The sequence below is a fragment of the Ceratotherium simum genome, chromosome 2 (assembly GCF_057802395.1).
Source record: "Ceratotherium simum simum isolate JZ-2026a chromosome 2, ASM5780239v1, whole genome shotgun sequence".
Classification (NCBI taxonomy): Eukaryota; Metazoa; Chordata; class Mammalia; order Perissodactyla; family Rhinocerotidae; genus Ceratotherium; species Ceratotherium simum.
In genome coordinates, this window is record NC_141901.1 from 35,432,819 (window position 1) to 35,500,316 (window position 67,498).

General features: G+C 39.6%; 1 protein-coding gene and 1 long non-coding RNA gene across 2 annotated transcripts; both read left to right on the forward strand.

Moving 5' to 3' along the window:
• The first annotated feature begins 210 nt into the window (after positions 1–210).
• Positions 211–27,564, forward strand: SLAMF6 (SLAM family member 6). The gene is made up of 8 exons (XM_014797029.2): positions 211–315; positions 16,433–16,756; positions 21,602–21,865; positions 22,331–22,447; positions 22,768–22,806; positions 23,824–23,906; positions 25,530–25,604; positions 25,953–27,564. The coding sequence occupies exons 1-8, from the start codon at positions 267–269 to the stop codon at positions 25,998–26,000; spliced, it is 999 nt and encodes a 332-aa protein (XP_014652515.2). The 5' UTR covers positions 211–266; the 3' UTR covers positions 26,001–27,564.
• Positions 27,565–45,404: 17,840 nt separating this feature from the next.
• LOC147917887 (uncharacterized) lies at positions 45,405–50,325 on the forward strand. Its single transcript, XR_015554674.1, has 3 exons — positions 45,405–46,618; positions 47,420–47,823; positions 50,243–50,325. It is a non-coding gene; the product is annotated as an uncharacterized LOC147917887 (long non-coding RNA).
• Positions 50,326–67,498: the final 17,173 nt, after the last annotated feature.

The window sequence follows — 67,498 nt, forward strand, 5'->3', positions numbered from 1 at the left end:
TACAAAAAAATGAAAAAAAGTGTACAAATAGAAAACGAAAACTCCAATTCATATTGCACACTTAAGATCTTTGTACTTTGCTCAGAAAAACATACATAGAATAATAAAAAAATAAAATAAGGACTGTAAAGAGGGAGGAAGGAGGTCTCACCACGCCTTTGAGAGGAAGGGGAAGTCTCAGTAAGAACACTTTCAATTTATGGCAAAAAACAGCAAGAACGCTGCCTGCCTTGAGGTCTCCAGCACCAGTCGCCACTGCGGAGAGCATGATCCGGCTGTTCCAGTCTCTCACGCTTGTCTTCTGCCTTGCTCCAGGTAAATGCCGAAGCGGATCCATGTAGTCACAGAGTGACTCCCTGGTTTTATGCAGCTTGCTCAATCTAAATTACCTATATAGAGGTGTCTGTCTGTCTCTCTGGCAAGGGACCGGATGGGGCTCACAGTGGTGCCCAATAAACTGCCACCTCCTCTCAACTTAGAATGATAAAGGCCTGAGATGCTTCAGAATTAGCAACTTCAAATCTTTCTCCATTAAGGGAATTATCTGCTGGGGCACGGGAAATGAGCTTTTCTAAGATAAGACTTTTTGGGGTTTATGACCAGCATGTTGTAGTATAAACAGATTAGGAAAATAATCTTATCAAAGCAGCTACTATCTTGCTGTGTAACCTCAGGTAGGTTACTTCTTCTTCCAGATTCTCACTCTTCTCATCTAAAATATTGAAAATCTTTGGTTCAGTTTAGCCAAAACTTCTGAACCCAACTAAAACACTAGGAATAGTCCTCTTGGATTTTGCTTACTATAAAAAATAAAAAAGAGTTCTCCAGCTCGCCCTTCCTCTGAGGCAAATCAGGGGCTGGCTAGTCCAGCAGTACTTTATATGGCAGAGAGAAGGGAATTAGCTGATCCTGCCTGCTTCTTGTTCCCTGCTGTCGTTATGTGGAAAACATGTCATGTTTGGAGAACCACAGGTGGTCCACTGAGGCCAAAGTAGAGGATTCAGGGACAGATAGGGCAGGAGACGAGATAGGAAAGGTAGCCCAGGAATAGCCTTGGGTAGCAGATACAAATAGCTAATATTCATTGAGTGCTCATTCTGTTCCAGGCACTGAGCCAAATGCTGTACACGTGTTGTATACATAAGCCTCATGACAGTCCTATGAGACTGTACTATTATTGTTCCCATTTCTAAATGAGGAACAAAGACAATTAAATAACTTGCCCAAATTTCATTAGCCACCAAGTGGCGAGTTCTTACAACACTTCTAAAAAACTGACAGTTGAACAAACAAGACAAGAGGAAGAAGGACAGAAGCAAGAGTCACCATAGATGTAAAATTAACTAGATTAACTGGCAATGGGAGGGAGTGGAAGGGAGTGGAACCGGCAGTGGAAGGGAGAATTCGTTAAGTCATCCAATAAATATTCACTGAGTAGGTGAATAACTATTCATGTACTGGATGCCTGACACTGTTCAAATTTTGGGGAATACATTGTGAACAAAGCAGGCAAAAATTCCTGCCCTCATGAAGTTAACATTTTAGCAGGGAAGCTAAATAAGTGAAATAATATATTGGATAGTGATAAATGATAAGTAGGAAATAAATCAAGCAGAGAAAGGAGATATGAAGTATGGTGGGGGGCGGGCAGTGAAACTTCAGACAGGGTAGCCAAAGAAGATAACAAAATTGGAGGGAGGAGAGAGCAGCCATGGAGAGGAAGGTGAGTTCAATTTTGGACCTACTAATTTTAAGATATCACTGTGATATTGTTACCAAGCCCTAAGGGACCAGGGACCTGCAAGTGAGTCCTTTTGCCCGGAGCCGCTCAGGCCAATAAAACAAGACCAGGTCTGGAAGAGCAGAGCAGAAACTTTATTCATTCATCAATGAATGCAGGAGGCAGAGTTCATGCTCTAAAACACCTTCTACCTGAAGGGAAGGGAAGCAGAGTTCTTAGGGGAAGTGAAAGGGGAGGGGTCTCCCAGTCATTGCTCAGGGTGGGGGCGTTTGGGGTGTGTGTAGATCTTCCCTTCTTACACATGACACATTTTGCACACATTTCCTTTTGCACCTGGCATCTTTTGCACACGTTTCCCTTTGCACATGGCGCCCCATCGCCATCTTGGAACTGTCTCACTTGGATCTGTTCTGTGGTTTGGCCACCTAGCAATGTTCTGCCTTGGTTTCTATAAGCAAGCACAACTTAAAAACAAAGTATTAGACATGGAAAATGTTTCAGGACTTCTCTGGGTCACAAAATCCCTCCTTTGACTATGTCCTGCTCCTCATTCTTGAGGAGCAATGGACGAAGGCTCATCTTTTGTAACTACTTCCAGTTAGCCAGGGACATAATTATAGGGCCCAAAGAGGAGCAGAATTTACCCCTAGCAACTTTTAGATATGTTTGGTTGTCACCAGGTTGGAACCCCAACCTCTCATATCCCTGGGTTAATACCATTTGGATTTTAATAGATTCTAGTCTGTTGCTAACAAAGGAAATGAGACAGTCTAGGATGCAAGACCCAAAGAGTAGAAGGGGTAGAAGAAGTAGAATAGCCACCAGAGGCCCACAAAGGGTAGTAGAAACCAAGTCAGGCTGGGAAGATCTTGTTTAACCCCATTCCAAATCTGTTTTGTTAGCTCTGGTTGGCCTTTTTCGTTTAAGCAATTAGCCTTTTTGTAGCCTAGTGGTGCTTTAGATATAGGCACTCCAAGGGGAGCACAAGTCAGGGTGATGATAAGGATAGTTATGAGAGATGACAGAAGAAGGAGTCCCAGAACCTCCACAGGGGTGGGATGCCAGCCCACCAAGGACTTATCTTTGTGTCTCCAGAATAAGAGCATCAGGTCTGAGAGGGGCTCATAGGAGAAATCAGGATGGCTTGGAGTTTCCAAGTCTTCCAGTTCAGGGATTCTCTTGACTCAGGTATATTGCACCCGAGGGATGACTCCCTGTAATTTGAGGGCAGAGTGAGTGGTTAGAATCACCAGATAAGGCCTGTTCCACTTAGGAGTGAGCTGGTCCTGTGGGCTCCCAGTTTTCCATGTTTTTAGGTTTACCCAATCACTGGGCTGAAAGGGATGGAGGGCCAGGTCCATGGGGGCTTGGCAGGACCTGCCATATGCTGTGCGTGCCTTCACTCTTTCTTCTACCTGAAAGGCATACTCTAGTTGTTCTCATGTGCCTCCGGTATTCACCAATTGGCTTTTTTAATGGAAGAATTGGAGTGTTGCATGTCAATTTGCATGGCCTGATGAGGCCTTGATCAATCAAGTTCTTTATGACAGGGGCCATGCTGTTTAGGGCATCCTGTCTCAGAGCATATTGTTTAACATTTGGACACTTGTCCCCAAATTTCAGTTTGACAATCATAGAGTCCACTTGGACAGCATATCCCACTGTTCCTTGGGCCCAAACTCGGTAATTTGCCTCTAGTAATTCCATTGTCTCCCTTTAAATCGTTTGACTCAGTCCCTTTTGTCAGGAGCATTATCAGCTGGTGATCAAAGGCTAAGGAGACATTTGCTTCCAATTGGTCCCCTTTCAAATAAATGGAGACTCCTAATTATGTAATAGACCCCTACCCTGCAAAGGAATAAGGCATTCTGGCATGTATAGAAAGGAATGGGTTAACTGTTTTCCACCTAATTTGTAGCTTAAAGGTTTAATAACCCACTTGTTCTCTGGGGCCCCTGATACCCCCACTGTATTACTTCTCTGGCTAGTAAGTTTGGAGATTTGTATCCAGATATTTGAGGATACTAGACGAATTTAAGATCCAGTCCAGTTTACAGAGAGAAAACAGAAACTTCAAAGATAATAGAACTAGAATCTAATATCCACAATTGTGTATTATAGTTTCTACTGAAACATAACTTTTCTCTCTAAAATCATCTTCATTTTTTTGCCAAAGATAGCCAAATTAAGACTAATTGGTTTGTAAAATAAGTCTAGTTCCATTAAACTTGGCCCAATTATTTACATAAGTACAGCAAGAATAGCAATTGATCATATAGTCTCCTTTAAATCTGCTTTGCTGAAACTTTTCATAAGGAATCTCAGGTTGAGCTTTAAAGGCCTCTCACAGGAAAGCAAAGCCAAGGACTTGTCATCAGACTCCACCAGTTTTACCAATAGATTTGGATAGATTCCTCTCTTCTCTTGAGGTTCCCCAAAATATCCTGAGGTTGCTCGTCAGAAAAGTGACCTTCTTTACACACCTGCTAAGGTTGATGGAAACCCTGTAAACAAGACACCAGGCCAATATTTCCAAGTGGCTTTATTCCATAAAGTCCAATCTTTGTTCCTTAGCTGTCTTGTCATATCTGAGTCTGTATGTTTCTCTCAAATGTGACATTCCAGTCAAAGCTTTGGTAATATAACCAATGTTTCCAATTGTGTCCTGTTATAAGGAGGATAGATTCTTACTGAACTTATGCAGATAGCTATATTGCCATTACTAAGAGTTTCCAAATTCTAGATGGATCAGGTAGGGAGAAAAAGATAAATGTTTCAATTCTGCTTACAAAGGTATCATTTACCAAAGTGCTATAAGTCATAGTTAGCTTAAGAGAAAAGGGGTTCCTAAATCTGGAAAAACAAAACATTAAAAACTCAGCAATATTTCAAACAAAGTTATAAAAATTATAATCATCCTCATCATCCTCATCAGTTCATTCAGCCCTGTGTAATCAACTCTTGATCTTTTCTTAGCAGTTGCATGAAATCATCAGTTTCTCCATTAGAGTTCTGTAATTTCTTACCCAACTCAGTCTTATGATCTGAAAGTTTATCAGAAACCTGTATTCTAGAGTAAGTGTCAGGGTATTTTCCATGAATCTCTCTAAAGATGAAATATATTTGCAAAAGCATCAGAGTGAAACAATAACCATCTATAAATGACAAAGGACTTAAAAATGGCAATTGACAAGAATCTTAGTTATTTCTGTGACATATAACATTTTAAGATAATAAGTAGAATTAAAACTGACAACCGAGATCAGAATTTTAGGAATGTTATATAATTTTTTAAAACACTTATATCAATAGCATTTAGCAACATAATATCCTAGGTTCCCATGAAACAATGCTTAGTTATCCATTTAAACACGAGGACAATTAAAGATTTTCAGGCAAACGCAGAAAATTAAATAGCTATAAGAAAAACTTTATCACTTATGATTAAAGAACTGATAAAAACAATACAGGAAATCTATTTTGATGAAACATAAAATTCCTACCCTTCTGGTAGACTACTCAAAGGAAAAAACCTTTCACAATCTCTTTATCAAGAGAAGAATGAGAGTTCAAGAAAATTATCCCGTTAAGTGAAGGAGAAAAGACAAATTCTAATTTTGCACCAGCTAACTTTGGATATTAAAACTCTTTGACTAAATTAGATTTACTTCAATCTTAGCCAACTTAACCATGCACAAAACTCTTTTCTCAGGGTTCCTCTTCAACAAACCTTCTATAACTTTCTATTTACATTCAGAATTTGTCCCATGCTTTCTTTCTTCCCTCCCAGTACTTAGGGCAAATTTATCTTTCTTAACAAAACAAACAAAAATATTTCCATTATTTATACTTTCTTTACTGAAAACATATATCTTACTTTCCTTGAATTCAAAGATGTTTTCCTTATTAAATTTTAGTAGCTTTAATCGCATATTAGAATTTTTAACCCTTATAGACCTTAATATTTAGTGAAAACTGAGAAGAAAGCAATTATAAACTGTCTTTTACAATGGCATTCTGTGGCTTGGCAAGTTCATAAATGCCTCATAATTTCTAGAATCATGCTACTTCATAGTACAATCTTTTAATAAAATACAAGACATGTTTACTAATAGACTCAAACATATTTTAGTTTCTCTGTAATAAAAAGCCAAAAGTAGATAAACTTAAACATGTTTAGCAATAATGTTTCCATGTTTTATCTTATTAGAAAATAACCTAGGTAGTCACCGAATTTTTTATCATTTAATTTCACCTAGCAAAACTTCAAAGTTTCAAGTTACCAAAGAGATTTTGGAAGTTATTTTAAATACATATGCCACAACTCATAATTATTGTTTAAAAGTTTGCCCAAAAACTTTTATCTTTTTCACATCTATTTAGTTTATTTGTTCCTAATAATTATTTAGATTGCCTATAAAATTTCACAAGATATTAGCTATCATTTTAAGTTATTACTTTTGCAAATCAGTTTTATAACAGAGATAATATGACATTATTTGACTAATAAAGGCTGCACATCTACATCATATCTAATGCTGATAACTCTGAGGACACACCTATTTTAATCAAAGCAACAAACTTAACTAAAGTTTTACTTACCAAAGATTATTTCATATCACACTAACTTGAAAGACATTTGGGTAGTTTCTATTACATTTAGAAATAATTTATGGAAAGGTTTACTTTAAGCCAATTAAACAAAGCTCTTAAATTTGGCCATACCATCTAGAGGTAGAAAAATATCTGACATTTATAACATAGAGAGAGAGAGACACACACCCATAAACAGCAGACAGATACAAAAAAGATTTTGTAGCCTCTGTTTTAAAATTTTTCCTTAGATTTTGGGGCAAGGGTGCTTCCATAGCAGTCTGCATCTCCAAAAGCTTCTTTCCCTGTTGTTGTTTTTTCTTTCTTTCTTCCTTTCAGTCTTAGGAATCTGGGATGGTCTAGATAATAGCTCCTGGAGAGGTCACAAGTTTTTTAGATTAACAGGAAGGTTAGTTCTTATCAAAGGACTATTAGGTTTTAAATATAAGCTTCTAATTTGGCCAAATTTCTGATCACAAGTTACTAAATACTTTCAAATACCTTGTGAAGTTTCAGCTAGGACAAACACTATTCCTGATAGCATTAAACAACTTCATTAATTTTTATTATTTTTAGTTTCCCCTTGACTGTTTAAGGGTAGCGGTTTCCCAGAAAATCTCTCAGATTCTCGTTGACCCTGGGAGGAACTCATATTGGGTCCTCCTTCAAAGGTAGATTATGGGGGTGTCTGTAAAAGCAATGACTTAATAAGCGCACATCTTAAATGGTCTTACCTAATGGAACATTCTTTCTAATAGCCAATGTACAACTTTTGGAGGTTCAAAGGAGCCCCAAAATGGCCACTGTAATTTTAAATTATCCTGGCTTATCTTGATCCAAAGATCGTTTTCTTTTTGTGGTAAGGATCATCTTTATAGTTGTTTTTGAAGTGAATTTGACCATTTTAAAGCGAGATCTCCTTTACAATGCTTAATTAACATTGCTTGAAGGGTAGATTTATATGCCCTCACATATCAGGTGAGAGAAACGTTTCCCAGTGAGACACAATATTTATCCTTACAATATAAATTTAAAATACAATCAGGCATAAGAGATGTAATCACCTTTACATAAAGCCCATCATTCCTGGCTGGTCATGTTAGAAGATTAGAGCAAAGATAAACACAAAACAAAAACCCTGAACAGCTGTTCTTACTTCCTTCCCACCTCTAAACCTCCCACTGAGGCATCTTGGTGGTGAGGGTTAGGGACCCCCAACTGTGATTAGGCATCCCTGATCCCTCACCCAGTCCGTCCCTCGTGGACTGGTACCCATCCTCCAGAGAGGGGCTCCATTAAGGGACCAGTGAAACTGCTCCCAGAGAGGCTCCCTCGGTTCTTTCCTGGGGAGAAGCCCCTCTTCTCCCTCAGCCCTGCCTGCGTGCACATACCCTGTTCTGATGCTAAACCGAAGGTAGACTTTATATTGGCTCACAGGAGATCCCTCTTGACTCGACTCAAGTGGCGGACGACAAAGTCTAAGTGTGGTCTCAGGTGCTGTTTGGTAAGAGTCAGTGGGGAGAGTCCAGCGGCCAAGCACAGGGCAGAACATTCTTAATCTCCATCTCGTTCACAAGCCTCCAGCAGCATAGGTGAGCCAGCCCAGGATGTGCTACCACAGCCCATTGCTTCACCCATTGGGAACCAAGAGGCCAGAATCAAGGAGAGGAGCCAGCAACCATTTCAATCCCACAGAGTTGCCATATTTGTTACCAAGCTCTAAGGGACAGGGGACCCACAAGTCGATCCTTTTGCCTGGAGCCGCTTGCGCCAATAGAGGGAGACCGGGTTCGGAATAGCAGAGCAAAAACTTGATTCATTGATCAATGAATAGAGGAGGCAGAGCTCATGCTCTAAAACGCCTTCTCCCCAAGGAGGGGTAAGCAGGGTTCCACTGGGATGTAAAAGGGGAGAGGTCTCCAAGTCATCACTCAGGGCAGGGGCATTTGAGGCATGGGCAGATCTTCCCTTCTTGCACATGGCACCTTTTGCACATGTTTCCTTTTGCACATGGCACTTTTTGCACACGTTTCCCTTTGTGCACGGCACCCCATCACCCTCTCGGATCTTTCTGGTTTGGACTGGTTCTGTGGTTTGGCCACCTAGCAATATTCTGTCTTGGCTTCTATAAGCAAGCACAATTTTTAAAAACAAAGTATTAGACATGGAAAATGTTTTAGGGACTTCTCTGGGTGACAATATCCATGAGGAGATTTCCTGGAAGTAGCTGGAAATGTAGGACTATAGGTAGGGTGGAGGCTGGAGACTTGGAAGTCACGGCAAGAAATAATCAGTGAAGCTAAGGAGCAGAGTGGAAGAAGGGCAGAACCTTAGGAAATATGTATAAGATGTAAGAAGAAGAATTCATTTATATATTCAAGTGCCATTCCCTGACCTGGGAGCAGAGACCCATGTCTTTTCCTCACTTTGACCTCCTTGCAAAATTGAACCCATCTCTAGACTTAAATATTCTGAATGTTAAAATTCCCCTGACCGTGTGAAATATACACTATTCTTATTCCCACCTCAAGGAAGAGGAAATAAGCCACAGACACTTAAGTAACTTGCTTAATGTCACACAGCTGAGGGGAAGAGGGGACTCTGTGGGTGCTACAGAAAAAAAAAACATACTTGAATGTGTTTACAGGTGTTCTGAGGCCCAGGAGGAAAACAGCAATTGCCAAGGTTGGGAATCAGGGAGCCTGTCTCCAGAGTCTATGCTCATAACCACCTCACTACGTTACTTAGTTTACACATAGCTACATATTCACGTGCATGTGTATATGTAATTGCAACATGTGATGCTAGGAACAAAATAGGCAGGGACCATGGGAGAGAAAAACAAGAATATCTTATTTGGATGAGGTGATATGGAAAGAGTTTTCTGGAAAAGTAGCATCTCATCTGATATTTAAAGGGTATGAGAGGGCCGGCCCCGTGGCTTAGCGGTTAAGTGCGCGCACTCTGCTGCTGGCGGCACGGGTCCGGATCCCAGGCGTGCACGACGCAAAGCTTCTCCGGCCATGCTGATGCCGCATCCCACATACAGCAACTAGAGGGATGTGCAGCTATGACATACAACTATCTACTGGGGCTTTGGGGGAAAAATAAATAAATAAAATCTTTAAAAAAAAAAAAAAAGGGTATGGGAATCAAACAGGGGAGAAATCTGATGAAGAAGCCTTCTAGGCAGAGGGAATCACATGTGCAAAGGCCCTGGTGAAGGGAAGAAGAGTCTGGAGTGATCGAGCATGGGAAAGAAAACCACTGGGGCACAAATAAAATCAATCTTGAAAACAAGCATGAAGGAAGATGACTCATGCCAGCCTACATTCTTTCCAGTGGGTCCAACACCATAACTTGCTCCTTTTAGAAAATTTAGCTGAAAGGATAAACCATGTTGAGAGATAACGCCAATAGGTATAACTGAAATCAGGCATCACCATGCCCTGGAGAAAATGAATCTCAATTGTTTCTCCATTTAGTCTTTCTTAACGGGAACTTGTCCAACATTAATATGCATACGAATTACTAGGGAATCCTATTACAATGCTGAATCTGGGGTGGAGACTAAGATTCTGTATTGGTAACAAGCTCCCAGTAACCCCAATGCTGCTCCATGGACAACACTTTGAGTGGCAAGGCTCTAGATTTCATGGGACTTCAGTCATATCAAGGTTGGAAGGAGGGAAAAATAGGAACTAATTATTTGAGTGTGTTTTTAAGAAGCAGATACAGGTATTGATGTCCAGGAAAGAGCAGTGGTTGGAAATGTAGGCAGAGACGGTGATTGTGGGCTAGTCAAATGATTCTGAGGTTTTGAGCCAAAAACTTGCAGGTTCTTAAGATAAGAGACTGTAATCCACTGACTCTCCGTCCCCTGAGCAGCATTATCCACTTCTTACCAATCATCCACATCTTCGATGCTTCTTGTTTCTCACCGCAAGCAGAGAACTGTTTTACATTTTGTCATTATCCTCAAGGACAACTGTGTCTTTCCACCTGCCAGAACCTGTGGTCTGTTCCCACTGTGACCCCCAGACTTCCATGCCTCTAGGTTTTCAGTCTCTCACTCCAGATCCAGCCTCAGTCATGTCTCCATCCACACTCAGACTTATCTATCTTTTTTTAAGGTGAAAATCACAAAACATGAAATAATTTTAAAATGTACAACTCAGTGGCATTTAGTAAATTCACAATGTTGTGCAACCACCACTTCTATTACCCAAGACGTTTTCATCACCCCTAAAGAAAATCCTCCTCCCATTAAGCACTCACTTACCATTTCTCCCTCCCCGTCAGCCCCCAGCAAATACCAATCTGCTTTCTTTCTCTATGGGGTTATCCATACTGGACATTTCATATAAATGAAATCATACAATATGTGACTTTTCTGTCTGACTTCTTTCACTTAGTACAATGTTTTTGAGGTTCATTCTTGTCTTATCATGTATCAGTATTTCATTCCTTTTTATTGCTGAATAATATTCCATTCTATGTATGTAACACATTTTATTTATCCATTCATCTATTGATGAAAATTTGTGTCCTTTCCACCTTTTGGGTCTTGCAAATAGTGCTGCTATAAAGATCTGTGTGTAAGTATCTGTTACAGTACAGTACCTGTTTTCAATTCTTCTGGGTATACACCTAGGAATGGAATTACTGGATTATATAATTCTATGCTTACTTTTTTGATGAATCACTAAATAGTTTTCCACAAAGCCTACACAAGTTTATAGTCCCACCAGCAATGTGTAAGTGTTCTAATTTCTGCACATCCTTACCAACACTTATTTCCTGATTATTATTTTTTATCATTATTATTATCATCACCATCCTAGTAGATGTAAAGGTATCTCTTTAGGGAGAAATGGGAATCTCTCTTTAGGGAGAAAGGAGAAATGTCTATTCAAGTCCTTTGCCTGGTTTTAATTGGATTATTTTTCTTTTTGTTGTGGACCTGTAAGACTTCTTTAAATATTCTGAATACTAGACCCTTATCAAGTATTTGATTGACAAATATTTTCTCCCATTCTGTAGGTTGTCTTTTCATTTTCTTGATAATGTCCTTTGATGCACACAGGGTTTTAATTTTGGTGAAATCAAATCAATCTACTTTTTCTTGTGTTGCTCATGCTTTTGGTGTTGCATCTAAGAATCCATTGCTAAATCCAAGGTCATGAAGATTTACTCCTATGTTTCCTTCTAAGAGTTTTGTAATTTTTGCTCTCATATTTAGGTCATTGTAATATTTTGAGTTAATTTTTTTTTTTCAGTGAGGAAGATCAACCCTGAGCTAACATCCATGCCAATCCTCCTCTTTTTCTGAGGAAGCCCGGCCCTAAGCTAACATCTATTACCAATTCTCCTCCTTTTTATTTTTTTCTTCCCTTTTTCTCCCCAAAACCCCAGTAGATAGTTGTATGTCATAGTTGCACATCCTTCTAGTTGCTGTATGTGGGACCCCACCTCAGCATGGCCAGACAAGTGGTGCGACAGTGTGCACCCAGGGTCTGAACCCAGGCCGCCAGTAGTGGAGCACATGCACCTAACCGCTAAGCCACAGGACGAGCCCCTTGAGTCAATTTTTTGTGCAGGTGTGAGGTAGGGGTCCAACTTCACTCTTTTGTATGTGGATATCTAGCCGTCCCAGCACCATTTGTTGAAGCGACTGTTTTTTCCCCATGGAATGATCATGGCACTCTTGTCAAAAATTAATTCTCGATAAATGTGTGGATTTATTTATAGATTCTCCATTCAATTCCATATAGACATCTATATATCTATCTTTATGTGAGCACCAAGTGTTTTGATTACTATAGCTGTGTAAGTTTTGAAATTGGGAAGTGTAAGTCCTCCAACTTTGTTTTTCTTTTTCAGTATTGTTTTGACTATTAGGGGCCCCTTACAATTCCATATGAATTTGAAGATTGGCTTTTCCATTTCTGAAAAAAAAGTCATAAAAGTTATTGGAATTTTGGTAGAGATTGCATTAAATCTGTAGGTTGCTTTGGGTAGTATTGCCATCTTAATTTTAAGTCTTCCAATCCATGAACATAGGATATCTTTCCTTTTATTTAAGTATTTTTTTAATTTCTTTTAGAAACGTTTTATAGTTTTCAGTGTATAAATCTTGAATCTCCTTGGTTAAATTATTCCTAGATATTTTATTCTTTTGGATGCTATTGTAAATGGAATTGTCTTCTTAATTTCCTTTTCAGGTTGTTCATACCTAGTGTGTGGTAATACAACTGAATTTTGTATATTGATCTTCTATCCTGCAACCTTGCTGAACTTATTTATTGGCTCCGATGATTTGTGTGTGTGTGTGCACTCTTTAGTATTTTCTATCTGTAAGATCATGTCATCTATGAAGAGGAATAGTTCCATTTATTTTTTTCCAATAACAATAATTTTTATTTCTTTTTCTATCCTAATTGCTCTAGCTAGAACTTCCAGTACAATGTCAAATAGAAGTAGTGAAATCTGACATTGTTGTCTTTTTCTTATTATTAGGTGGAAGGCTTTCAGTCTTTCATCCTTGAATAGAATGTTAACTGTGGTTTTTTCAAAACACCTTTTATCGAGGTGAGGAAGTTCCCTTCTATTCCTAGAATCTTAATTGTGAAAGGGTACTGGATTTCGTTAAATAATTTTTCTGTATCAATTGAGATGATCATGTCTTTTTTCCTTCGTCCTATTGATGTGGTGTATTGCATTGATTAATTTTCATATGTTGAACCCCCTTTGCATTCCTGGCATAAATTCCATTTGGTCACAGTGTATAATCCTTTTAACATGCCGCTGGATTCAGTTTGTTAGTATTTTGTTGAGGATTTTTGCATCAATATTCATAAGGGATATTGGTCTATAGTTTTCTTTTTTGTGTGTTGTCTTTGGATTTGGTATCAGGGTAATGCTGGCCTCAAAAGATGAATTAAATGTTTTCTTCTCTTCTATTTTTGGAAAACGTTTAAGAAGGATTGGTGTTGATTATTCTTTAATAATTGGTAGAATTCACCAGTGAATCCATCTAGTGCTGGGCTTTGCTTTGCTAGGAGGCTTTTGATTACTGATAAAATATCTTTACTTGCTATAGGTCCTCTCAGATTTCCTATTTCTTCTCAAGTAAGTCTTGGTAATTTGTTTGTTTCTAGGAATTTGTCTATTTCATCTAGGTTACTTAATTTGTTGTCATACAGTTATTCATAGCATTCTCTTATAATCCCTTTTTATTTCTATAAGGTCTGTAGTAATGTCCACTCTTTCATTTCTAATTTTAGTAATTTGAGTCATCTCTATTTTTTTCTTAATTATCTAGATAAATGTATGTCAACTTTGTTGATCTTTTCAAAGAATCACGTTTTGGTTTTGTTGACTTTCTCTATTGGTTGTCTAGTCTCTAGCTTGATTATTTCCACTCAAATGTTTGGTATTTCCTTCCTTCTGGGCCTTGAGATTATTTTGCTCTCCTTTTTCTAGTTCCTTAGGGTATAAATTTAGGTTATTAATTTGAGATTTTTCTTCTTTTGTACTGTCATTTACAGCCATAAATTTCCCTCTGAGCACTGCTTTCGTTGCATCCTGTAAGTTTGGGTATGTTGTACTTTCATTTTCACTAGGCCTTCTCAAGATTCTGCCCTGTTTCTTTTCTCTTCTCTATTAAATCTCTTGAGAAATCATCCCCTACCCTGCTTCTGAACTTGTTTCCTACTGAGCTGAAATAGTCTACTGCAGTCACATGCTGCATAACCATGTTTCGGCCAGTGACACATCACATATATGACAGTAGTCCCATACGATAGTACCCCGTAGCCTAGGTGAATAGTAGGCTATACCATCTAGATTTGTGTAAGTACACGCTAAGATGTTCACACAGCAACAAAATCCCCTAACAATGCATTTCTCAGAATGTATCTCCATGGTTAAGCAACACAGGACTGTGTATCCCTCTTTCCTACAGACAGGCCTAAGTCAGTTCCCTAGGTTAGAAATACCAAAGTTTCTCTGACTTTTGTCTCTTTTTCAAAATCAGCTCAATCCTATCATTCCCTCTCCTTCCTGCTTTCTTTATACCTTCCCATTTCTCAAAAATACTCCATGTTTCTTAATTCCTTCCCAAAAAATGTTGTTCTGGTAATCATTCAAGACACAGCACATTCTAATCTCACTCTACTTAGCACTCACTGAGTTCCCTGGGCCAGGTTCTGGGGCATAACCAGCTGACTAAGACATCATTCATGTTCCCAGAAGCATGTCATCCAATGGATGAAAGATGTAAGCATATCTCAAATGTCTGCTGACTCAACATCCTCATTAGAGGATGGGCAGGACCTCAGCACCACCCCCTTGCTCCAAGTAGTTCCCCAATGACTTACAAAGGTCCCCAAAGGGATGCTTCCTATGGGCCCCCAAAGCAGCCTCCAGTCGCAGTTATGTGGCGTCCTCCCAATTCTTAACCTCCTCTTCTGGTTGTAGTCCACCACATCCGCTGCCAGCAGAGCCACTTAGAGGAGACCTTAATGTCCTGTCTACCCTGAGAACATCAATATCCATGCCAAGGATGCTGGCCCAGGACATTCCCAAAACATCAGTGCTGATTCCAGGCAGAGTAGAGAAAAGGGCCTCCTTGTGCCCCATGGGACACACCATATCACTTGAGCCCCAAAGCACCTCAGCTTGTGTCCAAAGTCTCACAGAGGGGCTTTTGAACATTTTCAGTAACTTATGAACTCTTCCCTAAGCATAGTGGCTCAAATCTTTTTTGTTCTTACACCTGGAAGAAACTACTTCTATCATCCCCTTCTCTTCCTTCTACTACCTTCTCCTCTTCTCCGACCACAAACTCCTTTCTCCTCTCCCTGTACCAATGCAAAACTCTCACAAACATAAGCAGAGTGAAACAGGGTAAAGGATAAATAGGAGCTCACCAGGTGGAAAGGGGGGGAAGGGCGTTTCAGGCAAAGGGAACAACTGAGCAAAGGAAAAGCAAGACATTCTTGGAAGAATCCTAAATAATCCAGCAATGAATAACCTCTTGTTTCTATTCAAAACCCTGCTACAATGTTACCTCCTCTGTGGAGTGTTCCCAGACAACCCCCAACTCTCCCCAGCCCATCATTCTCACCATTTGTGCTCACTATTTGTATTGAGAACATACTTCTCTGAATTCAACATTTATTGAGCTAGAGATTGTGCCAAGTACTAGGAATACAGAGATAATAAGTATAATCCCTACCTTCAAGATTATGAAAAAGAGAGGAAAATAATCTCATACTTATAACAAAGAGAAAGAAGGCCTAGATATCTACTGCACAGGGTGCAATTAATGCTACAAGGGTAGTGTGGGGGCAAGCTCTATCCTAGGTCAATGCGTAACTCATTGCACTGTAACTACTGGTTTACCTGTCAGGCTCCTCTACCACATGGTGAACCCAGGGGACTGACATGTGTTATTCGTATTTGTATTCCCAGTCTTCAGACCGGAAACTGGTACATAAAAGCGTTCTAGTAAATATGGTCTGAATGCCATGATTTCTAAGGCATTACTCACTCAATTGGCATAGAACTAAGCAAATAGAATGAATGACTTGTTAAATAAATGAAGAATTGCAATCTATAAAAACAAAGAAACTTTAAAGGAATGTGCTAGGCATGGGAGGAACAGTTCCTGGGAGTCCTTGGGCCACAGGGTATGCCCAGAGGCATTGGTCCTTAATATCCTGGATAGAGAACCTCCAAAAGAAGGAACGGAGATATGTTCACCCACTCAACAAATATTCATTGGATGCCTACTATGTGCCAAGCACTGTTCAAGAGTATTCACAGCAAGGAACAAGACAGACAAAAATCCTTGCTTTCATGGAGTTTGTATTCTTAGTGGAAGGGAGAGAGAATAAAAAAACAAATTTGCAAATTATAAAGTGTGCCTCTGTGATTGTCCATTTTAACCCTTTGTCTAACCCTTTCTCTCTTCATCATATCTCTGAGCTTCAGTATCAGAGGGCTCTAACAGATTGGCAGTTAGAGGGAAAGTGTGCAGGGAGTGGGGGGAGGGCTGGGGGAGTTATAGCAGTTTCCCTTCTGTGTTTACAGGGAACATAGTTTCACAGAACGGCTCAACCACTTTAATGGTGGATGGGATTCTGGAGGAGTCAGTAACTCTTCCCCTGAAGATTCCTGCAAGAGAGGAGATCAACTCCATCACCTGGCTTCACAACGGAACGTCTATCATCTTCATACAGCCAAATGAAGAACGAATCATGGTGACTGCTCCAAAACGGAAAGATAGACTGAAGGTCATGCAGTTCTCCTCCTTGCAGCTCAGCAACCTGACGATGGCAGACGCAGGATCTTACTGCGCCCAGATAGTCACGAATACCTCCTCAGTGTTTTCCAGTTACACCCTGAGGATCTTCAGTGAGTCAAAGCATGAGGTTTAATTATGTGTGGACTAAAAAATATTACATATTTCAATTCTATGTGACTGCAAGTGTGCACTATAGCCCAGTGGTAAAGAGTATGGCATTTGGAGTCAGACCGAGGTCCAGCACGGTAAAGCACCTCAATGTCATTACACGGCCAGTTAGTGACAGAGCTGAGAATAGAATCTAAGTCTTGTGACTTCCGGCCCAGAATCACCTCACTCCCCCTCACACAATAAAATGGTCCCTTTCAACCAGAAAGATAGCGGAAGTAATGGAAGTGAAACATCTATGATTCTGTTACCATGTGCATTACATGTATCTGTCATGTAATCCTCACAAAAGCTCCATGATGTAGGTACTAGCCTTACCCCTGAGACATAGTGTCACTCACAGCAACCTGCCTACAGTCATAGCGATGGTAAGTGGCAGAGCTTCCCGCATAACTACCTGGCATGATATCTCCCTTTACACAAAAGCTAGTCGGACCTGTTGGAGTGATCCGTGTACAGAACAGTGGTCTACCTAGAAAGTGCTCTATAAGGATGAGCTGCTAAAGAGAAATGTCTTTTCTATCAAAGTTACTTCATTTCTAACAATATTTTACCCAGACAGCTCATGTTCTCAACATAAAATTATAGAAACTACAATGAGACACTTGATGAATCTATATCAGAAAAAAACTCCTTCTAGCAATCAGTGATGTTCAGAGATAGCATGAATGGCCTTAAGATCACTTAGCAGGAATGTCGTACAAGAGACTCAAGCATTAAGTTGGCAACCTTAAAGGCCACTGAGAGTCTATCATTCTTATCTACTAGAGAACTTGCAGTGTCTAAAAAATTCATCCAGAGTCCTTTGAATTAAGATGTGGTATCCAAAAAAGCACTGTTAAAATAAAATGTCACCAAAAATAGGTTATAAGCTAACCTTTAGTATCCCCTGAATATTTCGCAGATTCACATGTTACATTAGTCAAACACATGTCCCTGAAAGTATAGGACACAGAACAGGTAAATGTGATGGGGAAGCGAGGATGTCTGGGAAAGGGAGTCCAACTAAAGGGGCAAAATCACCCTGGGACAGTGTATTGGTTTCCTGAGGCGGCCAAAACAAATACCACGAAGTTGGTGACTTAAAACAATAGAAATTTTATTCTCTGACAGTTCTGGAGACCAGAAGTCCAAAATCAAGGTGTGAGCAGGGCTACGTTCCCTCTGGAGACCCTAGAGGACTATCTGTTCTTTGCCTCTTCCAGCTTCTTCTTGCTGCTGGCATTCCTTGCGGTTCCTTGGCCTGGGAATGCATCACTGCAATCTCTGCCTCCATGGTCACATTGTCTCCTCCTCTTGTCCATGTTTTTTCCTCTTCTATCTCAAATATCTCTGCTTTTCTCTTATAAGGACACTTGTCATTGGATTTAGGGCCCACCTAGATAATCCAAGATCATCTCCTCATCTAACTTAATTATGTCTGCAAAGACCCTTTTTCCAAATAAGATTCTGGGAATTAGGACATGGATATATCTTTTTTGAGGTCATCATTCAACTGCTTAGAGGCAGAATCACTCTGGGTAACCAATGATCATCAAGGCAGTGCTAGGACCCTGGAGAGAAGAGAGACACACCCAGTGGAAAGTCTGAGAACAGACCACACACCAGACTCCATCACACTAGTTGAGACAATTTTCTTCTGCCCCTATTTAGAAGATGAGGCATAACTACTTTTGCAACCACCACACTCCTAAGGCTCAATGCCAATCCTTTCTGAGACCCTTTTGGAGTGCATCTCTTTCAAAGGCACATACACAAAGAGATGTGTGGCTACACCAACATGTTTTACAATAGTGCAAAGAAATTTCACAGTATGAACTATATAGGTTCTATAAAACCTTGACCAATTACTCTGTATGTACTGGGCTAGGGATGGCAAAGATTTGATCTTATAAGCCAATATCAATTAATTGGGAGTAACTGCCTAGAGTTCAGTGTTAAGAAAGATGTTGAAGCTTAAGTTTACTCATTGAGTCAACAATATTTGTTGACCATTGGCAATGTACAAGACACTGTTCTAGGCATTTGGAATACATCAGTGAGCAAAACAGACAAAGATCCCTGCCCTCACGGAGCTGACATTCTGGGTGGAAAATAGGGAGAGGTAATAAACAATACACATAACATATAAAGAAATGACACAGTATGTAAGAAAGCCATGAGTGCTATGGAGAAAAGAGCGATTAGGACAGCATAAGGAGCATCAGGAGTGCCAGGGAGCAGGGGTCAGTTTTATTTATTTTTTTTTTTTTAAGATTTTTTTTTTTATTATTTATTTATTTTCTCCCTCCAAAGCCCCAGTAGATAGTTGCATGTCATAGCTGCACATCCCTCCAGTCGCTGTATGTGGGACTCGGCCTCAGGATGGACGGAGAAGTGGTGCCTCGGTGCGCGCCCGGGATCCGAACCCCGGGCCACCAGCATCGGAGCGCACGCACTTAACCACCAAGCCACGAGGCTGGCCCAGGGGTCAGTTTTAAATGGAGTGGTCATAATAGGCCTCATTGAAAGGATGACATTTGAGCCAAGACCTGTTGGAGGTGAGGGAGTGAGCCGTGCAGATATCTGAATGAAGAGCCATCTAACACAGGCATTCCCCTGTGCCTGGCATGCTCAAGGAACATCAAAGAGGTCAAACATCAAGAAGCAGAGTTAGGGAGAGAGTAATAGGAAATGAGGTCAGTAAAGAAATAGGGGACCACATCATGTAAGGCTCTGAAAGCCAACACAAGGACTTTGGCATCTACTCTCCATGAGACTGAGAACTTTCAGAGGGTTTTGCAGAGAAGTAATATGATTTGACTTATTTGTTTAAAGGATCCCTTTGGCTGCTCTGTTGAGAATAGACTTTAAGGGACAAGGGTGCGGGGCTGGCCCCATGGCTTAGCGGTTAAGTGCGCGTGCTCCGCTACTGGCCGCCCGGATTCGGATCCCGGGCGCGCACCCACGCACCGCTTGCCCGGCCATGCTGAGGCGGCATCCCACATACAGCGACTAGAAGAATGTGCAACTATGACGTACAACTATCTACTGGGCCTTGGGGAGAGAAAGGGGAAAAAAAGGAGGAGGATTGGCAATAGATGTTGGCTCAGGGCCAGTCTTCCTCAGCAAAAAGAGGAGGATTGGCATGGATGTTAGCTCAGGGTTGATCTTCCTCACAAAAAAAAAAAAAAAGGAGGGGACAAAGGTGGAAACTAATGTGCCAATTAAGAGGCCATTTCAACAGTCCAAGCAAGAGATGATGCTGGCTTGCACCAAGGTGGTTGTAGTGGAGGTAGTGAGAAGTGGTTGGGTTCTGGATAGATTATGAAAGTAAAGCCACCAGGATTTCCTGATGTGGCAATTTGAGATGAAGAAACGAGTCGATGACTCCAGGGCTTTTGGCCTGACAAACTGGAAGGATGCAGTTGTTATCAACTAAGGTGGGGAAGGCTGCAGACTAAGCAGGTTTTGGAGAGAAAAACAGAAACCCTTTTGAACATGTTGAATTTTTGATACACATTATATCCAAGCAGAAATGTCAAGTAGGCAGTTATATACTCATTAAATGGAAAAAGATAGCAAGATAGATTTTTGAGGTCAACCATAGACATAGTTTGAGGGAGATGTGACATTCATGCCAAATGTTTGCCATTGCTGTGGCAGGCACTATCTTATTTAATCACCCTAATTACCTAAGAAGTAGGTATTATTGCACAGTTTTACAGATGAGGAAACTGAAGCTTGGAGAGGTTAAAAATTTATCCATGGTCATGTAGCCAGTAAATGACAAAGCCATGATTCTAACCCAGGTCTTCCTAACTCCAAATCCAACACTCTCACCGTGACATGAAAGCTCTGTTCTAGCAAGATATGTTCCACCATCTCTACTTCGTTAACTAAGCTTAAAGCATTACTCAGTCTTTTTTAGTCAGACAGTTGGAGTCATTCCATTCTTTATTGGGTCATCTTTACTTCAACCCTCAGGCCGAGTCTAGGTCAGCAGCCTTTTCTGTACTGCTTCCAGGTCCCAGTGATTCACAGCTACTTACATCTTACTAGGCAATATTCTCTGGTCTCTGCTCTCAGAAATTTCTGCATCACGTCTTCTCAAATGTCTGAATATATTGCACGTCTTTGATCCCTGGAATTTCTTGCTCTCAGCTTCTTCACGTCTTCTTTCTCTAATACTTTGGTTCTCAGTATTTCTCTTTCTTGCTAGCTGACATTCTGCATCAGGATCTCTTTGTCATCATTGGAGCCAGCATCAGATACAATGAGGACCAGGATTCCCACAGATTTTGGGGAAGTGTGGTCCCCCAAGGAAGTTAAGCTTCCATCTTCCACCCTAGCTAAAGAATTCTGATGATGGAGGAAACAGGGCTCTTGTGCCTTGTCTTCTGGTTTCTGACCTGGCTAAAGTAGGGCTGGCCCTCAGCTTAGTCTCCAAATTGTCTTTACACAAGGGACAGTGAAGAAGGGCTAGAAAAGATCTCCGGAATAAACTAGGTCCAGAAAAGGAAAGTGACCACCCCAAAATTATCCAACTAGTTGGCGGCAACCCTAGTCTTTCCCTTCCCACTTCTCCCACTAGCTATTCTGTCTCATACCTATGTCCCTCATCATTTGGTCACCCCAGATAGTGATCTCATCAATTATGCAATACAAGAAGTTATTTACAGAGTATACAAACCATAACATACAGCAGAGTGTCAGGTGGAATACAGAAACATTGAGGTGGATGTTTCTCACAGAGGGCTGAGCCGAGCCTTTTGCCCTTAATCTGGACCTTTTTTTTTTGCACACAGCACGACTGAGGAACTTACAAGTTGCCAGTCACACTCAACTGTCAGGGAATGGGACTTGTGAGATCCACCTGACCTGCACTGTGGAGAATCCGAATGACAACGTCTTATTCAAGTGGCGGATCTCAGGAAACACATCTCTAAATGAAACAAACCTCACTACCTCCTGGGACCCCAAAAATTCCAGTGAACAGAACTACACCTGCATAGCTGAGAATCTTGTCAGCAATTTATCGTTTTCTGTCTCTGCTCAGAGTCTATGCGAAGGTAACAGTCTGTTTCAGGTCTCTCTCAGAGCCTTGACCAGCTGTGGGGTGTGGCCTGTCCCTCACACCCTACATGATTCCCAAAACAGCAGCCCATCGGGAGGCAGCCAAAGGATGCTGGTAGAGGACAGACGCTCTCTGGAGCTCTGTGCTTCTCCCTAGCCCCAGAGGTCTCTCCTTCCTCCCTCCTTCACCCCCAACTCCTCTTCTAGCCCACTCAGCCCAAGAGCAAAGTCCTTGGGAAGGCAGGATTTCTTCCTCCCCCTGGTTTTACCAGGCTCCACCCTGCCATGTCTGCCACATGGGACTCCCACTCCCAGAAAGCCTGCCCAGAGCCCCAGAGCCTCTGGGTATAGATGAACCCACGCAGCCCCCAAAGCTGGCCTGGGAGACGCTCAGTGGTGGCTCTGAGAAAAACACTCTGGGCCTCATTTGACATATCTCAAGTGCAACTTTTTTTTTTCAGGTTTTTTTAGTGCGAAAAATCAACCTCTGGATACCAAATGGATTATACTTGTAATTTTGATTCCTTTGGCATGCATAGTCATCCCTGTGTACTTATTTGTTCGGAAGAAAAAAACAGGCAGGTTTTCTTTCTTCCTACTTGTCTCTTCTCCAGGTTTCCAAAGACTTAGAGTCTGGGGCCTCCCTTTACCCCTTGTGGAAGAGGGAGGATGCAAACCCTGGCTCGGCTAGTCCACTGGGACCCCCGGGACACACTTGCTAATCTCCTGAGGAAGGTGTCCCACTGGGAAATGAAGGAGCCAGCCTCATGGCCTGCCTGCCCTTCCCTTTTGGGTCCCCTCCCACCACATCCTCTAGTGGGACACCTATGGGGGTGGGGAGTGGAAGGCCTCTCTCACGACAGTCACAAGTTTCTATTTCCCTGATTTTGTTTTTCAGGTTTCTTTAATTCCTCTACTCAGCAAGCCCAGAGTGCTGGTGAGCTTGCAGACTCTTAACTTCCAATCATAAAACAGATGGCAATAGCTGAATGGAAGAAGAAGGGGGAGGGTCAGAGGGTTGGATAAAGATGAGGAGGGAGTCAGAATGTCATTACTTAGATGGACTAGGTGGTGCAAAGGGGACTGCAGGGTCCCTTACAAGCATGTAAAATGGTCACTCACACAACATCTTGGAGTGGGATTAGGGTCATTCCCCACCCTACTCATGGGAAACTAAATGCCAGTGAAAGGGCTCATGGCCTGTCCATTATCACCCAGCAAGTCCAGGGTGGGGACAGGATTAGAGCACCAAAGGCCCGGGGACAAACTGCCTGACCCCATGACTCTCCTCAGCAAGGGTTCAGGCACTCAGTAGAGAGAGTCAAAAGAGAAAATGTGAGATAGAGACAGGAGCACAGGCTCTGGACTCAGATTGGCATTAGGTCTCATTTCATGAGCGAGCGATATATGATATCATGTGTAGAGGACAGGGCGTGAGGTTTGGAGTCAGAAGGCATGCATTCAAGTTTTTGTTTGATCACTTACTGTGTGACTTTGTGCCCAGTCAGTTGAACTTTCTGAGCCTCCAGTTCCTCATCTCTAACATAATCAAACCTAATGTAAGGGCCTCTGAAAAGTTTAACAGTATGATATATGTGAAATAACTAATTCCATTATGCTCACCAATGAGGTTCTCTAGCTCTTGTGTAGGCAGTGCTATTTGGTCCAGGAGCTTCCTATCCCATATGTGTATCCAGAGGGAGACTCTGAAGCTTTAGGGCAGCACAAGACCATGTCCCCCCAAGAGATGAGGTCAGAAATAGATCACATGGCTGAGAATGTTCTGGTTCAACCCAGAACGCCAAAGACTGTCAAAAATGAATGAACCCTGAGGAAGGGGAATGCCTTGAACAACTGCCTTTTTGGGGCCAGAAAGTGCCCTGGGGTAGGCAAGGTCCTGGGGGAGCAGATCAAAAGTCCTTCTGCCACTGACTGTGCCTTCCTGTGTTAACAGCAGAGACCAGGACGAATTTAGAGTACGATTCAGTCTCTCCAGGGAACACTGTGTATGCTCAGGTCACCACTCATCCAACCAGGGTGAGTCCTTTCAGCTTTATACTCTATCATTGTCATTACTTTTACAGTCTTTATTCACTAACTTGTCACCACAATCATCTGACTAATCTAAATGATGTACACCATTGAGAAGAGGAGACGGCAGTGACGGGAGCTGCAAAGTTATGTGCAGAAACTTTCTAGCCCCCACTGCTCTCACCCCAATGGAATGTTTACTTATACCCTGCTTTACACTATTCTCTAACTACTTAATGCATCGGTAAATCTTGTCCCTTCAGCTGAATTATAAGCTGCCTGAAAGTGAAAATTGTCTTCCTCTCTCTTCCCCTACGTCTTAACACGATGCTCACTAAATACTTGCTGAATGGATCAGAGTTCAATTAAGTTTGAGAGTTTCCAAAGGGTACAATTCTGTAACAGGGGGAATCTCACCCTGGTTGTCAGGGAAATAGGGGAGCTAAAAAGCAGTCTTTCAAGTTGGGAAGAGGGGCGAGAATTTGCAACCCCTCCACAGTAGAAGACAGACACTAAAGGCAAGAGCAGCCCTCAATCCTCCCCTCCCCTCTAGCAATGTAACAGGATGGCCTTGGTCAGGCATCAGGAACTCCCCTGCCATGCATCAGCAATTCCCCACCACCCCAAAATAAAGCACCTGCAGGTGGGCACATTTCTAATAACACCATACATCCTGGGTGGCCAGTCTTCTGAAAAATAAGCCAAGACAACTTGGCATTCCCCAACTGATGGAAAGCAATGGTCTAGCTAGAAATCTTGGATTTCCCCAAGCAAATCTCCCCTCACACAGCCCCTCCCAGGCGTTTGCAAAGTAGGCTTCTCGAAGGGAGGGAACAAGAGAGGGTACTCTCAATTATTCAGATATTTTTATTGCCTTTCCAATTTCCTCTTGAAGACAAGATGAATCACTCTTAACAAACCAAGAAACTAGTCTCCAGAAAATTTAACTTTTCTTTAGCAAAAAAATTGTACTTTGGAGAGTTTCAGAGGTCTTGATAATACCCTAAATTTCCTTAATTAATTTTAAATGTCAAAACCTGTAAGCATGGGTGACTTCTGCTGTTATCGCTTACTTTGTATTCCAAGCAGAGCCATTCTTAAGACCAGGTGTCCCTCCTACTCTACCAGTTCCCCACACTTGAGGAGAACCCAATGACATGATGACTAGGCAGTTAGAATCACAGGGACAAAATGGAGCAGGCAATACCTCTAGTTATAGCTAGTTAAGATCTGAGACAAAAGATGTAATATAATAACCATCTAGAATATAAGTTAGTTCTTAGAAATGAACGGAGGAGAGTACAGATGGATGCAGGACAAGAATGCTTCCTTTCCTTCACACCATCTGCCAACAAGGTCATCCTTATGTCTCTCTCTGGTTTTTGGGCCCACTGATTTGCTGGGATGTTGTGCTTCTGTTTGGGGCTCAGGAAATGCCACTAAACTTTCACAAGTTTGAGAGCTGGTAGTGTTTGGTCTCCAGCTCCTCTTGCTAAACACTCCATAGCCTTCCTCCTGAAGAACTTGGACATCATCCCTCTTTTGTCACACTATGTTTCCTGAGAATATGAACAGGCATGAGTGTCTCTTTGTCTGTGTGAGCCAAAAGGGTATGATTATTTTTGACAGAAAACGAAAATCTCAACACCTACAGAAAACAAAGAGTCCTCCACAATTTACTCCACAATTCAACAGCCAGAAGAGGTAAGCTCATAATTTCCCCCGTTCTTAACATTCTTACCTCTCTCCTCAGACCTATAACTTTTCAAATAAAATGCATAAGACCTATATAATTTTACTGATGCACAAATAGCAGCAGGATACAGAAAGTCTCAGGACATGACCAAAACATATCCAAGAAGGTATCTTGTATTAGGATCATCACACACAACTGAGTTTTCAGCCTATTTGTTTTTTAATTTAATCCTGCCTTGTGCTGTCAATGTCCCTATCTGCCTGATAGTACTCTCCAGACCTCCTCTGTAGCCATGAGGGGTTGCCCGAGGCTCTGGTCCATATTAACCTACTTTATTTTCCTCTTTTTCCCATTAGAGTAAACCCCTTTCCTCGAGATCAACTGCCCTTAATGATGTCGTCTAAGTGGCGGAAAGGTCTCAAAGGAATTCAGGAATGACATATCTTCTCCTGTTCCTATGGGAGATAACAGAGCTTGGTTTCTGCCTGGCAGAAGAATTTGAACATCTAGGATTATCACTTCCAGTCATTCATATTTGAACCTGCTTACCTAGGTCAAACATCTAAGGAACAACATCATTTCCATCATGTGATCCAAATAACATTTTCTAATCTGCTCCAGGCCAAAATATGCTTCAAATAACATGCCTGGATATTGACTTTCTTTTTGGTAACTAAGCAAATGGAATTATGATTGACAGAGAGTTTATAATCCAGAAGACACCACTTCTCTCCTTTTAGAAAGCAGCAGGATTGTGACTCACTGAGAAAGAGTAGAGTGTGTTGGTTATGTGTGATGTCTCTGGAGTTGGACAGGTCCGTGCTTAATTCTCATACATCGTTTACTAGACACACCTCCTGGGACCTACCTAACCACTTGGAGCTTTGGTTTCCTAGGCTGAAAAAGGAGGCTGGTAATACATCAGCCATGTTGCACGAACCAGGAACCCATGTTATTCCTGACTTCAGCTTTGCTGTCCCCAGGCCCTTTGGAGTCAATCTCCAAATAAATATCTTTGACCTATCCACTTCTCTCCAAATCTTGAACCACAATCCTATATCCAACTATCATCATCTCTAACCTGGAATGCTGCAACACAGTCCGAACAACTCTCTCCAACTTTTGCTCTTGTTTCCCTCCCATCCATTCTCCACAAGACAGCCAGAGTAATTTTTTTTTTCCTGAGGAAGATTCATCCTGAGCTGACATCTGTTGCCAATCCTCCTTTTTTTGCTTGAGGAAGGTTCACCCTGAGCTAACATCTGTGCCAGTCTTCCTCTATTTCGTATGTGGGTCGCAGCCACAGCATGGCTGGTGAGTGGTTTATGTCCGCGCCCAGGAACCGAACCTGCGAACCAAGGCCACCAAAGCAGAGCACGCCGAACTTAACCACTAGGCCGTGGGGCCGGCCCCCCAGTGTCGTATTTTTAATATATATCAGATCTTTCACTTGTCTGCTTAAAACCCTGCAAGACTTCCCAGTGCACTCAGAATGAAACAGTCTCCGTGGCCCTGGATGATCTGGCCCATCTCCAGCCTCAGCTATTATCACTCTCCCCCAACTCTCTCTATTTAGCCTCCCTGATCTTCTTTCAGCTCTTCTATTAGAGAAAAGAGTTCTCTATGTTACAGTTATTTACATCTGCCCCAAGGCCCTTCCTCTGCCTGCCTGGCTCCTGCTTATTCTTTAGGTCTCAGCTTACGTATGTCACCTTCTAAGACAGACAGACCTCAGACCACTCTATCTGAAGTGGATCCCCCTATTGTTCTGTTACATCTTCCATGTCATTTATCACGTCATTAAATATTTATTTTTATTTGTTTAATTCTGTTTCTCCTATACTGTAAGCTTTCCAGGAGCAGGAACCATGATGATTTTGTTTATCACTGTATCCCTAGCACCTGGCACAGTATCAAGCATGTAACAAATGTTCAATAAATATTTTTTAATAGTAAATGAATATGTAATGGAGTTTTGTAGAATTAAATAAGACAATGTACGTGCAGCCCTTAGCATAGTGCTCAGCACATAAAAGAGCTCAATAAATGTCAGGTCTCGTTGTTGTTATTATTAATGTTATTAAATTACATTCTTCTGAACTGACAGAATCTTCTCTCAAACCTTCAGCATAAAAAGAAAGGAGAAAGGATACATTGTCTGTACCCAACCTCCACATCATTTCCTACCTTTTCTCTGCTCAAATTTTTGAATTCCATTCTTTTACTCCATATGAGAAATAATGCTCCTCTTCCCCTGGGAAGAATTCCCTGATTTTTTGTGTGTTTGAGATTTTTTTAAAAAAACAGTTTATTGAAGTATGATTGACATACAAAAAGCTGTACATATTTAATGCATACAACTTGATGAATTTGGAGATAAGTGTACATTTATGAAACCATGACCACAATGAATACTATAAACATATCCATCACCTCCAAAAGTTTCCTCCACTCTCTTTATTTTTTAAATTTTTAATTTTTTTTGTGGTGAGAACATTTACCATAAGATCTACTCTCAGCAAAATTTTAAGTACACAATACAGTATTGTTAACTATAGGCACTATGCTGCACAGTAGATCTCTGGGACTTAATCCCCTTGCATAACTGAAATTTTATACCCTTTGACCAACACCTTCCCTACTCTCCCTCCCCCATGCCCTGGTAACCACCATTCCTTCTCTGCTTCTAAGTTTAACTGTTTTAGATTCCTCATATAAGTAGGATCATACACAATTTGTTCCTTTGTGTCTGACTTATTTCACTGACCATAATGTCCTCCAGGTTCATCCATGAATTTTATTTCCTTTAGATATATACTCAGAAGTGGAATTGCTGGATCACGATAGTTCCATTTTTAATTTTTTGAGGAAATTCCATACTGATTTCCATGGTGTCTGCACCAATGTATGTACATTCCCACCAACAGTGTACAAAGGTTCCCTTTTCTCCACATCTTCACCAACACTTGTTAACTTTTAATTTTTTTATAACAGCTACCCTAACAAGTGTGAGATGACATCTCAATGTGGTTTTGATTTGAATTTCCCTGATGATTAGTGATTTTGAGCACATTTTCATATAGTTCTTGGCCATTTATATGCCTTCTTTGGATAAATATCTATTCAGGTCCTTTGCCCATTTTTCAATTGGGTTATTTGGTTTTTAGATATTGAGTTTTAGGAGTTTCTTATATATTTTGGATATTAATCCTTTATCAGATATGTGGTTGGCAAATGTTTTCTCCCATTCTGTAGGTTGTCTTTTATTTTATTGATTGATCTCTTTGCTGTGCAGAAACCTTTTGGTTTGATGTAATCCCTTTGTCTATTTTTGCTTTCATTGCCTGGGCTTTTGATATCAAATCCAAGAAATCATTGCCAAGACCAATGTCAAGAAGTTTTCCTCCTATATTTTCTTCCAGAAATTTTACAGTTTCAAGGCTTATGTTTAAGTCTTTAATCAATTTTGATTTGATTTTTGTGTATGGTATATGATAAGGGTCCAATTTCGTTCTTTTGCATGTGGATATATAGTTTTCCCAATACCATATATGGAAGAGACTATCCTTTCCCCATTGTGTATTCTTGGTACCCTTGTCAAAGATCATTTTACTCTATAATTTAAGGTTTATTTCTGGGCTCTCTAGTCTATTCCCTTTGTCTCTTTGTCTATCTTTTGCCAGTACCATACTGTTTGAATTACTGCAGCTTTGTAGTAAGTTTTGAAATCAGGAAGTGTACGGCCTCCAACTTTGTTCTTTTTAAGATTGTTTTGGCCATTCAGTGTCCTTTGAGATTCCATATGACTTTTAGGATGAATTTTTTCTATGTCTGCAAAAACATTGTTGGGATTCGATAAGGATTGCTTTGAATCTGTAGATCATTTTGGGTAATATGGATATTTTAACAATAGTAATTCTTCCAATCTGTGTAAATGGGATGTCTTTTCATTAATTTGTGTCTTCTTTAATTTCTTTTTGCAATGTTTTATACTTTTCAGTGTACAAGTCTTTCGCCTCCTTGGTTAAATTTATTCTTAAGTATTTTGTTCTTTTTAATGCTATTGTAAATTGAATTGTTTTCTTGATTTCCTTTTCAGATAGTTTGTTGTTAGTGCATAGAAATGCAACTGATTTTTGTATGTGAATTTTACATCTTTCAACTTTACTAAATTTGTTTATTAGTTCTAACACCTTTTTGATGGGGTCTTCAGAGATTTTTACATATAACACCGTGTCATCTGCAAACAGAGATAATTTTACTTCTTCCTTTCTGATTTTGATGCCTTTTATTTCTTTTTCTTGTCCAATTACTCTAGCTATGACTTCCAGTACTATGTTGAATAAAAGTGGCAAGAGAAGGCATCTTTGTCTTGTTCCTGACTGTAAAAGCTTTCAGTTTTTCTCCATTGAGTATGATGCTCACTGTGAGTTTTTCATATATGGCCTTTATTGTGTTGAAGTAAGTTCCTTCTACACCTAATTTGTTGAGGGCTTTTATCGTGAAAGGGTGTTAATTTTGTCAAATGCTTTTTCTGTATCTATTGAGATGAGAGTGTGATTTTTATTCTTCATTCAGTTAATATGGTGTATCATGTTGATTGCTTTTCATATGTCAAACCATCCTTGCATTCCAGGGATAAATCCCACTTAGTCACAATATATGATCCTTGTAATGTGCTGTTGAGTTTGGTGTGCTAATATTTTGTTGAGGATTTTTGCATCTATAGTTTTCTTTTCTTGTGGTATTTTTGTCTGGCTTTGATATCAGGATGATACTGGTCTCATAAAATGAGTTCACAAGTGTTCTTGCTTCTTACACTTTTTGGAAGAGTTTAAGAAAATTGGTATTAATTCTTCTCTAAATGTTTGGTAGAATTCACCTGTGAAGCCATCTGATCCTAGGTTTTTCTATCTTACAAGGTGTTTTATTACTTATTCAATCTCCTTATTTGTTATTGGTCTGTTCAAGCTTTCTATTTCTTCTTGATTCAATCTTGGTAGGTTGTATGTTTCCAGGAATTTATCCATTTCTTCTAGGTTGTCCAATTTGTTGGTGTATAATTTTTCATAATAGTCTCTTATGATCTTTTTTATTTCTGTGGCATCAGTTGTGGTGTCTCTGCTTTAACTTTTGATTTTATTTGAGTCTTCTTTTTTTTCTTAGTCTAGCACAGGGTTTGTTGATTTTGTTTATCTTTTAAAAAAACAAACTCTTGGTTTTGTTGAGTTTTTCTATTTTCTATTTCTCTGTTCTAATCTTTGTTATTTCCTTCCTTCTGCTAATTTTGTGCTTAGTTTCTTCTTTTTCTAGTTCCTTCAGGTGTAAAGTTAGGCTTTTTATTTGAGATTTTTCTTTTTATCAATGTAGGCATTTATTGCTACAAAATTCCTTCCTACTACTGCTTTTGCTGCATCCTGTAAGTTTTGGTATGTTGTGTTTTTATTTTCATTTATCTTGAGATATTTTCTAATTTCTCTTTTGATTTCTTCTTTGACCCAATAAGTAGTCAAGACTATGCTGTTTAATTTCCATATATTTGTAAATTTTCCCATTTTATTTACGTTATTGTTTTCTAGTTTCATCCCAATGTGGTCAGAAAAAGGTATTTGGAATTATTTCAATCTTCTTAAAATTTTTAAGACTTGTTTTAAAAAGTGACCTAGAATTTGATCTATCCTAGAGAATGTTCTATGTGCACTTGAGAAGAATGTGTATTCTGCTGCTGTTGGGTGAAATGTTCTGAATATGTCTGTTAGGTCCATTTGGTTACAGTGTTTTTCAAGTCTGCTGTTTCCTTACTGATTTTCAGTCTGCATATTCTATCTATTATTGAAAGAATGGTTTCAATTTATATATTAACTTTCAACATTTATGTAATAACTTTCATCATTTTGTATGTAACTTTCTTTGTTTCCTATAACTTTTGACTTCAAGTCTATTTTGTCTGATATAAGTAAAACAAGCCCTGCTCTCTGCTGCTTACCATTTGCATGGAATACCTTTTTCCACCCCTTCACTTTCAACCTATGCATATCCTTAGATCTAAAGTGAGTCTCTTGTAGATGGCATATAATTGGATCTTGTTATTTTATCCATTCAGGGACTCGAAGTCTTTTGATATGGGTGTTTAATCCATTTACATTTAAAGTAATTATTGATATGAAAGTATTTCATATCAAACTACTACAGTTTGTTGTTTTTTCTGTCTATTTTGTGGTTCTTTTATTCTTCTCTCCCTCTCTTGCTCTGCTTAATGTGATTTGATGATTATTTTTGTATTTACATAATTCGATTAATTTCTCTTTTTCTTTTATGTATCTTCTTTAGGTATTTTCTTTATGGTTATCCTGAGGGTTATATAAAACATATTATAATTATAAGAGTCTATTTTAAGCTAATAGCAGCTTAACTTCAATTGCATACAAAAACTCTACACTTTTACTTCTCCCCCCTACACACACACATTTTATATTATTGATGTCATAATTTACATTTTTTAAATTGTCTATCCATTGACAGATTTTTGTATTTATAGTTATTTTAATACTTTTATCTTTTAACTTTTGTACTAGGGTTAAAAGTGACTTGTGCATCACCATTACAGTATGACATTATTCTGTATCTGTCTATATATTTACCTTTGCCAAGGAAATTTATATTTTCATATGTTTTGGTATTGTTGTTTAGCATCCTTTTGTTTCAAGATGAAGAACCCCCTTTAGCACTTCTTGTAAGGCAGGCAGGTCTAGTGGTGATGAACTCGCTCAGCTTTAGTTTGTCTGGGAAAGTCTTTATCTCTGCTTCATTTTTAAAGGAGAGTTTTGCTAAGTATAATATTCTTGTTGACAGTCTTCTTCTTTCAGCTCTTTGAACATATTATCCCACTCCCTCCTGGCCTGCAAGGTTTCTGCTGAGAAACCTACTGATTCCCTCATGTGACAAGTCACTTTTCTCTTACTGCTTTCAAAATTCTCTTTGTCTTTGACTTTTGGCAATTTAATTATAATATGTTTTGGTGTAAACCCCTTTAGGTTCAACTTGTTTGGTATCCTTTAGTCTTCATGAATCTGGATATCTATTTCTCTCCCCATATTTGGGGAAATTTCAGCTATTATTTCTTTAAATAAGCTTTCTGCCCCCTTTCTCTTTCTCTGCTCCTTCTTAGACTCCCATAAATTATATATTGGTTATCTTAATGGTGTCTTATAATTCCCATAGGCTTTCTTCACTCTTTTTTCTTTTTCTTCCTCCAACTAAATAATTTCAAATGATCTGTCTTTTAGTTCACTGATTCTTTCTTCTGTTTGCTTGAATCTGATGTTGAAGCTCTATATTAAAATTTTCAGTTCAATCATTACATTCTTTAGCTCTAGAATTTCTGTTTGATTCTTTTTTGTGATTTCTTTTTGTTGAACTTCTCATTTTGTTCATGTATTGTTTTCCTGATTTTATTTAGTTGTCTGCATTCTCTTGTAGCTCACTAAGCTTCTTTAAGATGATTATTTTTCATTCTTTCATGCAATTTGTAGATCTCCATTTCTTTGTGGTTTGTTACTGGAGCTTTATTTTATTCCTTTGGTGGTGTTGTGTTTCCTTGATTCTTTATATTTCTTGTAGCCTTGCAATGGTGTCTGCACATTTGAAGGAGCAGTCACTTCCTCTACTCTTTACAGACTGGTGTCAGGAGGGAAAGATCTTCACAGTCAGCTAGGCTAGAGATTCTGGGGGGTCTCTCAAATCTTTTTTATGGATGTGTCCACTCCACTCTTCTCATTCTTTTCTGAGGGTGAAGTCTTAGGGATTGTGTGCATTCTTTCAATTCTGCAGAGCTTTTCTGGGTGATAGAGTGACCCACTCCTTTTCCCTAAGGCAGTGCTCTGAAATGCCAGGGCATTTGGTGCAAGCTCCACTTCTCTCCTTCCCTCCTGAAGAAGATGTCTTAGGATTATGTGCCTTCTCTCTACTCTGCAAAGCCAGGCCAAGTTCTGAGTCACCAATCCATTTTCCCTAGAGCAGTGCACAGAGATGCCAGGGTAATGGGTGCAAATTCCATTGCTCCCCTTCCCTACTGAAGGAGAAATCTCAGGTTTATGCACCTTTTCCTAATCCTGCAGAATCAAGCTGGCTGCTGAGACTCATGCTGGCTGCTGAGGTCTATGTGCTGTTTGCAGGGGCATGCATGAGGTGCTATCTGTGGGGGCACATATGGGACACTGTCTGCAGCATCATATGCAGGCCAGCTGCTGGGGTCCACCAGTGGGCCAGCTGGCTGGCTAGGTCTACAGGCCAGTTGTTGAGATCCATACATCAGTTGCTGTGAGCCCCACCCCTTTTTCTTTGTTCTTAGCTGCTCCTCAATGATCCAAGAATGTGAATTCCCTCAGCATTCTGGGTGAGACAAGACAGACACAGGACTCTCGAGCATCATTCTGAAAGGCTGGGGTGCAGGACACTCATTTCACTCTTTATTTCTCCTGTGGGAGAAATCACAAACTGAGGGAGTCTCTCTCAGTACTGAGCTGTGCCAGCTTGGGGAAGGGATGATGTGAGTAAAGTGAAACTGTTCTTACTATTCTTTTCAGTGTGGCTGTTCTCAGATTTTGTGCTCCACTGGGGCACTGGAACCTCTCACCTAGACTCTGGAGCTCTCATAAAGATATTTTTGTCCGTGAATGGTTATTAAATCAGTATTTCTGTGGGAAGACAAGGGCTAGGACTCTTATTCCACCATCTAGCTAACGTCACTCTAATATATCTTTTTTAGTGTGTAGTAATTTTTAGTGTTTAGTATTTTTTGACCACAAAAATAATAAATTCTCATTGTAAATAATTCAAACATTCCACAGACAAAACTACCCCAAAAAGTTTTGTCCAGAAGGTAAACTTGTTCTTTAATGTTCTCACTGTAGAATAGAGGAAACTGCACCACTATTAAACTGCTTTGATTGAGGTAAGAAGGCTGTGACTGGCTGTCCTGGGAAGATAATAATAAAGAAGAAAAACAATTCAGAAATATATAGATGAAATCATAGGATACAAAAGTTGGGGTATCTCACAGAGGAGGTAGGTAAAAGGGTTGTCTAAGGTGATGGCAAAGGGAAGTCCAAAGATAATTGCTGTGCATTAGACGTAAAAAACAACCATCTCAGGATGGAATACAAGATCAGATGCTCCAAGAGGGATGTTCCTAAAAGAACATGAAGCTGACAAATTATTTAACAGACTTAACTGGGTAGAAAATTATATTGAGAATCACTTTTAAAGAGTTAATGGAGGGTGTGGTAAGATAGTCAGATGTTCAGGAAAAGTCCTCTCCCCTTTAAGAACCCCACTTAGTACCTATTTCATCAAAAATAGACACTCAATAAATATTTGTTGAGTGAATGAACAAACAATAGATCAAAAATAAGTTTGGTAGATGGGGGTGAAAGAGGAAATTTAAAGACTCGGTGAAGGACCAGGATGCAGAATGAATGACATCAAGATTGTTAGAATACAACCAATGTTGGTGAATGCTGAACACCAGAAGAGGTTCCTTCTATTCACAGGGACAGCTCTTCAATGGAGTCACACCTGGATGACAAACCCCAAACTTTCCCACCACCATGGCCTGATCTGCCTCTGAAATCTGAAATTTGAAATTACCCCTCGTCCTCTTCCTTACCCTCTCCCTATCTTCCTTGGTGTTCCCTCCCTCCTTCATGCATTTTAAGTCATCTGGCCCTTAGTCCCTATCTGAATATCTTTCATTCCTGTCCACACATCAATAAAGTCATTAACACTTTATGTGCCCTCTTCCTTAGCTTTCTACTTTGCTGGGCCAGTATCCAATCCAAATGACCCCCTATCCCCTATCTTGATTTCCCAGTGACTACACTCAACCTGCAAAGTCCAGGAGAAAATCAATGAACCATGCTGCACACTACAAATCCATTCAATTTCTCTTTGGGCTTTTGCTCCATTCAATGATCCTTTTACTCCCTCAGCTATTCCAAACTCTCTCACCGTTCATGTATTCTCAATAATAACCCCCATATCACCTAAGCAGTGGTTCTTATCACCTTGGCTGCTCATTAGAAACACCTGAGGAGCTTTTAAAACTACCAATGCAGGACTCAACACCCAGAAATATTGATTTAATTAGTCTAGGCTGGGACTCAGGCAGCAGTATTTTTTAATTCCCTCGGTGATTCCAGTCTACTTAATAGAAGATACAGTCATTTTTGCATGTAAATTACATGGGGTAGTCTTCAAGAAGAAATTAATCTTTCACTGAGGTTATGTTTATCTTCAGGTACTTTAAGAGAAAACTGATGGCATCCTTGTGGATTTGAGGAACGGAACTGGAGTTGAAACAGCCCCAATCTTTTCCCCATTCCTATCTATAGGGCAATGCCCATTCCTCTCCTTCCCTCAGAGCTAGCAGATAAGGATCGAGGAGAAAACAATCCAAGGCTAGTGAGTGCCTGAAGAAAGGGGGCCGGGGACACCATGATGAGGGTGTTGTGGGGCGGGGGGGGTGGGTAGTAATGAATCAAAGAATGAGGAGAGTATTCCCTTGGCATACTTTCTGAAGTCCTAAACCAGAAATCACATACTGGCAGCTGGAGATCAGGATCCTATCTACAGATGTTTGAACCCCATAGTGTCTTTTTTTTTATTGGAAACATGAAAAATTGGGACAATTCAGGGCTGGCCCAGTGGCATAGCGGTTAAGTGCATGCACTTCTCTTCTGTGGCCGGGGGTTCGTGGGCCCGGATCCCAGGAGTGCACCGATGCACTGCTTGTCAAGCCATGCTGTGGGGGTGTCCCACATAAAGTAGAGGAAGATGGGCACAGATATTTGCCCAGGGCCAATCTTCCTTGGCAAAAAGAGGAGGACTGGCATCAGAAGTTAGCTCAGGGCTGATCCTCCTCACCAAAAAAAAAAAAATTGGGACAATTCATCTAGTGATCCTGATTTCCTACTTTCCTTTAAAAGTGTTTTCCAGATGTCTGACCACAGTGGGACCACATTTTTACAGGGCAACAATTATCTGGTGCTGAGTAGCATTTGTCCTATTCTAAATGGGGCTTGCACTCTGCACTTCATCCCTGACCTGCCTTGCCTGCTTCACTCACTTATTATATCTGCCTGATACCTACAAATAGCATCCAACTACTTAAGTTTCCAACCTCTAGACTAAGCCATGAAGCTTTGCCCCACCTCATGTTAGTCAAAGAAGCAAATTAGCTAGTCCCCAAATAACAGTGCTTGATCTCTTTTGCCCACTCCCCACCCCACTCCCAAACCAACACTTGGATCCTCTGTGGCTTTAGGGCATTTACCTGAAGCTTTTAGTAAAGAACCACTTAACCTCCCTCAGGGTCCAGTGTATATGTTGATATGAGGATGATCTCCACAAATGGATGCAGAACAGAGATAAGGTAATCCTGCACCAGAGTCACTAAACAGACATTTCATTCTAAATTTCAAGGTGATGAGAATGGGCTGAGAAGTGACTTCTCAACTAGAGAGAGAGGAGGTCTGACCACCTGACTTCCCTCTTCCCAGAGGTTATCTAAAGACATTTCCTGTGGAAAAGAAGGAAGGGGACATTATTATTGACCTATGACTACCAGACCTCTAGAATGAATGGCGTATATCCAAAGATTTTACTTCCTCACGTCTGGCCCCACCACTCTTCTGAAGCTGCACTCTTAAAAGGCACTAAGGTCCAGATGCAGGGGTCTTTTCTCTGCATTCTGGTGCTCTCTGCAGCATTTGACATTACAGAATCTTTCCCACCCTTCATGTTTCCCTCCTTTTAGATTTCAGTAAGTTGCGCCATCCTGGTCTTCTGTGTCTTTCTGGCTGCTCCTTACATCTCCTTGGCTTGGCTTCTCTTATGATTCCTGTCTCATAAATAGACTTGTTTCCCTAGATTCTGCTGACTGGACACCTCCTGGATGTCCCATAATCCCCTTAAATTCTGTGTTTCCCTCTCCCTTCATTCACTTCCATAGACTGAATATGATTAACACTCCTAGTGACCCAAGGAAAGGAGAACATCCCTATCAAAGCCCTTCTCAGGATCTAAGAACAATCCAAATCATAGGGTAAATTTATAGCAATTTAAGACAAAGGGGAAAGTAACTTGAATATCTAACTTCTTAGAACAGAGATTTTCAAGGGAGGAAGGGTGCAGGAAAGGAGCCTGATTATGATAGAGGGCAGAATATGTAGTTTGAAAAGGCATAGCCAATATTATAATTTTATATTTATAAAACAAAAAGTACCTCTTCTACAATTAATCCTACAAATAATTTTATGTATTAAGTAGTTGTTATTTAGTTAGTCATTCAGTCAGCAAACACTTAGCTGCTCATTGTGTGCCAAGTACCAAGTATAGACCTTTAACATGGTAGACACGGCCTTGGTCCTAAGGAATCATGGGGATAACAGACACTAAACAAATATATAATAGATCTAAATAGGTAAACACAAATGAATATATGACCCAGTCTGTGATAAGTGCTATGAAGGAGGCCTTCAGAGATATTGACAGTGTCTTTGAGCTTGCCAAGCTATACCACCTCAGGGTCTTTATACCTGTTGCTCTCTCTCTGCGGAGATCTCTTCCTCCAGGTCCTTGTGTAGCTAGATTTTTCTCATCATTCATATCTACGCTAAAATCTCATCTCCTCAAAGAGGTTTTCCCTGATTTTCCCACCTAAAATTGCTACCAACCTTTCCACCCCCATTCATTCCATCCTGTTACCATTTATTTTCTTATAGCATGGATCACTTTTGGAAAATACATTATTTCTATACACTCTCTTGCCCGGCTCCCCCACTAGACTCTAAGTTCAATGAAGGTATGGATTTTGTTCCTTTTCTTCACTGTATTCCTAAAACACAGAATATTGCCTGATACAAAATAGACACTCAATGTTTGGTAAACCAATGAAGAAATGATTAGAAAATAATAGGAGACGCCTACTTAGATAGGAAGGCTTCTCTGAGGTAGTGACTTTTGGGGAGTTTTCTATTTTTAAAAATTTACAAATAATAAACTGCAACAAAAACTTCTTATCTGGGGTGGGTACACACACACACACAAATATAACAATTCTCAACCTAGAACATGTCCTACTTTGTGGAGCCATGTATCTTAATCTCAGGGTGATATGTTAGGATAGTGGGTTTACATTCAGCTTCCATTCCATCTTCCTTCTATTGTGCTTTCCTGTGCTATAGAAACAGAACATCTAATAAGCTATGTTTCCTAGACTTCCATGAAGCTAGGACAATGCCCTTGTGTTTTTCTCCACCAACTTTTTGTTGTACAGACATAGGTTTGAAAGAGGCAAAGAGTTGGTTTTAATCAATGTTAACAATTCAGAAATAGAATTATAGTCCAGAAGTAGAATTCACAGGAATTGGTGACTTGACCACATCTGGGAGATGAGGAAGAGGAATATGACTATGATGAGTCAAATATATCTTAGTGATTGAGTGAAATTCAAAAATGAAGAGAAGGAAGTTGCGAGAAGAAGATAATTAATTCAGTGTTGAATGAAGATAATTAATTCAGTGTTGAATGAATTTGAACTATCTGAAGGACATCCAAATGCTATTCAGTGGGCAGTCAGAAATACAGGAGTAGAGCAAGGGAGCACAGTTGGGGCAGGAGCCATAGCCCCAACTGTGGGGAGCCACATATATTTTGATGGCAGCTGAGGCCGTGAGATTGGTGAGATCATCCAGGAAGTGTATGTTCAGTGAGGGGGAAAAAAGGACATGTAGGGAGCATTGGGTAACTGAGGAGTTACCACGGAGAAGGAGAATCCAAGAGATGACCACAAAAGTAATTGATAGAGAGGTAGGAGAACCCACAGATCTCAGGGTCACAACATTTCAACGAAAAAAAAGTTCAAGAAAGTGGAAGTGATGACAAATTCTGCAGAAAACTTAGGATAAAATTTTGGTAATTTGGAAGTCATGCATGACCGTAAGATGAGCAATTTTAGCTTTGAGTCTCGTGCTATAAGACTATAAGCAAAAAGAGGCAGTTTGGCAACAGATGTTAGCTCAAGGCCAATGTTCCTCACCAAAAAAATAAAAATAAGGACACCATGTGATGTGCTACAACATGGATGAACCACGCCCTCACCAGGTACACTGTCACCAAGCCCTAAGGGACTCGTGACCCACAAGTGGGTCCTTTTGCCCTGAGCCACTTGCATCAATAGAACAAGACCAGGTTCAGAAGAGCAGAGCAGAAATTTTATTCATTGATCAATAAATGGAGGAGGCAGAGCTCATGCTCTAAAACACCTTCTCCCTGAAGGAGAGGTGAGCAGGGTTCTTATGGAGTATGAAGGGGGAGGGGTCTTCGCGTCATCGTTTGGGGCAGGAGGCAGTTGGGGCATGCACAGATCTTCCCTTCCTGCACACAGTACATTTTGCAGACTCTTCCTTTTGCTCCCAGCACCCCATCGCCATCTTGGACCTTTCTGGTTTGAACTGGTTCTGCGGTTTGGCCATTTGGCAATGTTCTGCCTTGGTTCATATAAGCAAGCACAACTCAGAAACGGAGCATTAGACATGGAAAATGTTTTCAGGGTCTTCTCTGGGTGACAACACCACTTGCCCAGTACCTCCATGTGTTCAGCAACTCAACGCTGTGATTTTTATGGAGACTTTATACCATAGGAATGATCAATCATTAACTCAAACTTCAGTCCTTCTCCCCTTCCTGGAGGATGGGGAATAGGGCTGAAAGTTCCAAGCTTCTAACACATTTACCATATATATGAATTAAGAGTTGGTGGGCTATGAAAGATGACCTAAGGACCTCTCCTATAAGGCTTTAGGACGAAGACATGGTGGCAGCCATTATAGCAGCTTAGCTTTACTTTATATATTGTTTCTTCTGGTCAGCTCATCTGAATGTCTAAAGTTTCTGGAAGTCTGGAGCAATTTTTGTAATAATTTTGCTGGCATAACTTTTAGAATTTGGTTTTAACAGTCAAATAACAAAACTAAAACAATATAGTAACAAGTGTGATGTCTTTTATTCAAGGGAAAACAATCCATGGATTGGGGGGTACAGTGCCTCACAAGCGGTAGCACAGTCTTCCAGAGGGATTTTGGGTGAGAGTGAGTTTTATAGAGTGTTAGAAGAGGCAACACGGACACAGAGCATGATTTGCTAGGAGGTCGGGGATTTCCTTATAAGGCTAGCAGGTCCTATTTTCTAGGGTAAGGTAAGCTAGCTAAGCTGAGTTGGAGGACTGGGATTGGTGCATGTTATGTTTCCTTGACAGGTGTTTCCCCTAAGTACAAGTTGACTTAAGTTTAGATTTGGGGCAGCCTCCATTTTGTGGCTCCCGATATGCTAATTACCTTTATCAGTACATATTGCCATGCATCCCTACTGCCAAAAGAAAAACAGGGATGGAAAAGTGACCCCTCTAAGTTAGAACAACTCTTCATTTATCCAATACCCAAAGAAAATAATCAATTCTTATCTCTTTGTGTCATTCGTATTGACTTAAACCATTTTTAAAATAAAGAATTTATTAAATATTTAAACCAAATGTCTCTAAATCTCCTAGCTTTCTAGAGTCACTCTTTCCTTTAACATTGAAATAAAACACCTCAAGCCCCCACCCATGCTCAGTTGTAAATCCCTGTTTCTGAGGATTGCTGGATAGGTGGCAAGTGAGCAGTGCTTATATTCGCCTGCTAACCTCTCACTCCAAATTACTACTCCTACATAGTTTCCAACATCTGTTGTCATCTCACCTTCTATAGCTGTGTTCTTTCCACATTATTTCATCACTAGCATGGACTCTGATCCTCAAAGTACCACCAAACATGAGTCCACGTGTCTATCACACTTTCACTTAAAGATGTAAGGAAAAGGACCAGAGTCTACAGCATAGCACAGAAGAGGAAACAAATTAAAATTTAGTTCTTTAAAGCACTGTCCTCATGATGCCAGCCCTAATATCGGTTCTCCTACATTAAACTCAGCATATATGGGGTTAAAACCAAAAGCACTCATCCCCTTTCCCTGCTTCTCCAAGTTACATTCATATGTAAATATCGGGTTTTTTAAACCTTTGTATCCCTGAACTTCACAAGGCAAATAGAAGTCACAAATTGTTAAAAGCCCAGGTGGCCTCACACTGGGCTCAAACTGAAGTTTTGGCTAATTACTAGTTTTTGAAGTTTTATTACAGGGAAACTGATGTCCAGAGAATATCAAGAAGCTAAAGCTTCCTAGACCCCAACTCCTCAGCTTCCTGGCACCAGAATCCACCCTCCACCACAGAGGCGGACAACCAAGGACACCCACTTACCGATTCCCTTATCTCACGGGCCTCCTCCCTGCCAGCAGCCTCACAAGGCCAAATACAGGCTGGCGGGAAAGCACCAACCAGCAAGGCCACAGGATCCCCCTCCCTACAAGCAGCCACATTCCTCACAATCTTTAAAACCCCTTGCCTCCCATCTTTTGGGGAGATGGGATGAATTTGAGAGCTCTCATCTCCCAGCTGACATCACCTGAAATAAAAACCCTTTCCTTGCCATAGCCTGGCGTTTCAGTTTTTATTTGGCCCCTCTTGTGTGGTGGGTAAAGAACCTGTGTTTGTGTCTGGTAACAATTTGCTGAGCCAGCCAGGAGGTTCTTTACCCATGGCTCCATGGCTCCATGGCTCCATGGCTCCGGGCTGACTGGAATTTCTTGGGAAGCAGTCCAGTAGCTGCCTAGGTGATTTGCCCTAGGGACTGCCCCCAATACTTTCCATTTGACCCGGCCCTGCTGACCCTAGGCACATTTTCTTACAGCAAGGAGACAGGCTCTAGAATTGTTTGTTCGTTTTTTGCTTCTGGTAAGTCAACAGAATCAATCTGGAGTAGAGTAAGCACATTGAGAACTCCCTTCCCCTCCATCAGGGATCCTGTCTCTTTGAGAGGCAGGGCCATCTGGTTAATAAGGCACCCTACTGGAGTGGGAATAGTTGTATAACTTTTACCCAGAATCTGTTGGGTGCACCTGTCTATTCTGTTTGGGATCCCATCTGGCTATCTGTTCTGTTTGGGATCCTGTCTGGCTGTCTGTTCTGTATGCTTGTAATTCTGAAATGTGGGGAACTCCATCTGTCCCCAAGAAAAGCCCTCTGGGCCACCTCTTGGCTAAATGGGCTGTATTCAGCTATGAGCCCATGTCCAAGAAGAAGAGAGTTTTCTTTTATAACACCACATGGCCACAATATTATTTAGACTCTGGAGAAAAAATGTGGCCAAACAGTGGATCCTTAAGTTGGAAAAGTTTTAGAGAGCTCTTATCATAAACAGCTGTTTTATTGCTGCCTATGAAAAGACAAAATTAAAAGGAAAATACAATGACTAGTCTTAAAAACTTAAACTTGGAGTTTCAGCTTCCTTTCATGGTCTTATAGATGTTAATGAAGGCATTGAGTTAACAGAGGAGTGAAGGGAAGCTGGGGGAGAAAAAAGGAACTCCTCTCAACAAGGTGGAAAATTTTAGAGGAGTTAAAAAAATAATAATAAGGTAAATAAGACAGTAGTTTAAATAAGACAAGTATTAAAGGGGTAAAAACAAAGAAAAATCAAAAAGGGAGCAGTCACAGGACTCATCCTAACAGGATGGAAATGTTTAACTAGTTATTTTAAAAAATGGGATGAATAGAACGGACATAAATAGTTAAAACAAAGGTTTTAATAAAACACTGCCTAAGGTTGGATGGGCTAAAAGGACCCCCTATTGGCACCCCAACATTAAAACGACCTCGCACAAGCCTGTTCTATTCACCCCAGTTAAAAAAATATTTTAAAAGCCAGAAGGCAGAAATCACAATGGGAAATCTGATAAACAATTGTTTGAGGCAACAGTTAGGCTGCTCAGGTTGATAAGACAATAAAGTTTAAAGTGTTTAAGCAAATATTATATGGAGAAGTTATGTCAACTTTGTCCGGATGTTTTTTTGGAAATAGATGTTATATCTGGCTGGGAATGCTTTCCGTACACAGTATTGTAATACTGAAACTTGTTAATGGAATCCTAATAAAAGTTGTAATTAGAGGTATAAAAGTTGATAAAATTAAGATGAAGTTTTGTAAAATTAGTATGTTTAAATGGGCTTTATGTAAAATAATTGCCTCTCTTTTATCCGATTGTGTTATAGATTATGTCTTGGGGATAAACATTTTGTCTCACTGGGGAATGTTTCTCTGCCTGATATTGTAAGAGTATATAAATCCACCCTTCAGGCAACGTTAATTAAACATGCTAAAGGAGATCTTACGTTAAAATGGCCAAAATGAGGGCCGGCCCATGGCTTAGTGGTTAAGTGCATGTGCTCCACTACTGGCAGCCCAGGTTTGGATCCCGGGCGTGCACTGACACACTGCTTGTCCAGCCATGCTGAGGCGGGGTCCCACATACAGCAAGTAGAAGGATGTGCAACTACAACTTACAACTATCTACTGGGGCTTTGGGGAGAAAAAGGAGGAGGATTGGCAATGGATGTTAGCTCAGGGCTGATCTTCCTCACAAAAAAAAAAAAAATGGCCAAAATGGGGCGATTTCAGTTTACCCAAACTGGTGTACTTACACATGCAACTGGAAAAAGCTAGCTACAAAGTTAAACAACAAACTAGAAGCCTATTTTAATCTTTTGAGGCTTCTAAATGAAATCAGGAATACTTTACTGCCTCTTTAAAAGAAAATAATTAAATAATTACATATTCCAGCAGCTGAAGCCAAATCTGCTGCTCCTCTCTCTTTTCTTGCTGAGCTTCCCTACTTCAACTCCCCCAAAATTCCTGATCTAAAATTAAATAAGTGAAAACAAGTAACTTTTGTGATAATTTGGAATTGTAATGGCCATTCTGTGGAACCTCTGTTTCAGAGGAGTCCACCTTAAGGGTCGCTCTTAAAAGAGAGGATTCATAACCTCTCATGGTGGGATGCAATCTTTGATTAATATACATAAACTTCTCAAAGACAAAGTTATTTCAAAAACATCTGTTAAAAGGCTTTACAACAAAAAAAAGAATATTTAGTAAGTATTTTTGGCTACCTGAGCAGATCCTCCTGCTATAAAATAGTTTGGATCTAACTATTCCTTTGAGTTTTGTACCTGAGACCTGGTTAAAATTTTGAAGATCCTTGTTTGTGTTTATCTGTCTCTATGTGTGTTTGTTTGCCTCTGGATGGTACAGTTTCTAAAGGAGTTCTATTTAATTGGCTTAGAGTAAATACTTTTATAAGTTATTTCTGGATGTAATAGAGCTAGCCCAGATGTCTTTCAAGTTAACAAGATATAAAATGATCTTTGGTAAATGAACTCCTTTAAGTTTGTTGGTTTAATTTAAATAAATATGTTTTCAGAGTTATCAACATAGGATATGATGCAGACTTGTTATCTCTGTTAAAAAATTAGTCATCAAAGGTAATAACAGAATAATAAGTGTTTCTGTCCAATGTCTCATGTCGGTTTTGTAGACAATCTAAATATAATTATTGGGAACAAGTAAACTAAATAGATGTGAAAAGGATGAAAGTTTTGGGGGGAACCTTTTAACAATAATTATGTGTTATGGTGTATGTACTTAACTTAAAATAATGACTAAATGCTTTAATGTCACACAAAGTTTTTTGAAAGTAATCTAAACATAATTACTGAAAATAAATAATTTAGATAAATGAAAATAGATAAGAGTTTTTGGGTGCAATAATTATGTTTTAAGGTATATACTCTTGAAAAATAGCTTCCAAAAACTTTTTGGTAACTTGAAAACTTTAGAGTTTTTCTAAATTAAGTTAAATGATAAAATTTATTGAGTATATGGGTCATTTCCACACAAAATAAAAATTAAAAATTGATTACTAAACATAGATTTGTCTGCCTTTGGTTTCTTATCTCAAAGAAACTAAAAGATGCTTGGGTTTATTGATAAACATGTTTTGTGCATGCTGAGAAACTTTCTATGAGAAAACACATATTTCTGGAATGTCTGTATACAAGGAAAGCAAAATGTATGTTTTCAGTAAAGAAGGTATAAACAATAGAGATATTTTTGTTTGTTTTGTTAAGAAAGATAAATTTGTCCTAAAGTACTGGGAGAAAAAAAGAAAGACATGGGACAAAGTCTGAATGTAAAAAGTAAATAACAAAAGGTTTATTAAAATAAAACCCTAAAAAATTTTATGCCTAGTCAAGTTAATTAAAGTAAGCTGATGGAAAATTAAAATTTAATCTTTCTCTCCCTTAAAAGGATAATTTTCTTAAACTTTTTATCTGCTCTTGATAAAAAGATTATAAAAAGGTTTTTTTTTTTTGGCTGTTTTAACTCTGCCTTTAACTGTTTCTGTTGTCACTTTGATTGGATGGATAACTAAACATTATTTCATAGGAACCTATGATATTGTGTGGGTAAATGTTATTGAAATAAATGTTTAAAAACTATATAAAATTCCTAAAATTCTGATCTGTCCTGGTTATCAGTCATAATTCTGGTTACTTTAAAGTGTTGTATGTCACAAAATTAACCAAATTTCTTTTTCTATTGTCATTTTGGGGTCTTGTTTACAGACAGTTATTTTACTTTGATGCTTTTGCAAAATATGTTTCCTCCTCAGAGAGATTCATGGAAAGGACTCTAACATTTACTCTAGAACAGAGGTTTCTGATAAATTTTCAGATTATAAAACTGAACTAGATAAAAAATTACAAAACTATAACTGATGGCCTCATGAAAATGTTAACAGAAGATCAAAAGTTATTATCATGGGACTGAATAAATTGATGAGGCTGATTATAATTTTTATGACCTTTCAATTGAAATATTGCTGATTTTTAATGTTTTGTTTTTCCAGGTTTAAGGAAAACTTTTTCTCTTTTCTCTTAAGGAACTATGATTTTACCTTTGTAAGCAGAATTAAAACACTTATCTTTTTCTCTCTATATGATCCCACCAGAATTTGGAAACTCTTAGTAAGTGAATGTTATTATTTCATGGCAATATAGTTGTTTACATAAGTTCAATAAGAATCTGTTCTCCTTATAGCAGGACACAATTGGAAACATTGGTTATATTGTCAAAGCTTTGACTGGAATATCATATTTGAGAGAAACATACATAGACTCAGATATGACCAAACAGCTTTTGAGAAACAAAGATTGGACTTTATGGAATAAACCCAGTTGAAAATATTGGCCTGGTATCTTGTTTATAGCATTCCAAACAGCAACCTTACTGGATAAGTAAGGAAGGTCACTTATCTGGCAGGTGCCTGGAACCTCAATATTTTGGGGAACTCAAAAGAAGAGAGGAATTCACCCAAATCTGTAGGTAGTACAAGAAAGTCTGATGACAAAGTCTGTGGCTTGGCTTTCCTGGCCTTAAGAGGCCTTTAAGGTTCAATCTAAAATTCCTTATAAAAAGTTCCAGCAAAGCAGATTTAAAAGAGCATATATGATCAGTTACTATTTTTGCTGTATTTATGTAAATAATTGAGCCAGGTTTATCAAAACTAGACTTATTTTACAAACTAGTTAGTCTTAATTTGGCTATCATTAGTAAAAATGAAGGTAGTTTTAGAGAGAAAAATTTTGTTTCAATAGAAACTATAATATACATTTGTGGATGTTAAATTCTGGTTCTGTTAATTGTCCTGAGATTTTTGTTATATCTGTTAACCAGACTGGATCATGAATTCTTCCAGTCTCTTGAAATATCTAGCTACAAATCTCCAAACTAACATTTTCAATTTTTTCCATCATTTTCTTTTGCAGTCATTGGGAACTGAATCTGCCTTTTTTCCTGATGCCTTACAAACTAAATCTGGAGGACTTAACATGAACTTAAGAAAGATTCGTGTCTGTTGCTGTGTAAGCCACTCAGAAAGGTACCTGAACTCCCCACAACATCATCAGAGACATTTGAAACTGCAAGAGATGCTTTGACCCTGACTTCTTAAAATCTTATTTGGCTGCTCCCCTGGTCTCAAGAACTGGTTTATAATTTGCTCCAAACATTAACCTTGTTTTTTCTTTTTGTTTCTCTAGAAATCCTTCTTATTAAATATCTGATTACTTGCTCACACAATATAGGCCTAACTTTGGGAGCCTACCTACATCATTGCCTTACTAAGAGACTGGTTCAATGAGATGGAACAACCTATGCCCCTTCTCAGCAGGTATCCCCAGAGGTACCAGGCCCAGACTGGTTTTTGGGACTGTTTTCTTGGATTCTCCAAGGGATTAAGTCTATTTTTCAGGGACTGTTAAAATTTGGGTGATCTGTTCTTCTTATCCTTTTGTCAGATACTTAATGTGCCTTTAGATGTTATTCCAAACTGTTGAACATGGTACAAAAGTTCTAATAATGCAAAATGTCAACCTGAAACCAGGAACAAAAAAATATTCCCAAATGAGTGCTAAACAGTCTCATTCCCCTAACCGAGACCTACACCCCAATTCAGCAGGAAGTAGCTAGATCGGTCATTGCCCCAAATCCCTCAAGATTGAGGAATGAACATAAAATAGGGGGGAATTGATGCCAGCCCTGATATCAGTTCCTCTGCATTAAACTCAGCATATATGGGGTTAAAACCAAAGCACACATCCCCTTTCCCTGCTTCTGTAAGTTATATTCATACATAAATATTGGTTTCTTTAAACCTTTGTATCCCTGAACTTCACAAGGCAAACAGAAGCTACAAATTGTTAAAAGCCCAAGTGGCCAGACACTGGACTCACACTGAAGTTTTGGCTAATTACTAGTTTTTGAAGTTTTATTGCAGAGAAACTGATATCCAGAGAATATCAAGAAGCTAAAGCTTCCTAGACCCCAATTCCTCAGCTTCCTGGCACCAGAATCCACCCTCCACCACAGAGGCAGACAACCAAGGACATCCACTTACAGATTCCCTTATCTCACCCTCCTCCTCCTTGCCAGCAGCCTCACAAGGCCAAATGCAGGCTGGCGGGAAAGCACTGACCATCAAGGCCACAGGATCCCCCTCCCTGCAAGCAGCCACATCCCTCACAATCTTTAAAACCACTTGCCTCCCATCTTTCAGGGAGATGGGACAAATTTGAGAGTTCTTGTCTCCCAGTTGACGTCACCTGAAATAAAAACCCTTTCCTTGCCATAAGCCTAGCATTCCAGTTTTTATTTGGCCCCTCTTGTGTGGTGGGTAAAGAACCTGTGTTTGTGTCTGGTAGCACTCAAAGTCCTTTGGTCATCCCTGGAGAGAGACTTTCTTACTGGAGATCATTTCCCCTAGATTCTGGCATGTACCCTTCCCAGGAGCCAATTGTCATTCTCTCTCATCCTCTCGAAGTTCCAGGGCCCCCAAAGCTAGTGGTCTGCCAGAAGCTGCTCATACAGGTTCACATAAGTCAATTGTTAAAATTTCAGGAATTTTGCAAGCCTGTTGTTAAACACAGCCAATGCTAAAAGCTAAATTATATAAGCTTACATTTAAATAAATTATATTTTTAAAAAGTAATAAGTACTGGGGTTGGCCTGGGGGCGCAAGCAGTTAAGTGCACGCATTCCGCTGCGGCGGCCTGGGGTTCTCCAGTTCGGATTCCGGGCTCGCACCGACGCACCGCTTGTCAAGCCATGCTGTGGCGGCGTCCCATATAAAGTGAAGGAAGATGGGCATGGATGTTAGCCCAGGGCCAGTCCTCCTCAGCAAAAAGAGGAGGCTTGGCAGACGTTAGCTCAGGGCTGATCTTCCTCACAAAAAAAATAAATAAATAAAATAATACCAAAAAAAAAATATGTAATAAGTACTCAAAATGCATCACTTCCTAATTATTTTACTACACTTTACTATTTTATGCTCTTGAGATTATTTATGTCTATTGTATCTGTATAGTGGAAATACTATATAATGGTACACATCTTTATGCAAATGCTACCACAGAAATGAGCAAGCACTATAAATCAGGGTTTTGTGGGTTTTTTTGTTTGTTTATTGCTATTTTTATTGGAGAGGTGGTTGTGAAACATTTGCCAGCGCATCACTCCCCTTCTCCCCAGGGAAAACTGAAACACACCTGTTATTCTATTATGCAGACCAATTTAAACTCTTTGTCACAGCCACACACTCTGGAGCCTGGATTTGAACAAAAGAGGCCTATTGAGAAGCTTTTCTAAACTCTAGAGCATTCCACTTATCAGATGAATTTTACCACACCTATAAAATTTGCAACTGCTGCTGTGTTTTTTAAAATGCATTCACAGATCTCTGACTGATCCTGTTTTCTTTAAAAGGAAATACTGAACACAAGTATTCAGTATAAAGATGCTTAAGAGAAGTCAGTGAAAGAAGAGGGCAGGGAAGTTTGCCATGACTTCAGAAAATCTGAATCTCCCTCATAGAAGGGAGTCAGGAGAGTCTGAGTTGTTGAGGGAAAAGTCCTAAAAACAAAGCTAATGGAAACACCTCTGTCTGTGCGGTGGGGGGGGGGGGGATAACAAAAGTGAGGGGAGCGGCCCCTTCTATCGTTTATGAGTCATTTCCTATTTTAATTCTTCCTGTTTGTCCTTGGGTTTTCCACATGTAATTGTTGAGTCTACCTTTTACCCTTACACCCCCCCAGGTCATGATTACCACAGTCCTGGTGCCCGATGAATACGCTGGGGACTCTGAAGCACTTTGATGTTGAAAGCTTTAAGAAGCCAGAAACGACTTCTGAATTTGCAAACTTTCCAGTTGCTGTAAGCCTATCTGATTAAACTGTAGACACAAGCCCGTACCTAGCCCTAGTCTGAATGCTTGCTTGCCTACTTTGTCTCTTTCTTTCTTTCTTTCTTTCTTTCTTTCTTTCTTTCTGTCTGTCTCTCTTTCTTTCTTTGTTTCTTTCTTCCTTCCTTCCTTCTCTCTCTTTCTCTCTCCTCACTCCCCTCCCATCCTTCTTTCTTTCTTTTTTCGTGTTGCTCTCAGTATCTTAGAGGTATCTTGACTGGGGAGTGCTGTCACAAGGAGAGGAAGTAAGAGTCAGAGTATAAGATTTGGAGTCTCATAACTGAACTACTCTTAGTCCACCAGAGGCCTGAGAAAGACATAGACAAGACAAAAGAGCAAAATAGTGTTCCTGTGAAAGGGGAACCATAAAAACAAAACTTCTTAGCTTTGTTTACCTTTTTACTAATAATATCAGAGTACCTACATCTGAGAATAATAATAGCTCTACCCTAGGTGGCTACTTTCTTCTGCAGTGTTCATTCAAGCAGCTGGAAAGAGCATGGGCTTTGTCGTGGGACAACCTTGAGAGAAATCCTGGCCCCTCCTCACTGGCTGTTGGACCTGTGTGAGCTGCTCTACATCTCTAAGCCTGTTCCCTCAAGGATATACTCAGGCAAGCCTTGCAGGCACAATCTACTGATTGTTAATGGCCACTGTTATCTTGACTGGTCACTGACTGTGCTGTACCAGTTGCTAAATATTTTAAATCAATCCTGATTAGATTACCCTAGTGTGTGTAAACAGCCTATCACAGAGTCTGCCTGGAACAAAGCAGTGATGTTCAATAAATGTCAGTTCTATCAGTTCTTTTCCTACCTATCTACCCTCAAACCTCATCATCAACACAGTTCTGTTGGGAAGAAGGAAAAAAAAAAATATTACTATTATGTTCCACAGCTTACATATAGGAAAACACAGACACAGAGGTAAATGCACTAAGAACATGATGGTGAGTCAGAGGCACCAGTCTTTGATCAAGGCTTCTTGTGCTTGATTCAGAGCACTAACCACAAGACTCTAGACCTCCCTGGTAATCAGTTAACAGTTTTAAAGTGGAAATAGCACAAACTTTGGGGTGCGAAGGAGCTGGGTTCAGATTTTATCCCTGCCACTTACTATCTATGTGACCTTGAACAAGTCACATAACCTTTTTAAACCTCAGTTTCCCCTGTGTAAAATGGGACCAATATATCTAAATGTTTAAATGGGATAGTGCATGTGTAAGAGAAGTTTAAAATGGAATACCTTCTTTTTTAGTTTGGGTTAAGTCTCCAAAAACCAAAAATAAAACAATGGATGCTAAGCTCTCCTCACATTACTAGGCTTGCCCCCTTTTTCAGGAATTTAAAAAGGAGATGACCAAAGTTGGATTTGTGGCCCTTAACACATCACCTATATCAGGAATTGAAGTTGAAGAGAAGGGGAAGGACAGAATTTCTTTGGAAAGAATTATGGGAATGCTGTGTTCTACACAGCGTGGCAGAGGGGGACTTCCCCCTCACCTCATACCAGTTTGATGGGCTTCAATAGAACCACAAGTAGCAGATCATTCAGAGGGACAAGTGTCCTCTGGAGTTTGGGGTATATAAGGACTGTGAAGAGAGGCTGTGAATACATGGGCCTAAGGCCACAGAACAGAGAAAGAAGACTGACCATCCACAGATAGTGGCACAGGAATGTAGGATTGTTTCCCCAGACCGGACATAGGCTTTCTAAGATGGAGTTAACCTGGACCCAATTTAAAAACTCATCACTCTATAGAGGTCTCCTATGACCAACTTTGGGAAATCCAGTCCTGAGAGTTGAAGTTAAAATCAGCCAATCAGATAAGAAACATCACCCACATCACAGGAGTTATAGTTAAAGATTAACAGCAGGGGAATCTTTGAAGAACCTACAAATATACCCCATGGAAAAATAGCCAACAATTGTTAATTTGCCCCATTCCAGATCACAGGGGTACGTAAGATGGACTCAAACCTCCATTCTAAATCCTTTGGCAATGCAATGCCCTCTTTCATGGCATTGCTCTCATGGGCACTTCTGGCTCCAAATTTCTGCTTCTGCTAAGTTAGTTCTGTTTATGGATCATTTGGCCACCTGTTTGTATTCCTTTTTACCTTAAACCTAGGCAAGGCTCAGGATCCTTTCCAAAATTTCCACCCAAAAACCTCCATTTACACAAAGCTGTTGCACGGGTAGAAGAACATTTTGATTGTATGAAAGGGTTTTGGAAAAGGGGTTGGATTACACTGAATCAAAACAAAATAGCAACTATTATTTTTATCTTCCCTACTAGCATTTCCATCCCATTCTTCTGGTAATAGACCCTTTCCCTAGGCAAAAATTAGTCACATGATCTGTATAAGGCAATCATAGTACCCTATTTCGCTGGCATTGATGATTGGACCAAGGGATGGACATGTAATCCAAGAATGGCTAATTAAAACAGGTCTCTGGAATTGTTATACGAATATTGAAACAAAAAAAAAAAGCTCTCTTTCTATGGTTGCTGAACTGAGTCCTGCAACAACCATGATTCCTGCCACATGGCAAAGTCCTGTCTGCAGTAGGAAAGAGTAAAGTCAACAAGGAAAGAGAAACAGAGTCAAACAGGGATGAGCAAGACAGGAAAAGAAGGAAGGGGCAGTAGAAGGGAGAGAGAGAGAAATCTGGCAGTGTTAATTCAAGTTTCTGGCTCCAGTTCCTGCAGCTCTCATTTCTGTAATTCTTCCTTAGATGCTACAAACTCTCTTAGTATCTTTTCAAACTCTGTGAGCCACTAAGATCTCTTTTTTATTTAAGCTTCTTTGAATTGGGTTTATGTCACTTTCAAACATAGGAAGCCTAATTAATACAGCAAAAAACGTCCAATTAAATGTTGGAATTTTAAATGGCCTTAAAAGCCCTTTTCTTATTCTACCCCCAGAAGTGTTCACCCTGTGTAGCTCTCTTTTTTTATACTCTTGATAGCTTCAATCTTTCCCCTTTCTCTTCTCTTTCTTTCTTCTCTTTCCTGTTTTCCTCCTAGAATCAAAACTAAGTTCCTTCCAAGGAGTAAAGGGGCACATATGTATGGTGATGGATAAAAACTACACTATTGGTGGTGAACATGATGCAGTCTATACAGAAACTGAAATATAATAATGTACACCCGAGGGCCGGCCCCGTGGCTTAGCGGTTAAGTGCATGTGCTCCGCTGCTGGCGGCCCGGGTTCGCATCCCGGGCGCGCACTGACGCACTGCTTCTCCAGCCATGCTGAGGCCGCGTCCCACATACAGCAACTAGCAGGATGTGCAACTATGACATACAGCTATCTACTGGGGCTTTGCGGGGAAAAATAAATAAATAAAATTATTTTAAAAAATAAATAAATAAATAATGTACACCCGAAATTACACAATGTTATAAACCAATATGACCTTAATAAAATAATTAAATTAAAAAATTAAAAATAACTTTTAAAAAACTAAATTCCTTCCCTTTTGTGTACCAAACAGTTCTACCACTTTTTTCATTATATCAGTCCTGAAATCCACGTCCTCAGATCACATCCTTTACTGTGAGTGGTTTATCAAGGTATTTTCCTAAAGACAGTTCAATACAAGAAAAGTCTTGGGCCATTTGTTGGCTATTGGGAAAAAAATCCAATCCAGACATTCCCTAACAAATTTTTGGATAATGGGTCAGATAAATTACTTGAGTTTTCTCACCCATAAAATTACATTTTAGAGTTAAAGAATATATATAGATGAGCTAGCCCAACCCCTTTAATAAGCTTAGTTATTAAAGTTAAGTGGCTTGTCCAGTACCAAAAAGGAGTTAGCAGTAGTGTCAGGGCCCCTGATTCTTTGTTCAGGGCCTCAGGTCACCAGACAAGAGAATAAGCCTCTATCCTGACTATTGCCAAAATATAGGTTGGTTTAAGTTTGCAAACTCAATGTTCAGAAGGAACCTCTGAGCTTCAGTGAAACTATTGTTTTCAGTGTCATTGAGTCAATTCCTACTCCTAGCAACCCTGCGTACAGCAGAATGGAACACTGCCAGGTCTTTTTGCACCATTTTTTCATCTTGTGGCACTAGATCAAACAATGCTCTCCTGCTGTTCATAGGGTTTTCATGGCCATTTTTTCAGAAGTTGATGGCCATGTCCTTCTTCCTAGTCTGTCTTAGTCTGGAAGCTCTGCTGAAACCTGTCCACCATGGGTGACCCTGTTGGTATTTGAAACACGGTTGGTATTGCTTTCAGCATCACAGCAACACACAGCCACCACAGTATGACAACTGATAGATGGGTGGTGTGGTTCCAGGGCCAGCAAAAACACCCAGGTCAAGAGTGGTGGTGAGACTGCCAAATCTTAACCACTAGACCACCAGAGCTGGCTCCATCAACCATAAATGATGTAAAATAGATCACCAGTTCTCAAACAGTTTTAGATCAGGAAACTTATTTAAATGAAATCCTATACTGACTGCAAATAAAAATGAAATAACGATAGTAATAAATATATCAGTTCAGATCCTCCAAGAAACAAAATGCCAAAGATTTGCTGGGGGATACATCTATGAGAGAAAAAGGATAAGGAGCTGGAGAAGTGGAGAGACTCTTCAGACCATGATGTAGATATGTTCCTTAGGAAAAAGAGAAAAAAGAAAGAAGAATTGGATTAATAGAGTCTCAGACTGCTGTGCAGTTCTAAGAAAGTTTCAGCTAGGCTGATAAGTCCTCAAGCCAAAGTCACCCATCAGAGGAGTCTGCATCTTGCAGGAAAAGGCTTGTGTTAGTATTCATATCACATTCAATTATTGACTAGGAGCAGCCCATGAAAAGTGTGACTTCAGTACAAACACAATGGTGGATTCAGAGCATGCCGCTGGAGTCATCAATCAATCAGGCTTCCTGCAACAAAAGATCTGAGTGGTGGACTTTCATGGCTACCTCAATTAAAAAAAAAATTTCTAAAGAAGTTGCATTTGCTTCTTTTCTATATCTGTCACTTTACCCTCCTTATTGTGCTCATGTGGAAAAAGATGAAAGATACATAAAATAACCAAATGGAAGTTATAGAGCTGAAAAATACAATATCTGATATGACAATTCACTAGCTGGGCTTAACAGCTGCAAAAGAAATGATCAGTAAACCTGATGACAGTAATAGAAACCATCCAAACTGAATAATAGAGAGGAAAAAAACACTTAAGAAAAGAGACAAGAACAGGGTTGGCCCAGTGGCATAGTGGTTAAGTTTGCATGCTCTGCTTTGGTGGCACAGGGTTCGCAGGTTTGGATCCCAGGTGCAGACCTACACACTGCTCATCAAGCCATGCTGTGCTGGCATCCCACATACAAAGTAGAGGAAGATTGACACAGATGTTAGCTCAGTGACAATCTTCCTCAAGCAAAAAGATGAAGATTGGTAATAGATGTTAGCTCAGGGCCAATATTCCTCACCAAAAAAAAAAAAAGAGAGAGAGACAAGGACAGTGCCTCAGTGGAGTGTGACACTGTTAAGCAGTATGACATAAATGTAATCAGAGACCCAAGAGCCGAGAAATATTTCAAGGAATAATGGCCAAAGATATTCCACATTTGATGAAACTATAAACTCACAGATCCAAGAAGCTCAATGAACCCCAAGCAAGATACATGTAAAAACCACACAAGTAATATCATAACCAAATTGTTGCAAACCAGTGATAAAAAGAAAATCTTAAAAGCAGCCAGGGGAATATGACTCTAGGGACCTCGGAAAAGGCAAAAAAAAAAAAAAAAAAAAAAAAAAAAAGCAGCCAGGGGAAAAAGGAACACTACATACAGGAGAAGAAAGATAAGAATTATTGCAGACATCTAGTAAAAAAAATTTTGCAAGCCAGCAGACAAGCAACTTCTTTAAAGTGTTGAAAGAAAAAACACTGAATATAGAATTCTACCCAGAGAAAATATCTTTTTAAGTAAAATAAAGACTTTTTAAGAAGAATAAAAGAATGGAAGTAAATTAACTGCACACACAACTCAAAATTATTTAAAAGAATACAAAAATTTCCAATAACCTAAAATTCACAGTTTCTGGTACCCAATAAAAAATTATCAGGCAGGAAAATATGACTCATAATGAGGACAAAAACAAATAAATCTAAACAGAACCAAAAAAGGACACAGATGATAAAATTAGTAGAAAAGGACATTTAAACAGCTATTATAAACATATTCTGTATGTCCAAGAAGGTAGTAGAAAGCATGAGCGTATAAAGGAGACACCTGGAAGATGTGAAACAGGCCCAAACTGAACATCTAGAGATAAAAAATACAATGTCTGATACCAAAAACCTCACTGTGTGGAATTAAGAACTGATGAGACACTGCACAAGAAAAGATTAGTGAACTTGAAGACATAGCGATAGAAACTATCCAAAATGAAACAAAGAGAAAAGACTGAAAACAAAATAACCAAGAAAATCATTGACCTTTTGTGTAGTTTCAGATGGACCAATATACATGTAATTAGAGTCCAGGAAAAGGGGAGGGGCCACAAATTTGGAGAAGTAATGGTCAAGTTTTCCAAGTCTGATGAAATTATAAACCCATAGATCCAAGAAGCTCAATAAATCCCAACCACAAGAAACTTAAGAAAACTATGCCAAGATACTTCATAATCAAGTTGCTTAAAACCAGTGATAAAGAAAAAGGCTTAAAAGTAGCCAGAGAAAAAAGACAAATTATGTACAGAGGAATAAAGATAAGAATGACAGCAGACTTCTCGCTGGAAATAATGCAAGCCATAAGACCGTGGAACAACATCTTGAGAATTAGGTACAAAAATTGTCAACCTAGAATTCTACACCCAGTGAAAATAGCCTTCAAAAACAAAGCTAAGGGGCCGGCTCCGTGGCTTAGCGGTTAAAGTGCACACGCTCTGCTACTGGCGGCCCGGGTTCAGATCCCAGGCGCACACTGACGCACCGCTTCTCCGGCCATGCTGAGGCCATGTCCCACATACAGCAACTAGAAGGATGTGCAACTATGACATACAACTATCTACTGGGGCTTTAGGGAAAAAAAAAAAAAAAAAGGAGGAGGATTGGCAATAGATGTTAGCTCAGAGCTGGTCTCCCTCAGCAAAAAGAGGAGGATTAGCAGGGATGTTAGCTCAGGGCTGACCTTCCTCACAAAAAAAAGCTGAAAAAAAGAATTTTTAAGACATACGAAAGCTGAAAAAATTCATTACCAGCAGATTGGCACTACAAGAAATGTTAAAGGAAGCCCCTCAGGAAGAATGAAAATGATACCAGATGATTCAATTAGAAAGGATAGGACAGCTAGCATTCAACCCCTTTTTTCACCCCTGTACTGAGGTGCTCCAGGTGAGGACTCTGGAGCTGCCTGAAGATGTCTCAGAACCACCTCAATTGATCTCTACAGGCCCTTCCAGTTCTCTCCTTTTAAAATGACTTGATTCTGGATTGTGTGTTTCCTCTTGGGCACTTTACCTAATAGCAGAATAAATAGCCATCAAACAAATATTAGTGAGTGAGTTACAGTTTCATGATGCAAAGAGTTAGGAATAGTAATTGAATTAATATGATAGTTTTCCAGTGTTAGTGATATTTACCAAGTATTGTTTTGATCATCAGCACTCAGGGATATGGCAGAGGAAGTACAAAGAGGCAGAAATTGTGCTAGAACTGAGTCACACAAAACCAGTTGTAAAAAAAATCATGGTATATAGTAGTTGAAAGAACACTGAAGCTGACTTAAGAAATTGAGTGCTAGGTCAGCTCTGCAACCAGTTACATAAGCTTGAGACTCACTCGTCTCTTCTGGACATCAGCTTCTGCATATTTACAATTAGGATGTTGATTAAACAACTCTGAAAGCTTTTCCAGTTCTAACCGCCTGTGATTCTATGAGCATAACTGACTACAGACTAAACTCATCCTGTCTGTGACTATCACACCCTTTTCAGTCTGACTAGTTATCAGCAGGGAAATTCCCACAACCCCAAAATAGCCACTATTTTTATAATTTAAAAATTAAAATATGACAACATGGATAAACCTTAAGGTCATTTTGCTAAGAGAAATAAGTCAGACAGAGAAAGACAAATGCTGCATAACCTCACTTATATGTGGAATCTAAAAAAAAACAAAAAAACTGAACTCATAGATACAGAGAACAGATAGGTGGTCGTCAGAGGTGGGGAGCAGGAAGTGGGTAAAATGGTTTAAGGAGGTCAAAACGTACAAACTTCCAGTTGTAAAACAAATAAGTCATGGGGATGTAATGTGTAGCATGGTTACTGTAGTTAATAAACTGTATTATATATTTGAAAGTTGCTAAAAGAGTAGCTATTAAAAATTCTCATCACAAGAAAAAAATGTGTAACTATGTATGGTGATGGATGTTAACTAGACTTACTGTGGTGATCATTTTGCAATATATACAAATGTCAAATCATTATGTTGTAAACCTGAAACTAATATAATGTTATAGGTCAATTATATCTCAATTTTTAAAAAATTAAAATTGATAATTGTTAAGTTTTAAAATCTTTCCAAAATTTATATACCATAAAATGTCCTTGAAAGGGCAAAACTATAGGGACAGAGAACAGATAAGTAGTTGCCAGGGTTTGAGGGTGGGGAGAAGGGTTGAGTACAAATGGGTATCACAAGGGAATTTTTGGTGTGATTGAACTATTCCATATCTTGATTGTGGTGTTGGTTATATGACTGTATGCACTTGTGGAAACCCATAGAATGATATACCACAAGGAATGAATTTTGCTGTATGTAAATTTAAAACTAAATAATTTTTAAAAGAATAAGTCAATAGCTTCAGTGGCAATTCACATTTGTTTTTTTAAGTTTACATCATTTTAATATATCCTAGGTAATTTTCCAAGCATTAAATTTAAATTCTTATTTGAATATCTAGTCTCTTAAAAATATCCCAATTCTTAGCATATACTTCAAACATAAATAATGTATAATGTAAAATAAGTACATTGTTTTCAAAATATGACAGGTATGGCCTTAAGAGACTTTTTAAAAACAGATTTATTGAGGTATAATTTATATACCATAAATTCATCTGTTTTAAGTGTACAGTTCAATGATTTCTAGTAAATTTACAGAGTTGTGCAATCATCACCACAGTCCAATTTTAGAACATTCCATCACCCCATAAAGAGCCTCATGCCCATTTGAAATTTAAGAGACAGTCAAAAAAGTAGAAGATGAGGAGTCAACCTGATAAGAAATTTGCTAACACAGAATCCCAGACATTCAGAGTTGTAAAGCTCTTAAGGCCATCTAGCTCAAACTTCCACCCATGTTCACATGCCTCTATAACATGTCTGACGGGTAGTTACCCAACCTATTCAGTGATAATTAAGTGATTATCTTATTTAACAACCCATTTCATCCCTGGTCAGGTCTATTTATTGCAGTTATTCGTTACTTTGAAGCATTGAAGCCTTACATGGGCCATCTTCCACATGCCCTAACCCTCAGCTCAATAACTACAGGAAGTCCCAACTCGAGCAGTCTTAAGACTGTAAAAATCAAAAGTATCTCTGTTCTAGGAAAAAGTTGGGAATCTCTGGAAATAAGAATTAAATCTCTGGAAGGTACCCAGGAAATGTTTAAAAGGAATTCTTCTTAAGCACTTGAGCTGAAGTACAGAAAGGAATTCTTCTTAAGCACAGAAAGCTGAAGTAAGTAAAAGAAGCCTGCAAGCTTTAAAGTAGAAGACAAGGCTGAGGGAATTGAGCACAGCATTGGAAGATGGGCTGGAGCTGCAGAATGGCTATAGAACATGTCTGGGGTAGATGACAAGAAACAACAGAGGAAGAAATTAGGTGATACCAATGGAAAAGTCCAAGAGACTGTTTAAAACCATTCATGGCAGTATTCTGAAGTCAACCAAGTCAAGAGGACCTGTCAATAAAGTGGATCAAAAACACTACTATGCAATTAAATATGAAACTAAAACTAAGATTACTTACATTTTGGTATATTACCCCATCCCATGAATTCCCTCACTTTCTGCTAAGTAGGTAGCAACTTGCATAACTGGTCCTTGTGTATTGCATTGGATGAGTAAAAAGACTGGTGGAAAGGTAATAATCCTACAAACCACCAAGGGCGGCAAAGGGAGCAGATATGCTGGATACCTGGGAAATTACCAAATCACCAGGGCTGGCTTCATGGGCTTGTCACCTGTCCAATCACACACTTAGAAGGTTCTTGCATTTGGTTTAATGCTCTGTTGTTGCCATCCTGCAATTCTTAACAATTTTTTAATAAGACGCTCTGTTTTTTTCTTGCAGCTGTTACTGAACCAGGCCCGTTTTGCCTGTGACACAGTATGCCAATCACCAAGACTACGAGTTTGCAGCAAAGAAAGGGTTTATTCACAAGGCAGCCAAGCAAGGAGATGGGAGAACAAGTCTCAAATCTGCGTCCCCAAAAATGGGGATTAGGGATATTTATAGGATAAAGGGGTAGGGTGGTATGAAGTGTGGGGACAGATGATTGGAGGTAAGGAAAAGTGAGGTGATCGATGATCTGCGCAAACATAGTCAAGCTTCATGGCTCTTCATAGGATGCATGGTCCCAAAATGATGGCATTAGCGTGATCTGAGGGTGGAGTTTTCAGCCCTCCCAGCATCAAAGGGTCACCTATCGGATACTCACGCAGGCCCAGTTGATGGGTCAGTAGTGTCAACCAACTTGAACTGGACAAGGAGTTGCCTCTCAGTTCCTGAAAAACAACTTAAGCACCAGTTACCATGGTGACCCAAGCATCAGAGATGTTATCTATATGGAACCTAGTGGGAGTCTAATAATATATTGCTTACCTACACGACTTTTAAGAATAAGCAGCATAGCTAATGATGGGGGGGCAAACAACCAAAGGCTACAATTAATAACTGCCTGAAAAAATGACTTTAGTTACTAGCTAACTAATCATTAATGGCTATCTGGCCACCAATTTCACAACAGGCCATGCAAATTACATAGCTGATCTTGAAACCCACTCACACCAAGGATGGAGGATAGGGGAGATAGTAATAACCACATATCACATTTGCACAGCCCCTTAAGATTTCAAAGTCCTTTTTCACATCTTGCTTGACCCTCACAACATCTTTTAAGGAGACAAAAAAGATGAGGCATTGTTGTGTTTTGTCCAAGGGCATAGAATCAGGGAATTTTGGAAGAGATATTATCAACTGTGTGGTTTATCTTTCCCTGCATCATTTTACAACTAAAAAGCTCAGGTTCAGGGAAGTTAGAAGACTTGTCCAAGGTCACACAACAAATACAACACCAGGAAGCAAGGCGTTTCTATTCCAGTTGTCTATAGACAACACTATACCATGTCGTCTCTGTGGAAGTTCTGGACTGTGAGCTCCATGATGGCTAGAATTAATTATGTGTTATTTGTTTTTGCAGGATCAGAGTGGGTACCCAGCGAAGGTATATGTAACTGCTTCCACTTAAAAAATACTTTATTATTTATATTTGTAATATCTCATTTGACTTTCCCAACAAGTTTATAAAGTAAATGAGGTAGGTATTAGTATCCTCATTTGCAAGTGAAGGAAAAAGTTTCAAAGAGGCACATGTATGGTTACGGAGCTTTATAGTGACTCAGGGAGCAGACCTGATGCGCCTTCACTCTTTCTCATAAACTTCTCACCAACTCTCACCACATGGGAGACTTCCTTTCCAGTTCCTGCCTGGGTACATCAGTGCTGTTCTCCACAAATGGGTAAGAAATCAGATATTTATTAAGCACTCACTCCAAATAGTAAGAGAAATTGGAGCCTGGGCCGGCCCCGTGGCTTGGTGGTTAAGTGCACGCGCTCCGATGCTGGTGGCCCGGGTTCGGATCCCGGGCGCGCACCGAGGCACCAATTCTCCGTCCATCCTGAGGCCGAATCCCACGTACAGCAACTAGAAGGATGTGCAGCTATGACATACAACTATCTACTGGGGCTTTGGGGGGAAAAAATAAATAAATAAAATCTTTAAAAAAAAAAAAAAAGAGAAATTGGAGCCATAGAAAAAGAAACTAAAATCTACGTATGTATAAATACATACAGTCACAAAGAAAGATGGTGACAGAATTCCATTTGAATTTAAGATAAGAGTCATTGGAGTTCATGTAGTTCCACAAATAAGCAAACCAAGGTCAGCCTAAGGTCACACAGACAATAGCTACAGAAAGGACCCAGGATCTCTTGTTTCCAGGTCCAGTATGCAGCTTCTGCAGTCAGGGCTCCTCTGGTTCACTACCCTAATTCTGTGCTTAATGACTTGAATTATCCCTTTGTTCTCCCCAAAGCATCAAAGTCTGCGAGTCAGCTATTGACAAGAGTCGCCACACATGTAGCTCTGATTTGTGTGACCTGGGGCAAGGCAGCAGATGGGGACACAGTATCCAGGAAACTTACAAGTTATTATGAATGTGGGAGTCTGCCTAGAACTAACTCAATGAAGTTAAGAGATACTCAATACTGATTGTACTTTAATATTTTCATAACGCTACATCTGCAAAATAACCACATGGAAACAATAAATGGGAAGAGGAAAGAATAGGTATACAATGTTAATAATTCCATTGTTCTCAAATTTGAACTGGGGGCATTGATTACCCATAGTGGAAGAAGCAATGAAAAGTTGATATATAACAGAAGTGGTGGTGCCTATCAGTGAGAAAAGGATGGATTTTTTAAATAAATCACACTGGAACAAATGGACCCCTCCCTCCCCAACACCATTCACAAAACTCAATTCCAGGAGTATGAAAGACCTAAAGCGAGAGGCAAAATATAAAGATTTTAAAAAACAGTATAGGAGAATATCTTCATGATCTTGGCATAGGAAAGCATTTCTTAAACAAGCCACAAAAGCACTAATCATACTCGTACATTAAAAATTTTTAAGCTGTTCACCTCAAGAAATCATAAGGAAAGTGAAAAGCCAAGCCACAAACTTGGAGCAGATATTACAACGTATATAAGTGACAAAGGACTAATATCCAGAAACATATCATGAATTCTTATGAATATACACACGAGAGAGAACTGATAAAATAAAACAGAGGCAAAAGGCATAAATGGGCATTCCCCAAAAGGCAAAGGGGAAATCCAAATGGTCAATGAAGATATGAAAAATAGCTCAACCTCTTTAATAATCAAATAAATGCAAAATAAAACCACAAGGAAGTACCATTACACATCTCAGATGACACAAATATTAAGATCAGATAATACCAAGTGCAAGAGAGGGAAATGGAGCAACAGCAACTCAGTATAAGTTATACCTGCTGAGTGCAGAGTAATTTGGTATAAACAGTGTAGTCTTTTCTTCCACTCGGTAATTCTACCCATAAGTGCACAATCCTAGACTTGGAGGGATTCCTGCCATGTACACTAGGAGACCTATGCAAGAATTTTCACAGAAGCATCATGCTTATTACCTCAAACCCAGAAACAACCCAAATGCTCCTCAACAGTAGAATGGGTAAATAAACTGTGATTTATTCACATAATGGAATATTATACTCCAACAACCAAGAAAAATATAGCTGCATACATCAATCTAGCTCAATCTCACAAACATAATAATGAATGAAAAAAGCAAGTCACAAAAGAACATGCGAGGTATGATCCATTTATATAAAGACATAAACAAGTAAAGCTAAACTATATTCTCTAGGGATGCCAACATTCCTAAAGTTTAACAGTGTTAAACTATAAGGAAAAGAAGTGATTCTCACAAAAGTCAAGGTAGCGTTACCTAGAGGAAGGAAGAGGGGACATGTGACCGAGAGGGGCACACAGAGAGCTATGTTCTGTTCTTTAAACTGGATGGTGGTTGTACTAGAGTTTACTGTAACTTTAGACTAGTTCATTAAATGGTATATAGTATATTAAATCATGAAATCACCATTTTTATGTGTCAAATCTGAGCAAATATTGACAAATTCACGTGGTTCAATGTAAAATATATGTATATGTGTTTATGCAATATGATTTGTGTATGATACATTTCACAATAAAAAAAGGGGGAAAAAAGAAAGATGCATTGGATAGGTGTCAGGTAATCTAGGTTCTAAGACGAGTAATTGGGTTCCAGCCTCGGTTCTAAGACCACACAGGAGCCCTCTGCCCCTGTTTCTATAGAGAAGCAGCGTAGACTAGTGGTTAAGTGCTGGGGTTCTGAAAACAGGCAGATCTGGGTTTTAATCCCAGCCCTGCCACTTATGAGCTGCAAGCCTGTGACCTGATTACTTAATTTATTCAGGCACTGATTTCCTCATCTGTAAAGCAGCTGTAGTGGTAGTACCTCCCTATCTTATAGAGTTGTAATGAAATGTAGACACAAATTTAAATGAAGCAGCTGTAACAGTGTATATAAATAGCACAATGCCTGGCACTTTGCAAATAACTGAACAATGTTAGTCATGTTATTGAGTCTCATTCTCTTCTGTCATATTCCTTTAGAGGGTTTCAGAAAGGTGCAAAAGAAAAATTACGTGAATGTGTTTTGAAAAAGCACAAGATTCCATGCAAGCACTATGACTATTACCATTTTTACCCTCTTACATGTCCACATTAGTCCATTATCATGTATCATAAAGGCAAGGCTATCACCTTGATGACACTGAAGGCAAAGCAGCCAATAGGAGTTAAAATAGAACATTCACTGCCTTCCATGCAGGGTCAGATGTGAATGCAACACTTGAGTTTCTCAACAGAGAATTAAACCATACTCTTCCTAACTCCAACCTGCTAGGGCAAAATCAAAGTTCTTGAACTCAAGAGAATAAGTCCTTTCAAAAAGCCACCTAGAGGCCAATCAATCGAACACCCTCAACTGAAGAAAAGAACCAAAGTCCAGAGAAGAGTCTAAAACAAATGCCAAGCCACCTTTCCAGGGAAGCCAGCTGTGCCAGTGAGGCTCAGTCAGCTGAGACTTCCAGGGTACCAGGAGTAGCAGCCCGGGGTGTGCAAAGTCCCCTTTCAGACGGAGCCGCAAGCTGCTCAGACCAGGTGGATTTCTGCCTCACCAGAGCTAGCAGATGGCTTGGCTTTTCTACTCTGAAGTTCTTTTTAAATGTGAAGTTGTGCTATTTCTATACAGAACATTAAAAAATAAATAGGAAGTGGGAGGTATTTGCCGCGGAAACAGGATGGACTGTACCAACGGTCCCCAGTCCACCCTCATCTTGCACCGTGGGTGCAAGAGAAAGAAAACAAAACACCATATTAGTTCCTAAGAATTCTGAATATGGGATCTGATTTTGGAGAAGAGCAATATTTGATAGAATTGCCAGGGGAATATGGTGAGTTGATAAAGATAAGAACAAAGATATCTGTGAATATAAAAAGGCCATAGCTCTGGCTGTGTTATTAACCAGACTAACCATTTTATAACAACCCAAACAGAAAGCAAGAAAAGAACTCAAGAAATATTCATTCATCCAGAAGTGAAAAACTCCTGTTTGTACAATTAATGAAGTACCCAAAAGACAGCCAGAGTCAATCTAAATGTTAATTTTGAGAAGAGTACCCACTCTGGTGAGACAACGTTTTGCCACCTTGGCAGGATACACAGAAACAAACAAAAAGTCTCTTACCTACCTCACAATGAGTATAGATCACAAAATCAGAGGCGAATTTTCATTTCTCTCAGCTACTAGTCCTCCCACCTCAATTTTAAACATTTTTTTAAATTCAATGCACCTTTGTAAAGGAAAAACACTCTCCTCCCGTGTGTTTCTCTTTTACTCTCGCACCACTACCACACTGACAATACTTCACTTCACTTCCAACACCAGATGTGTGGGTTTTCCACACATCAACAATTCTCCATGACACCAACTGGGTGTCTTACAATTCACTTCAGTTCTGACACTATCTAACCGGAGTTACCATTGGATCCCACAGTTAAGGGTTCAGTCCCACAAGACTGCCCCCACTTCAGATGCCAATCACAAGTCCCATGTTGTCACCTATACTTCTGACTGACTGGCTATAAATCGCTGTTCCCATGACCCCTTCCTTGGGTTCAATAATTTGCTAGAATAGCTCATAGAACTCAGGGAATCACTTACGTTTACCAGTATATTATATAATAAAGGATATCATAAAGGATACAGATGAACAGCTAGATGAAGAGATCCATAGGGCAAGGTCTGGGAGGGTCCCGTGCGCAGGAGCTTCTGTCCCCATGGAATTGGGGTGCATCACCTTCCCAATACATGGATATGTTCACCAATCCAGAAGCTCTCTGAACCCCATACTTTTGAGACTTTTAGGGAGGCTTCATCACATAGGCATGATCACTCATTAACTCCATTTCCGGCCCCTCTTCCCTCTCCGGAGACTAGGGGGTAAGGCTGAAAATTCCATGCTTCTAACCTTGGCTTGGGCTTTCTGGTAACGAGCCCCCATGCAGGAGCCATCCAGGAGCCCACCCAGAGTTACCTCATTAGAACAAAATACACTTCTATCACTCAGGAAATTCCAAGGGATTTAGGAACTTTGTGTCAGGAATCCAGGTCATAGACCAAATATTAGAACAAAAGATGCTCCTAGTGCTCTTATCACCAAGGAAACTGCAAGAGTTTCAGGCGCTTTGTGCCAGGGACCCAGGGCAGATATATAAATATAGAGAGAGAGATACATACAGAGAGAGATAGAAAGATATATATAGATATATAGATATATATATATATACACACATACATATATATATACACACACACTATATTTCTATAATATATTATAGAATTTAGAATTATTTCTATAACATATAGAATATATATTCTATTATTTCACAACCTTATATGACATTCACATTATTTGATAGTCAAAACAATATAATATTTTAAATGACAATATTTATTTAAACCTTTTAAACTGTCACTTATAAAACATAATCTTATCAAGTATTTTATAAGAAAATACATTGACTTATTTTATTATATTAATGTGACTGTTATGCAGAAGAAATATGCTTATATGTAAACAAGAATATAGAAGTTAAGAGCCGGCCCCGTGGCCTAGCGGTTAAGTGCACGCGCTCCGC

Excerpts from the sequence above, each read along its gene's own strand:
- SLAMF6 (XM_014797029.2), top strand. The coding sequence starts at position 267 with ATGATCCGGCTGTTCCAGTCTCTCACGCTTGTCTTCTGCCTTGCTCCA. Across the intron at positions 22,448-22,767 it reads TGTTCGGAAGAAAAAAACAG|GTTTCTTTAATTCCTCTACT; the intron begins GCAGGTTTTCTT and ends TTTGTTTTTCAG. Across the intron at positions 23,907-25,529 it reads TCACCACTCATCCAACCAGG|AAAACGAAAATCTCAACACC; the intron begins GTGAGTCCTTTC and ends TATTTTTGACAG.